We start from the raw sequence: 61,196 nt of genomic DNA on the forward strand, positions 1-61,196 counted from the left end.
TGTGTGTGTGTGTGTGTGTGTCAGAGAGAGGGTGATAGAAAGATGGGTGATAGATCTGCATCTACTAGTGTCTCTAGCACATGCGCGTGCACACTCAGTGGCGCAAAAAAAGCTCACTGCTAGAAAGGGTGCGGGTAACACAAAGCTGCGTGTGTAATTCAATTAGAGAAGGGCCTGCCCATGATTTCACAGCCTTCAAACAAGCCGGGCCTTTGAATTTATTAGCACTTCTCACCACATCCTATTGTAATGTCTTTCACTTTTAGCTGACGACCATTGATTTTGCTGACTGAGATAATAAGCAGTTGTCAGCAGATTTTATCAACTGTAGCTTGTTTTTAACAAAGTAGTCAGGTATCGACACACACAAAATTAATTTTAAATTTGGGTCTGTAGAGGCATTCCTCAATGCTGTGGATTAACTAGGCTGTGTAAAGGTAAATGTATTTACTCATTATGCATTAACTGTGTCTCTGCCCTGTGAGACAGGTGAGACAAAACCACCAAGTATTCACAAGAAGAAAAAACTTTGGATTGCATTGGAAGATCAGAAACATTGTCAAAATGGTGTAGGTGAAGATGGATGCCTGCGTTGTCTGTTATTCAGTATGTTACTTTTGCATCGAGGCATGTTTGCACACAGTTGGCCTGCTAGTGATGCAGCTTTGCTTATCTTAGCTTAAAATCCATGCAATTGCAGTAGTTAAATCTATGTATCCAACATGACAATATCAGAAAAGCAGTTTTGTGTTTACAGGCAGTATTTATTCAGATGGGAAATCCCCCCTCCCCCCAGACGGAGAAGGAGACATGTTGATCTAATTTCTAAGTGCAGCAACTGAAAAACAAAACACAACAGCATTAACAAAATGTAGTACAATACAGTGGGCGGAGCTGAATAAGGTTAACAAACAAATTTATGCAACCCTTAGTTTCTGCTAAGCGGTCTATTTGGTCAAATTGTTCCATGTTAATTCCTATAACACAAGCATGAGCCAGCCAGGCTGTATCAAAAATGGAATTTGTTCATATGTTAACTCTTGTGGTAACAGGGAGCTAGTTCGTCGTCTTTCTTGCTTTATTCTACTATTTTATTCAGTTCTTTATACTTACGTACACTTATATTCTTTGTAGGAATGTACACTACCTTGATAGACATCCTCCAGCAGATCACAAAATAATTTTGTATGAACTTTTTACTCCATGAACTTTCACCAGAACACTTGAAGTCCCACATCAAACGGGTCAAGTTCTAAGTACCAAAAAATGATCAGTTATCATATCACAGACCACAAAGATATAAACAGTAATTTATACTTTTAATAATGCATTACTCTGACACCTATGCAAGTACTGCAAAATTCCCTATAATACATTTGAGAAAATATAAATGAAGGGTGAAGTTAAACAATTATCTGCTTTGCTGCTGTTGTAATTTCTTGCATCAAAACAAACAAATCAGGGACTAAGCCTCAAATTAGTTTAGGCTAGAAACCATGTATGCAATACATGTGCCTGACAAACAACTAAATAAATAAATACATTTAGGAAGTGCAATTTCCTTAAAACTATGAAATATTTGGCAAAGAACTTTAATACTTAAATGACGTAATATTTTCTACACATGAATTATTGCGTTAATTGCAGTTTCAATTTTTCAACCTCAACCATCAAAACAGTATTCATTGTAGACTGCAGCATGACTTTAAAATGTTCTGCCTCTGATTCTGACTGTAACATCTGACATTACCAGAGGTAATCACTCTTGCTTAAGTCACAACTATAAGTCATAGAAGCCAAGTCTCAAACCAGTGGTGAAGTCTTAATTTGGATATCCGTCCTAATAAAACAAGACAAGACAAGTGAAATTGTAGATAGAAGGGACTTATGCCCAGTAAAGTTTATTTTTATGTTATCTGGTCATGTGTTTTATGTTTCAGTTTCTAATTTGAATGCTTTAGGTGCTGCTTCCAAGTGGGGCAGCTAACAATGTGACACAGCAGAATTGGCAAAATGTAGAGAAGAGGGCGATTTTTGAAGAGAATGGTGGTGTATTGAGGCATGTAGGACAAGATTCACTATTAGAACAACTGTTAATATGCTGCCATCCCCCCTAAACCCCAACAAATGGCAAGGTGAAAACCCCATATGTCCTGTCTCCTCACACCTAGCAACATGTGGACATCCTGTCATTAAAGTTAGACTTTGTCAAGGACAATACACACTCATGGTCAGAATAACCTATTGCTGAAGTCCCAGACAGCGATAAGAGAGAGCAAGTAAAAATAAACCAGTTAATTCATTAAAAAAAAATAGCATGGAGTAGGCACAAGTTAGGACAGCTGGAGAAGACCTAACTTGGTATTATTGTCCAAAAGTTTGTCGTCTGTTTACTTTGTGGACTCCACTGTGCCAAGACAAGACACGGTAGATGTGGGATATGAAAGGAAGAAGTTTAGATACACTGAACCAAGACTGAGCAGGGAGGCTGAAAAGTCAGGGTGCACTCTGTGGAGGTTTGACAGGCCACTGAGCAGCTCTGCTGGAGCAAATATCTATTCCACCCTTCCTGCTCTGTCGCTGCACACCAAAATGCTGATTGAACAAATTTTTTTTTTTTTTTACTCAAGCCTGAAAAAGTTTTCATTTTGGACTTCAATGGACTTTGGTTTGGTTTCACATTGTAAAAACCCTTTGTGGAGGCTACAGCTCCACCTGGGACATTTAGGATGCAAAACACCTGGCCCCGTGTTAATTTCACCTTATCTTTTCCTCTGAAACGTTATCCACGTAACATGTATAGTGGCTGTGAAGTACATTGTTTTACTTTTATTAGTTTATTACTTAATTACTTTATTGGTATTCTCACTTAAAAGCAGCTCTCAATGATGAATTATATATTGCGGTTATTCATGCAAAGTATGTGAAAAAAGATTGTTCACATACTTTGAGGAGGACTCCATGAGTTGCTTGTCAGAATATGAAGTGCCACGGATCTATGTTTTGGTCCAAGAGTAAGTGCTGGCACCTGGTGATATTGTCCTTTTTGTTTACCTCCACCAAGGAAGGAGGTTATGTTTTCACTCCTGTCTGTCTGATTGTTAGCATGATATCTCAAAAAGTTACAAACAATTGAAATTTGGTGGACAGATAGCCCTTGACCCAAGGAACTGGGATTTCTGCCATTAGACGATTACCATTTTTCATGCTGCGTTCAAGTGCTGGTGGGAAAGTCTGACATCTGGGACTTCCAAATCCGCTGCTAAACGACATTGCTCATGCTATTTTGTTAGAAAATCAAACCCAGACGACAATCGATAGTCTAGTTTGCCTTCTAGTTTGTAATCGTCCCGCTCTGATCGACTGACTGTGTCTTGTCTCATGTCTCCTCCCCTTTAGGAGTACCTGTCAAGGTGGCCAATGTGAAGGAAGGCAAATCCAAGGACACACCACTGGATATCTTCTCATACCTCAATGATATAGGGTAAGCTAAGTTTTTTCCGGTTAGTCCTGATGCCTGTTGATTAGCTAACGCTGGTATTGTTGCGTTTATTGGACACACCATTTTGCACTCAGTAAAAGATGTCCTGGATATCGGGCTGTACGGAAACTGCTCTGAATCAGGAAAGTGTGTAAGTGTCCCCAGAGACAGTCGAGTGGTTAAGTTCACCACCTCAGGAAACATCCGTGTGCCCCTGCTGGCCTGGGATCGAATCCCACCAGAACTTTCCCTCCTGTGTCTCCCCTGCTCCGTGTGTGTCTCTCTGCTTTCCAACTGTCTAAATAAATGAAACATACTAAAGGTGAGTAGACTGCACACTCTTCTTTCTAAAACAAAAAAAAAGAATACTGTGTGAATCAGAGTTTCCCCTACCACTCTGTGTGGGGCTTCAATTTTATGCAGTTGTGTAGGGCAATCGTCATCATTATTGGGTACTGTGGTTGGGCTGTGAGTGTATACAAGGTCTCTGTTACTCTCTCAGCTACATGCACTATAAACTAGTTGATTTCTAACATTAGTAGTTGTAAATTAGTAGTACTCAAAATGTCATGTAGTTAAAACAATGCCCTTTCTTTGAGGAAATCAACATAGTTTTTCAACTTTGCTATTGAAAATAATGCAAAAGAGAGAAGAGGAGATAAGAAAGGCTAAAACAGATGAGTCATAAAGTTGAAGAAGATGCCATAGCTAGTATTGATGCTGACTTTACCAGTGATGCTGCTAGTCATCCCAGTGCTGCTAAAAGGTCATGAGGGGAAATGCGGGGGAGTGTGTTGGTGTGCCATAACATCTCGGAGCCCTCTGATGCGGACTAAACCAATTAAAAGTGAAACCCTTGTATGAATGTGTGCACACTGAAGGGTGTCTGCCTCTCTTCTCTCCCCCTTCTAGTGGAAAGCACGGAGTGGGCCGCATTGACATTGTGGAGAACCGTTTCATCGGCATGAAGTCCAGAGGTAAGGAACTGACTTCTTGAGAATCTTGGGTATGACAAACATGATATTTTTTAGTCCCGTTTGCTCTAAACGACGCAGACAGGGCCTGCCTTACTTACTCAAACCCCAAACAAGGACGTATAAATGCAGTGAGATAGACATATTTGTGCTTACCCTGAAATAAGTCCCAATATTTTAATTTTACATCCATTCAAAGGCCTTCCTTTCAGCATCCCAGGGCTTTCAGGCAATTGCAATTATTTTACATGAGTGCTTTAAGTGTACCACTTGCTATTCCGCTTGCATAAAAGTGGGCTGGAAGGCAAAAGCATGGCCATGCACAAACACAACATTATGTGTTTTTCTGCCTCCTGCTCAAAGGAAATGTTTTCCTGTGGTTCACCTGGAAGCTTAGGCACTAAAGTTACTTCCATTCACTTATGCATGCACACACGTACAGAAAACACACAGTGTGAGCAAATAACGGCACGTATGCTTCACTGAATATACACAAATACACAAGTCATTCACATACGCGCACATGCACTCACACACACACACTCGCCAGCCACTCCTCAGGATGGTTTTCTCCTGTTATTGTTGGTAGCAACCACAGGCAAATCCAGTAGGTCCTTTGTCCCCTCTCTGCATGTGTCACTCCAGCATACATACAAGGGCAGTGAGCTGTCCTGGCCGAGTATGACACACACATACACACACACACACACTCCTTTCTCCCCCATGACACCTCCTTATAGTGCTATGACTGGCAAATTGACTGGCCAACAGACTGTGGCTGTGGTGCGACTTGGCAGGTAGAAATTGGAAAATGGGAAGCCCACTTTTCTCTCCCCTCGGCTGAACAAAAGATCAAAGCTTTTTCTCCACTGAAGCAATAGGAAGAGGAGGAGCACAAGGTGTCCAAGTGGTTGAATAACTACCATCGAGTGTGTGTGTTTGTCTCCTTTGGAATGGCAGTGGTGTTAGCACAATAGATGGTGGGAGGGACTGAATGGGGACATGTCATATTTATTTGTGTCGGTGGGTCATATTTATTTGTGTTGGGTCAGGGAGGCGGGGGGAATGGAAATGGTTTCTCAAGAATGTTGTCAATGTGCTACAAAACATTCAGCAGCCTGTGTGCCTGACTGACATTTCCCACCTGTCAAAGCTCTGTCAAACCTTTGACCTGAGCACCACTGATGGCGTTGGCTAAGGTGTACTTATCAAAGGCAATAGGAAATTGCTGTATCCTTTTATGAAGAATAGCCTCATCTTCAGTCCCTCGCAGCAATCTCCAGGACTTTGTCACTGGAAATGCAGTGGTGGTTGAATTTTTGGCAAAACTCAAAAGACAATTCCAATAAGGTATTTTTGCTTTAAATCAATTTCCACGTATGCTGACAATCATTCATACCGAAAAATTACAAACGGAATGTCTTATACTCTATCACATTTATGCTGAATATTTAGATGTGATTTTCTTTCCTCCTTCAGATCTTTATTTGTATTTATTTACCTGCGTTTTACCTGCAGGCATTGGAAGTAACAAAACAGCCATAGGGGCAGAGGGGGATCAGCTCAGGAAGAATTAATTCCTGTGCTTAACCGCTGCAGGCCTCTAGCACAGCTAGCCGACCCACAGCAACTGATTTAATACCTCAAAACCACTGGGGGTGTTGCCTCTCTAAGCTTAACTAAACTACCGCTGTTTTAGCTTACCCTGATAGCATTTTATTGTTCACTTGTCTCTGTTAAGCTAGCTCTCTTTTGGAGCACTTAAGCCGAATTGGGTTGGGGGGCAGTTTTAACTGATTCATCTGATAGAGCCAGCGGAAATGTCCCTACGTGCCCTCTGTGGCCCTGGATCATCTAAAACCCACAAGCCTCACTAGCTCAGGTTGCCACCTTTGAGGCTTTAGACGATTAGCAGAAATGCTAAGCTCTGTTTTGGGCAGCCAGCACACATTAAGTAAGTGCTTCTCCGTTTTCAGATCAGGACCCTTCCTGGAGTATTTGGGGTCTCACTTATTTGAGCTCAGTTCCTAGCAGAGTGGAGGAGATTGAATAGCATTTGTCTGTTAAATCCCTGGGGGGAAAAAAAAGTTTTGGAGTTGGGAGAACACCACACACTTTGAGAAATTTGGCCACCAAAAGTGCAATCAATGTTCAATTTGGTAGCATGGCATGAAGGGTTGACTGTCATTTCAGTGACATTTTTAGATGTGAGGAACCGTCTGTTGACCGAAGGTGGGTAAACTGCATCCACATCTTGGGGGGGGAAAAAAAAGTCACCTCTCACAAAAATGGATGCCATTGATAAATCTCCCATTTCTGTTCTTTAATCTGTCTTCCAGCATGTTCCCCCCCCCCCTCCTCCCTTTGTTCCAGCTGACAGTTGAATGACAGCTTCATTTCTCATGTCATCTACCTCATCTTTTTCCCCTCTCCCCTCCCCCAAGTCCAGAGGGGGTAAATTGCAGGGTAGGCAGAGCCCTGGTCCAGGCTCAAGGCTGGCAGGGGCCTCCTACCCTGTCATTTACCCAGGACAGGCTCATCCATGTTTTGGGAGGGTGAGCACAGTGAAGGCCTGTCTGTCAGGCTGTTTGGAGGTGGAGGATGGTTGATGGCTAATAGAGCTGTCTGGTTGTGGTTAGTTTGGATGGATGCGGCTCGCATGTTCGGCTAGGATTGCCACTGATGATGATGGTGCCACTGGTGGTGGTACATTTTAGGGTTTTATGGAAGACTATTTTGAAAGGTTTTTGTTGTTGATGATGTATGCTGGTGCAGTATTTTAGCCAAATATTCTACAGGGATTCAAGTTTTCCGTCACTGGATTTCAGAGAGGTGGTAGACTATATGAGATCATGTAGCTCCGCTAGAATAAAATGGAGGTGGAGATATTGTGTTGTGTATTTGAGATGGTCAAAAACATACAGGCTAGTGAAGTTGCCTGCATCACCTGACTGATTTATTAATCACTTTCGATCCAAAATACCAAACCTATCCTTTAATTTACAGGTTATTCAGGCAGGTGGAGTACCTGTCTCCATCTCCATCAAACCTACAAAATATTAAGATTAATTTATTATTAAGGCTATTGTGCAAGACCAATTTTCATGGTCAAGTCAATGCATTAATAGACACCAAAATAAAGCTTGTTCATCAAAAATTTCCCTGATCCCCCCAGGCCGTCTACTTTTTCTCTTTGGCTAGCTGCTAGTGTTAGTGCTTGTGGAAAACACTGATTTGATCTTTATATTGAAGTCACCATCACTTTTGGAGTGGAGGAATGATAAAATGGTAACTGTCCAACAACAAAAATGCTTTGTTTTGTACCATGTTGTAATAAGAAAGGTGCAACAGAATACATGTACAAAAGGATCCTCTATCTGTAAAAGCCTAATGGTCACAGCTGTTTTAAATTAAAGTGTAGGTTAACTCACCCGACAAAAGGTTTCAGTTACAAGGTTTAGTTTTCTATGTAGTCTGTTTTATGGAATCTAACAACTTTGTCTCACTTGAATATGGCAATGTCATGTGCATGAAGTTTGTCTAAAGCACACTGTTTTGTGTGTGTTTTTGTTTGTGTGTGTTTGTTCATTTGTTTGTTCGTCCGTCAGGGATTTACGAGACTCCAGGAGGCACCATCCTGTTCCAGGCCCATCTTGACATTGAGACCTTCACCATGGATAAAGAGATACGGAGGATCAAACAGGGTCTGGGTATCAAGTTCTCTGAACTCCTCTACAATGGTAAGGCACTCAAATAAACACGTGGATGAAATCTAAATTCGTTACTCCACTTATTCAAATGCATAAAAGATATTTTTCCTTCAGTGACTAGCAGAGTGTAAACATGAGTGACATTGGAATTTAATTTTCCTATACGTCTGCACAGTTTGTATTTCTCTGCCTTTATCAGTGTTTATCATTTGTATGTGCAAATAAACTAAACCTAAAACTTGCCTTCAGATTGATCCAATTAGCAATTCAAACCAAATGGTCGCATCAGACCCTCTCATCCGCTGGCCCGCCAGTGCCATTGTATCATGCTCTTTTTTTTATTTTTTATTTTTTTTTATTCATGTTTTGTTTTTGGGTTTTTTTTAACCTTGTTTAACCAGGAAGTGTCTTGAGATACAATATCTCATTTACATGTCATTTACATCTCATGTGTAACAGAGCAGATATAATAGATGCAAGACACGATAAACAGATACAAATTTAGTTTAGAGTTAAGTGCATGGAGAAATTATTTTCTCCAACAAAATATCAGCAAGATTTAGATATAGCAAGCAAAACAGTTTTGTGTTTTATATGTGCATTATCAATTCAGTTTGAGATTTCCTTAAAATATACAGTATGGGCTACAAAGCTAAAGAGGAGCTTAAGAGAAGCAGCTCATATTTATTTTAGTAGATCGTTTCTCTTTTTTTTTCAGGTCATTGCTTATTATTGTGCTGATTTACATTACTTGCTGCAATAGTACATTTCCATAGAATAAGAATCTCATAATAAATTGTGATGGGAGTGATTGTGCTCAAGGTCTTAGTCAGACACAAAAATCATCATCCCCATGCAGTATGTATAAATAAGTGAGGAGTGACCATGCTATATGCGTAGGTCTTCGTGCTGTGTGTGTGTATGTATGTGTGTGTGTGTGTGAGCCTCCCCTGGCTCAGGTGTCCTAATCCTCCCTGCTGCTCTGTCTCTAGTCCCCTGCACCTTCATCCACATAATAGGATCAGTGCCATTAGAGACTGATTACTAGGCCACTTCAATTATACCCTCCAGAGAAAGAAAGAGTTGGTGAGAGAGAGACAGACAGACAGAAGAGGGCCTACCGAAAGCAAAGACACACACACTCAGGGGCGCTGGCTTCAGGAGGGGGGTAGAGATTAAACTCATCGTGGATTTAAATCATTAAAAGCTCTTCAGATACACAGCCAACGCTGCCAAAAACCTGTGTAATACAGACAGCTAGCAGTGTGGTTTGTTATGTTAGAAGCCCATCTATCCTGCGCTGGTCTCGCATTAGTGCCACAGAATTTCCGTTCTCCGGAGTAACTGGAGAGTAGTGCAGTCGCAGTGCACATTTTAAACGTGGAAATTAACTAAACAACAGCTGCATCTGTATGTCCACCCTCTGAACCAAACACACCCATACACACAGGATCATTTATCCCCCTCTGAAATGTACAGAGACGGCCTTATGCCAGTTCAGAGGCGATGAAAGAAGGGAAGGGACTGCGTCTTTGAACATGGCCAGACGATGAGGTGGAGGTCAGCCATTGATGAGGAGCGGACCCCTGCTGAGTGGGGCGTGCCTGACCCCCTAACACATATACACACACACACACACACACACACACACACACACACACACACACACATCCCCTAGCCCATCTGTCTCAAAAGACGTGACAGGCCAGGTCGCCCAAATGGGAGAAGAGAAAGGGGTGTATGAGCTTCACCTGGAGCAGAAATGAGACCAGGGGGATGAGAGAATTTTGGGTTATGGAAGGGGGAGCTGTGGGCGTCACACGTGTCACTTTGAGCCCCACCGCTAATGGAGGATTTAGGAGAGGAGGAGCGTGTATTTGCTCCACTTGTCCGATCCTATACATTTTATAATAAGCTATATATTGTATAACACTTTAAAAAAAAAAAAAAAAAAGTTACAAAGGCTTCACATTCAGAATATACAGTATATTAAAGAAAAAAATCAGTAGTGCTTTTTCAGTAGTCATGTAGGTGAGATGCTTGGTTAGGCCATTTTAGGTTTTTGTCTCATCAATTTTTAATTTCAGGTTGTATTTGGGTGTGTTTACATTTGTTTTGTGCACAAAAAGTAAAACCTAAAAACTTAGCATACTCTTTGTGTTAAATTATAATATTCTTCCCCACCTCCTCGCTCGCCCCAGGTTTCTGGTACAGTCCGGAGTGTGATTTTGTGCGCCACTGCATAGCCAAGTCCCAGGAGAATGTGGAGGGCAAGGTGCAGCTGTCGGTCTTCAAGGGCCAGGTCTACATCCTGGGACGAGAGTCTCCCAAGTCCCTTTACAACGAGGAGCTGGTCAGGTAAGCAGAAGAAGGTGGATGGTGGAGGGAAATAAATAAATGTGTGCGTGCATGCGCTAATGTGTGTACACAAAAGCGCGGGTGTACTTGAGAGTGAGAAACCGGCATGTTTTGTGTGACAGAGGTTGTGCTTGTTTTTATTCGACAGCTGTGTGAACGTTTGACTGCCCTGGGTGCAGTACAGCTATCCCACATGTTCGCCAGTGGCTCTGTTGTTAGCAGCAAGTCAGCCGGCCCCATCCTCTTCTGACCTCCACACCAACATACTAAACCGACCCTGCCTCACAAAGACATCAGAGAAGTGTCAAGCTCGGTTCCTGGAGGGCAGCCCCCCCCCCCCCCATCATGGCCTCTTAGCTGTGGAACAGTGGGTTTGTTCAGGAGGCTGACCCCTCATGCCCTCTGGGCAAGCTCAGCACTGACCAAAGTAAAGCCCCTCCATATGCCTCCCCATCTCCCCTTCCATCTCCCCTTCAGTCACACACACACACACACACACACACACACTCCGGTTGTACCCTAGAGTCAGAGAGCTAATGGTATTTTCAGCCAGAGGAGAGACGTGATTTCACTGGGCTTTTAAGAGGAAAGCGACAGGGTGTCATGCTAGTTAAGCAGGTCAGAAAGAGGGAGATGAGGAAACACAGTTAGCCATTCAGTTCTTTAGTCTTGACAAGCAATAAAGGCCGAAAATAAATCAATAGGCTGACTGTATATTCTGTACACAGTACTTAGCTGTGTGTGTGAATATACTGTACTCTTACAATTAATTCACTCTTACAATACATTGGCCCGTATTTATTGTATTTGCTTGTTTTGCCCTTTTTTTTTTTTGTCATGTTCTGTTCTCAGCAAAACATTTGATAATTGCTCAGTCACTCACCAGCTCAATCACTCAGACACATTCACTCATTCAGATGCTAAGAAATGATCTCGCTCATACATAGATCACTTCTTTCACTGATCAAGGAAGACTCCTGTTCTCATTCATCCGCACACCTTTCCTGTTACCTTGTTGAGACAAATTTCTCAGGTGGGACGCCACACCAGGGTGACAGAGGTGTTGTGTTGCAACACCACAAAGTCCTCAGGGCCGCAGACAGATGGGCCCAGTGTTGCCCCATAAAGGAGCCCAGCATCAACCCCCAAACAAACCTCTATCACAAATCTGTTGCAATTGCATTCACACACACATGGGGATGGGACAATATATCGAAATTCAATATATCGCGATTTAAAAATGTGGCAATATGTATGGTGGGGCAGAAAAATGAATCGTAATATTAGCTCAATTTTATTCTGCCATAGTAATCTCAAATGAGATGTTTTGCGCATCACAATTTCACAAGCTCTCCATCCAAATTATATTATTTGCACTTTATAATGACATTTTTAAATTGCTGTTTACATTCTAGCAAGCGAATGCCATTTCTAGAAAGATTTGTCATTCAAACATGATGGCGTTATATGCGTAGACGTACACATGTACCTGACGACCTGGAAGCAGTGGTCTTAAAGAATATACACATTCATACTCGCACTCATTTACTTCTACCTGAACACCTGCCACAGTCACACACACACACACACACCAATGTAGGAGTGAAACCCCTGCTGGCGTCCCGTTGGCTCTCCCTGGGCTCCAGTAAACGGTGTCATTAACACAGTGGTGCTACAGCCAGTCACCGCACCCATCTGAGACAGAAATGTCACCCTACTAGCCATCCGCTGGTTCTGCTCTCAATTAGACTGCAGGGTTTCTTAGAGGACTACACAAATAAACTCCTACACATGCACACACAAAATATCACATGCTTGCACACACACACACACACACACACACAGACGCACACGGTGACATACTCTTTGAAGCCACTCACTCATAATGGCGTTTAGGTGGTAGGTAGGGAGCCTTGTATTGAGAGTTGATGATTTAGTTGTCCATCTTTCTTTTCATAGTGTTTATTCTATCATTTGTTGGCAATTTCCTCTGTTGCTAAGTGCTTTTGAAGGATGAGTGCAGACCTTGCATTTGGTGCTGGGGGTGTAGAAAGGGAGGAGGGAGTGTATGAAGCACTGCAGGTAGAAACTGCTGTAATTACAGAGACACACACACACATTGGGGAGAGGAGATGACTGTGCCACAGGCAGCCTAGACAATAGAGAACGCGCACCAGCACAAGTTATAGATTTACTACTTCTTAGAAGAAGGGGATAAAATGAAAGACAGAAACACCAGGTTACAAAGTCATCCCTCTTCCTCCGCTTAGCTTGGAGTTGATACGATTGGGTTGTTTTAAAATGGGTTATGTGTTGTTGTGTGTCTGTGTGCGTGGGTGCGTTTTGATTCTCCGCTATTAATTCTCTCTTATTCAGGGACAAACAATGCTAAGAAGAGCATTCAGAGAGAAATTGATTGAAACATTATTTCCAAAGAGCAGATTATAAACGATCCAATTATCCCTGTAGTTGATGAGGCTCCATATCTCTTGTATTTACTGCACTGATACCAAACGTCTCAATCATTTTATTACCAGGAAACCCTGTAACTCTTTTTTCCTCAAGTTTTGCTTTTGTTCCTTTTTGTTCTCATCTAAGCATAAACTTGAGCGATGGACTTGCTGTTGATCCTCCTACCTCTTTGTTGTCTCCTTTTCTCGCTCCAGCATGGATGTACAAGGAGACTATGATCCATGTGATGCATCTGGATTCATCAAGATCAACGCTGTCAGGTCAGTACAGTTTAGACCTTTACTGTGTGCTTGACCATTACAATAGTGCCTAAAACTCTTATGAACACTTATGAATCCACAGTAGCTGTACACAAGGGTATCAGCTATTCTTCCTGGGGTTCCACTAAAACACAATATACATCCAAAACATATGCACAAAGTTAAAAAAAAAAAAAAACAGGATACAATAAAATCCAAAATTAGGACCATTGTGTCATGGGCCAGAGCATGAAAGCAGAAATATTAATAAGATATTTGTACAGTAAACAATGATTCTTACATATCAAAAGGAAAAGGACAAGCTCAAACAAAACAAAAGTGTGAATGAAATTAGTGATGGATTGTCTATTTAAAAAATGGCTTTGTCCTAATTATGTGTGATACCTACCCTTATTATTCTTTTCCCTTCACGTTTCTCTTCCACAGGCTAAGGGAGCACCACCGTCTGCAGGGATTATCCAGCACCAAGAAGTAAATTGAAGTGAAGAGCTGTGAACCGTCTTCCTCTCTTCCCTGCTCTCTTTCTCCCGTCTTAAGCAGCAGTAGGTTTAGACCAGCAAGCACCCATATTGTCTACCTCTTGCCTTATTGTCTTCTGTTAGTTTCATAGATAGACATGCACCATCCAGGTAGCTAACATGCTACCACACCCCAGTTGTAAAACCACACGATTCACCTCCTGCCAAGAGACGAGAAGGACAAAATATGTGAAGCCTGACAAGGCAAACATGATGACAGTTCACCAAAAATGCATTTGGTGTACTGATGATCTTTAAATATGTTTTGGATGGACATCATTGTAGGAGTATGTATCCCTAAGTCTGTTATATCCTCTATTTTTCTGCTTCTCTATGTGCATTAATAGGTCAATACTTAATACAATAATGGGTTAAAATTTTAACTAGGAGCTCTTCGTTAAAATAATAAAAAAAAAATACTGAATTGTATTTTGCTTTCTCAGCTCTTTTCTTTTACTGTATTTGTTGACAGAATTAATTATAGAGAAGAACATGAGTCTTTATCACCAGTTTACATGCAGAAACCATGGTAACACGCATCAATCTGTGAATCTGAGTCTGATGGTGATTAATAGTTGACGCCTTTGGCACAGAGCCTGTCTATTTATTAATGCCTGGCTGTTTAACTCTTCGAACATCATGAGCGCTGCCCCGTGAAGATCTGGGGGCATGGAGGACACTGTATCATATTTATAATATGTAGATGAAGCAGGGAGCATTGCAGGAGTTTGGCACAGGCAAAAGTCAACCTGGTGGCTCGCTGATAGCCAGTGGAGCAGAAGTGATGAGGCTATTTCTGAGCTCAAATGGCACAAGTCAGGTGGAAGGAAAGCCAATTGGCCACATATGTATATTTCCCTGCTCGACGTGGGGCCTCGAGGCTTGGAGAAAGGAGGATCGAGGGGAGAGGGAGAGGCGTTTTGAGACAAAGACTAAATGTGCTGTGATTCATTATTACTCGTTTTAAAAAAAGTGTTTTACCTATGGGCCATGGATAAAAAAAAAAATCTGTTAATATAACAAAATATAGCACCTCAGACTTGGCTTTTACTAGTACACTAATATAAAGAAGAAGAAAATCCCTGTTTTATAAAAACTTTGCTTGGACAAAATAACGGGAACACAACATGAAAATGAATTTTGAATTGGAAGTAACTAAACTAACTAAATCACAATATTCAAAGGCAGCTACACAGACAAGTCATTATGTTGAATGCCAATTAAGAAAATGTGTCCGCTTTAAAAGAGGTCTGACAATCACAACCACTTTTTAGATGATTTTTCGAAGGCAACCAACAGAGTTCCAAAGGGGCAAAATAGTCTGTGCCCAAACTGCATTGACAAGAGGAACAGTGGTTGCAAGTCACAGCTCAACGACAGGGCTAGACACACATTTAACAGGATAGTTACTGAACACAACAAAACTACAGTCTTAAAAACTACCACAGAATTGAACCGACACCTCTGTGACACCGTATCAACAATAACTGTTCATCTTAAGCTCCACAAAGCTAGTATTTATTGCAGGGCTGCCAAAGGCTAATGAGCAAAGATGCATCACCTGGTGTAAGGAGCACAAAACCTGAACCCCTGAGCAATGGAAAAAAGTAAAATGGTCCGATGAGTCATCTTTCACCCAGGTTTACATTTGGAGAAAGCCAAAGGATTCCTTTGACCAATGACCGTTGCCAACTGTTAAACATGGTGGTGCATCTGTGATGGTAGGGGCAGCCATCTTGTGAGAGTCAGTAGGTCTGATGATTGCTCTGTATTGTCAAATAACGCCAAAGGACAAACACTGCTCCCTCACGACAGTCACAATCTGAGATGACCGATGCCCCCAAGAAATTCAAGAATGGTTTCATGAACACCAGGAGGAAAACAAACCTTGTCAATGACCAGATCTAAACATCAGTAAACCTCCATGCGAAGCGTGATGCGATTTCAACTAGTTTCAGCCCTCAAAGAAACTGAGGCTTTCCTCCTCCTCCAAATCACACTACAGAGTTCAGGACTTGTACGACAGCATTTCAATTGAAAGGAGGGGGACCCTGCTCCTTATTAGGTACTTGATATTCATAAGTTGTAAGATGTTTCAGCCATTTTGTCCCCCCCCCCCCCCCTGTATATTTTAATATGCTCCAAACTGTATCACTGTCACCCTTGACAATCTGCAGGACTCACCAGCTCACCCCGGCTCTTGCTGTGCGTATCCCTCCCCTGCCTCCACCACTGAAAGGTGTCAGTCCCGCTTTGAGGCGCTGGGCGAGGTCCGGGCCTCATGGTGGAGTCGCGCAGGCAGAGGAGACCCCCTGCCAGGTCTAATGGGCAATGAGGGCTCCTCAGACCCTTTCAGTCCTGCGAGAGCCCCTCAGCCCCCGCTCAATTACACGGCAGGCGTCTCAGTCTTTGCCTGGTCAATTACCAGCCAGCCCCTGCATTTACTGGCGTTCACATACAGGTTGCAAGATAATCAGCGTCCAAAATTGCCCGGTTAGAATGAAGGGATGGATGGAGAGGTATTCAGATTAGTCAGTCAAGCTGAAGGGGAGGTAGGAGGGATGGGGACAGCTATCAATCTCAATCTGGCTTCAGTGGTTGGAGGGGGAGGATCGTGGTGACCTTTCAACTTTCTTGGTTTCTGGACAGATATGATCCTGGGAAATGTTGACTGATGTGATAGGTGTATTGTGCGGTGTGGGTGAGTGTGTGTGTGTGTTTTAGAGAGAGAGAGGGAAGGACGGATTCTGTATGTGAGCTCTGTTGTGATTTAAAAGTGAGCTCATTTTGGCTTAAATGTAGACCCCTTCAGTCAAAGATCCCATGTGTGTGTTTGTGTGTGAGCGCCTGGATACACATCCTCCACCCCACTCGCCTACCGCGTCTCATATTCCAGCCACTCATCCGCCTACCCCCCCCCCCCCCCCCCCCTCCTACCTGTCTACCCAGTCAGCCAGGTATGAAAACTGGCTGACACCTGACCAAGGGAATTAATCATCCTTGACCCCGCACAAATTACCCCTCATTACCCACTCTGTGTCTGCCTCTCAGGGGAGAGCAGTGTAACAATAGTGCAACATGAAAGTCAGTGGCGTCACAGGATGGAGCCCTAATGGACGCTCCTGTGTGACCGCGTCTCCTCGGGAGCCCCAGTCGAATAACCTTCAAGTCCTTGTCACTCTCTTACAGCACACGCACAAAGGAGGCTATTGTTCAGGGTTGCTGTGACCTCTTGAGACGGAGAGCCGAGGGCCGTTGGCGACAAGAGGGCAGCCGAGCCTCCAAACTGATGGGGTGGGGCCGGGGCTTACGGGAAATAGTGAAAGCTCTGGATTTGAAGGTGTGGATCTTTGTTTAAGACGTCTCAGGCCATTCATGTTGTTGTCTTCTCCTCTCCTTTACTCAACCACTCTGTGTCTGTCCCTTTCTCTCAATTCAACAAGAGAATGGCAAACAACAAAATGAGTTTTAGGCGTTTTCAATATATATTTCTCTAGGTGGAAGTTGCATACTGCTGTTGTTGGGGGGGGGAAACCTCATATCTCCAAAATACCAACTTTTAAGGAACTAAGAAAAAAAACGGCCTTGCTTTTAGCTTGATGACAATGCATTTTTATGTTTATTCGATGAGTTTTGCAAGGGTTGTGGTACTTTCTCAACTCATACACGACTTTGTAATCCTTCAATATAAGTTAAAATCATAATTGGAGTTTCACCCGGCAATCTTCATTTGGGAAAGAAGGAAATAACGGAACAAAGCGCATCAGAGCGGCTCCTGTCTCTGACCCATCAGAATATTTCACAGTCATTCAATCCCTGCTCCTTGTCTACCTGTCTGTCCCGTGTTCACTGACCTCTCCTCTCTTAAAACGGCCGGCCACACAATGAGACGGGAACAATGACCGCGGGGGGGGTCAATTACCACCAATTAGAAGCCGAAGTGGTTCCCCTTCATTATGGTTTGTGTGTAACCCAAGCCCAGGGAGCCGTATGGAGGCCCTATTGTAACGTCAGTCCCCCCTGTGTCTGGTCCTCACCCTGGGAGCCGGGCCTGGCCTTCACCTGCCTCCAGGTTTCCCAGGTACACAGCGGGCTGCAGCGAGTGGCGGAGCATGAACAGCGAGGTTTGACCCTCCAGAGGTTTCCGAATCCAACATACACTGCAGATCCTTCATAAATTTGCTGCATTACACACATCAACACCTCGGATCACAGGATGCTCTCTGTCCACGTTTTCCTCATATTTCCGTCTTGGGAATTAAAGATTTAGTTTTTACTCACTCTCCTGTTTTTGCCATTAGCACCAGCACAGGTCGGTATGCCTGTATGAAGAGCACTTAGCAAATATCTGAATAAACTGTCAATGCAGCAAAATATAAATATTGCTTTTTTTTTTTTTCTTTCCTTGCGATTACAGTTAATGCTGCTTTACTTAGCCAGTGAGGGGTTAATGGAATCGTCCCCTGAGGTTTGTGCAGAAAGCTAATGGGCCTGGAAAAGAAGATGAGGTCACTCTCACTGCTGAGAGACAATGAGAGATTTACAACAGACCAAGACACCACGCTGATAGCTTTAGTGTACTAGTTATATTTATTATTTATATTTATACTTTTTTATATTTACTGGTAATACTGTGTAGAGCACAGCCATTGGATAAACAGTCTGAATAATAATCAGAGGAAGAATGGCTCACATTCTCACATTTTCTGGACTTAGATGCTTAGAAGACAAGTCTCAAGTCTGTGTATCTGATGCACCAAAGTTGTCCTGGTGGGACTGGGTTTGACTAGATTAGGACTGTGAAATTCATGATGAGCAAACGACAACCACTGAAAACCATCAGCCAAATGGGAAGTAGAAATTTACAGAATTTGTTGCTTGTTTTCATTACTTGAGAAATACTGTGGAAAAGATTGTCAATTTTCCACATATTGCATAAATGCAACTGATTCATGTTGTAATAGATAAAATTACCATTTGTACTCCATTGAAACTTGATATACTGCTAGAGCATCACACGACCATCTGTGAGGAGCCATCAGAATCAAGTGGGATACACTTTGCCTTCCAGGCTAGCTAACATCCATGGATCCTGTGTGTGTGATTTGCTCCTTGATGTCGAAGCCTATTTTCTGGTGTCAAAGGACACCCATACGGTGATGTCCTTAAGATCTATAGACAGATGGGGGGCCATTACGGTCAAAGCCCCTGGCTTTGTTTGGCCTGAGCCAGTGATGAAATATTGATGGAAAAATAGAAATATTTTGCCTGCTGCTCAATGTTGCCCATCTAAAAGGGTTAATGAGTGTGAAGACTTCCCTGTCTCCTGTTACAGCAATATGTAGTTCAACTACCACTAACATTGACTAGACCGAAGTCTCTAGTCTCTGTGGGGTTAACGATAATCGATAACCTTTTACAATGCCAGATTAAGTTACCCTATTACCATTGGTCTAATACTTGGATTGAATAATACTATATTGGGTTGAAAATTTTATGCAAACTTTTTGGTATTGTCAATATTTAAAAAGAACCTTTTGTAAATCACACAAGTATAAACTTTGGTCCTTTCTGGTGTTTGGCTTGGTCATTATTGAAATTGTAAATATGTGTGTGTAAATTTGTCATATTGTAAACATTTAAAATCTTGAATCAATCCTGATACTCTAATCATTATTTATCATAAGGAACTCTAGGTCTGTTCTCTTATAGGAAATGTATGTGAAGCTGTACTTTTCTCTGTATTTATTTTCGACATCACCTCACCAAACAGCCCATCAGTTCAACGATACAGCACTGAAGTTCACCTGTTTCTCCATTTCTTCTTGCATATCCTCCACACATTCTCCCACAAGGTGTCGATATCCTTTTATACCAAAAGACTCACCGCAAAGTCCAGACCCACATGTACTGAACCTGCTTTCGGCCATTTGGCTTAGTCAGCAGTGTTTCTGTGAGCTATATATGGCTGTTCATTCTTGTGAGGCCAGATCCACGTGCCTGAGTAAACAAGGATGTCAGTCTGCTGCTGGTCTGTGGAGAGATCCTTGACTCTCGGCCAGCTGTTCTGACCTGTTGAGCCTGATATACGTAAAAGTTGCTCTTTCCTTCAGTATACAATGCTGGGAGCCCACTTGTACACGCATTAATCATAGTTAGATTACAGTCTGTGGTATGTGTTTTGCAACTTTATTACAGGCCCTTTTGACCTACTGAAAGTCTTGTTTCTTATGTCTTTGTTTTATGCATCTTATAAATTCTTATTTTCTTCCACAATCTCTCCCATAACCAGCTGTATCACAAAACCACCTCCACCGTTACACCCTCCTCCTCTTCCCAGATCCCCAGTGGCGGTAGTAATGCAGCATGTTTATCTCAAATCAATAGATTTATCTCCTTCCCTTGCCAGGGACTTGGCTCTTGCCCCGGCCATCCCTCTCCCCACTGTCTGCTCTCCCAGGAGCCTACTGGTGGGGTTTGTTTGCTGGCACACACTCATTATGTCCTTCGATCTGTTGCTCTGCTAGGTGCTGAATGGATGAGGGGCCCATCAGGCTCAAGGTGGCTCTCCTGGTAGCTCTGCCTTGCCCTCAGTGGATCCCTCCCATGGTCTAAATGTTTAATGGCGCTGGTTATTTGGTTGTTATGGTGTGTGTTATGATGGATAGTAATGCGATATATGTTTTTTCAGTGATGTGTGAACTGCACCAGAGGGTATGGAGGCCTTCTGGGTTGGGTGTTTACTTGGCCTGCATCACAGGGCCTAGCAAGTATGCTCTGAAATCATAGCTCAAATCATTTCTGGGAAATATATTTCAGCAGTCATTTTATGCCACAGTGCCTTCAGTGTAGATTCTAATAGCCACTAGATGGCAATAAATGAAGTGCGTCTAGTGTTACTATTGTTGGAGTCCAAGATCTGTGGCCTCCTTGGTGTGTGTGAGGTGATGAAGCCATGTTGTTCTGCTTCATGTGACTTTCAGTGTCACGCCACCTTAAAGAGGATCCATCTATACACTTGGGTTGAGCGTTACTTGCCACTTTGCACCTGAGTGAGGATGGGTGACACACGCACACACACACAGCAGTAGGTGAGGCAAACAGATTTAAAACCAGCAGAGTACATCAAAGATAGTCCCTTCCTCTCTCGAAACCCCCTAAGCTGTGGTTTTAAAGTGCTGAAAGGAATCACAACACTGGTTGCTTTGGATGAATAAAAAAGGCTCTGTCCATCTCCCAAACTCTGCCTGTTGATATGCTTTTATTTATGTCATACCTGGTGTTTGGATTTGAACGGTGCCTCATGTCATTTTTAAGAAGTCTTTCGATGGCTTGTTCAGCGGTGACAGCAGAAGAATTACCTGCAAAAACACTCTTTGTCAGCTCGCAGTGCAAAGAGCTCACAAACAAGACCATTTAGCTATTATTTCCTCTCAGTCGCAGATACACACTGCAGAGCGAACATTTTTCAAGGAAAATGGGCGACTGTGGGAGAGGAGGAGAATAGGACAGGTGGAGAGAGAGAGGCCAGGGGAGAGGGATGGAGGAAAGAGAGGAGGGGAGGAGGGGGGGGGGATTATTGGAGCCAGGGAGGGGTCATGGTGTCCCAGTATAGAGAAATAGTGGAAAACATCCGTAATTTTCACTGCGGGATCCCATGTAATTGAGTCATTTAAAATACAGATACAGAGCTGAATCAAAGCAAAGTGGCTTGTGATGGAGGAGGAGGTAACTGCGAAGAAAAAAGCAAGAGAGGAAAAAACAAGGAGGTAGAAGTGTATGTCTCCTATTATTGCACAAAGCTGGTCTGTTTTCCTTTTTTCATCCATCAATCTGCTGTTTCAAGGCAGGATGTATACCTGTCAGAGATTTTTCTTTTATTTGTCCTTTTCACCTGCCATGATACTACTGCGTCTCCAAACATCAAACTGATATTCATTGCAGTCAATGTATTTTTTTTTACTTTTTTCTTAGTCTTCTGATGAGTATCATTCTTGAGTGAAGGATTTTTTATCCTAATATTTGCCTTCAAAGTTTCAAGTGGTTTTTCTATTTATGGGTTAGCAAACTGCTAATTTACATATTTACTGTTGATTTTCATATTTATCTTCCTGAATGATCTGATCACAGATTTACAGAAAAACAAACACATTTAGATACATCTGAAAGTACAAAATACAATAATATATGGAAAACTTGCACAGTAATATGAGGACAAAATTGCTTGTTACTAGCTCTGTGTGTGTGTGTGTATGTGTGTGTGTGTGTGTGTGTGTGTGTGTGTGAGAGAGAGAGAGAGAGAGAGAGAGAGAAGGAACAAGAACTTGCATTAAAAACAGTGTAGAACAGTTTACAGACTACACACGTAATGTCTGGTGATATTAGTGATATTTAGCGTTATCATGTGATTCATTCCAGTTTGAGTCATGACTAAAGTTCCAACTCAGTAAGAGCAGAAGTGTATCGTCATATTTTGTTCAGGATGGTGTTTCACCGGTGTGTCACTGACTTTTAGTCACTGCCTCTGTCTCCACAGACAACACAATGTGTTTTTGAATGAAAGCTGCGCTCGGATATCTAAGAGGTCTCTGGATGAAACCGTATCCCCGTTCTGTATCCTGCCTTTAGAAATGTGTGTCCGTGGCAATTATGAAGCAATTACAGTTTCATGTGGCCTGTTCTTTGGAGCGAGAGGAGAGGGGAGGAGGTAAAAAAAAAAAAAAAAGCTCAGTAGTTAAAAAGAATAAGTGTGCCAATATTGATGTTCAACTTCTCCACGCTAACCCAAAGGAAAGATCGGTCCAGCTGGGCATGTATTCCACTTTCTTACCCACAGAAACGTCTAATCTTTACTCACAATGAATGAAACAAACAACCAATTATACAGCACACACACACACTGCTGATTTCTTAAACTTCTGAACAAGGTGCCATTTTCCGGTATCTGATCCGCTGGCTGTTCTTGAGAGACCGAAAACTTTGCTGAACTCCGGCTCGGCCTCCACACCACAGTGAACCATGGGAACAAGAGTCTATTCTCTGCTAGACAATGACTGGGAGGAAGCTGTATCAATGACACTTGATCAGTCTGCTGCGGTAACCACAGCTCCACACCCCACCCACCCCTCACGTACACACACACACACACACACACACACACACACCACTCTGTTCTACTTTTGACTCTACTCCCACTGCTTGATTGGCAGGACTCCAGAGACCCACACCTGCTTTGACTGCCTTTACTTTCCTGGGCTGTTTGAGCGGGTGGGGGCTGAATTTTTAATAATTGTCTGTCTGTGTGTGTGTGTGTGTGTTCTTGCATCCGAGTTCATGTATGCATGTCTGACAGTATGCGAGCGCCCGACTTCCCCCTTTGATGCCAGAAGTCTAACATCATTTCCCAGCCACCTCTGGGTCTGAATACATTGGACAGCACATGGTAGCAATATGTTTGCCCGGGCCAGATCAGACTTCAGTCATGCTAAATTGGAGGTCTTCATTTAGAGGTGCTGGTCTGCATGGGAACGGCCCCCTGCTCCCACTTAATTTCTCCTCTTCTTTTTGGGAGGTGATAACATGCCCCGGGGGCTGACGAGGCAGGGAAATTGATATCTCTACGGGTGTCTGTGAGACGGACAGCAGAGCGGGGGAATGTCAATCTGCTTGTCTGAGAGACGAGAGCAATCAGCCGGCTGTGTGAGCATGTTGCACACCGGCCTGTACACAGAATCAGAACGTTTTAGTGTAAAGAACTGGAAAATATCCTCACAAATTCATCTTTATCTCATGGCTCATGCAAGTCCTCTTATATCATTAACTTGTATTGATTAAAAAAACTCATTTTGGACCTAACAAATCTGGGCATTTGATCAACACTCATCATATCACCGTCATTCATTATTCACCATTAAATTATCCTATGTGCACTTGTCGAGAAGAAAGGCCCATGCTTGGAAGTAAGTACCCTTTAATCCGATAAGCATCCCATCCCTGTCTACCAGACACTCAGACACATAGCTTGAATAACTTTGGCCATCTGAACCGTTTCTAACTCTGATGTATCCACTGGACCACCCCTTTCATTTTAGCCCCCTCATACCGGCCGGCTGCGCTCATTGAGGTTTGGATACAATTTATGGAGCAGGAACTGTTTTGCATAAACAGTTTGGAAATTTGCAGCAATTTTACTCTCTTCTGCCTAGCTGCTGGCATTTTCCAGATGTGCAACAATAGATGTTTCCACATGTGCGGCAAGGGAGAAATCCAATATTCCTCAATTTTCATTTTGTTCTGTCAGCCAGGAATTGTTTGATTCTGACAAGACAGATTACAATGTTAGAACTACAAGTCAACTTAAAACATCCATGTGGCTCTGTAGAGGGAGCTATAAAGTATAGGTTAGGGCTGTTATTTGTTTATCCACTTTAATAAATACTTATTTGTATGGACTTGTGTCCAGAGAGCAATGAAATAAATTAAAGTTAAGTTAGTCATAGGATACTCAGAGGAACACATGAGGGCACATGGGTGCAGCAGGGTGTCACAGTGAACAGGGAGACCACCCTGCAAATACAGGACTTGGGTTCAAGCCCCCCATGTCACCAAGCCTCCGCCCTGCTGAGGTGTCCTTGAGCAATAAGACACTGAACCAGAGGCAGGAGTGCTGCTGTATGGTTGACCTGCACTCTGACCGAAGGATGGTGAAAAGACCATTTTCAATAAAGTCTCAATCACAAATTACATAAACAGTTGAAGACCTTTCAAGCAGACTGGATACCAATTTAATTATGAAGTGAAATGATTTAAAACAAAAAAAATCAATCACACATCTTTTTATTTGTGGTGAAAATGTAATAGTTTTATGTATTGCATGATTCACCACCAACGCTGCTCTTCTGAGTGAACAAGTCAGAATCTCGCGATATTTCAATACGATAGAGTCAACACTCTTTGATCAGCTCGCGAGATCATCTGGCTCACGAAGCTAGGGCTTGGCACGTGTGCTGTTTTTTTTTTTTTTTTTTTTTTTTTTTAAGTGTGGCTCTGAGCTGCCGAGTGCGGATGATGATGATGGCGGAGCTGGTTCAGGGACAGGCCTCGGTGGCTCAGCCTGGAACGAAAGATGACTTCGCAGACGCTTTACGCCGGGTGCGACAGGTAATGCTTTCCAGCGAAGACGAGTCTTATGCTTTCGGACGACAAACGAGGCCTTTCCATGTGTTGTAGCAGAGCATTTCGGGCCAGAGCACCCCAGACCCCCCTACCCGAAGCACTCCTCATGCACACAGCTCGCTAGCAAGCTAAATAGCCACAAGCTCCCAGGGAGCTGAGGCTGCATTGCTGTGCGGACAGATTAGAGTCTACGGGCCACAAGACGCCTAACCAACAGTACCAAAACTGTCAGGATGACCGGCCAAAACATGTCTGACGTATACAATAAAGGCCTGGCATAATGTCGAAGTTTGTGAAACTTTAGTAAGTCGACACGGGCAACTAACTGCAACCTGTTGTTAAGTCACAGCAGAAGTTGTAGTTAGCTTAGCTTGCTACTAACCCAAGTTGATACCGTCCAGCTTGATTGGCACTGTAAGCCTAACATTAGTTCAGGGATGAAGCCAGGCGACCAGCTGCCTGCTGACACACGCTGTCAAAAAGTTGGCTTGCTCGTTTGAGGAAAGACCTAAAACTGTCTGTTGCCACAGTTAAAATGACACGCTGGGAACTTGTACGCTAACCTGCAATGCTAGATTTGCGTATTGCCATCTTTGACTTGCTAGGAAGCTAGTGTGTGTAGCATAGCTCGGGCGTAGTGACAAAAAAAGTAGTTGATAATCGAGCTGGTGTTAGCTAGCAAGGTTGCTACCAAGTGTCCTAAGCAGGCAGCATTGGAGTTAGGCCATGTAATGGTAACGTCATCTGTTCAAATAAGCCCACCCCCTTGTTTAGCACACTTGGGTTTTTCCGTTAACGGGAAAATAGCAGTAAAAGACACACTTATAAAACCTGTGCGTTGCTCAGCTCAACCTCAAGCTTAACCGATATTGCATGTAGTAAGTTGGTCAAAGTAGTGATCATTAAGTCTGTCACACTGTAGAGGTGTGTGATTTCTCTGATAGTGGATCTGTATCCAACTGGAAAATAGGTGACTGCAGTCATTAGTTTGTATTGTGGAGCCTGCTACACTGCTCTGTTTGTCTATTATGTGCATTATGGCCTACTTGTAAACCATAACTTATCTCTTCAAATTTTTTAAATCCTTATTTTGTATGATTGTCAGTAAATTTCTAACATACCTCAATAGCTCAAGGACTTAATTCGCATGGTCAACACATTTAAATATGTGGCATTCCCTGGACAGGCGCAGTTTGGCCCTTTTGAATGCGCCCACATAAGCAAATGGAATAAGCACATGTCTAGGTTCCTCTGGTGTCTGTTTCATAATGCCTTTGAAGCCCCCCCCCCTTCCTCCTCCACTGTCTCAGCTGTGTGCTCATGCCGTGTTCACGTCATCTCAGATTTACTGTAAATACCAGCTGCCAAGTGGGGAAAAACGTTCACTTCAGCCTCCTAGCGATAATTGCAAGTAGGATATGTCACGAATTGCGCAAGTGTGTCGGCACAGGTGGCAAATGCTGCAGCGAATCTACCAATGCCAGCAGTCCAAGATGATAAAAATCTGAATTAGCAGTTATAGTAATACAATCAACAAAAGAGAATGATTTCTGCAGAATTTAAATTAATTTGCAAATAGAAATTACATCCCGTTCTTTCGCTTCTTCCAACATGACGTGAATACGATATTAGCCTGAGAGTTGGGAACTTGTAGCCTTGTACTGATGCTTTGTTACATTAGTGTGTGTGGCATTCGTTTCCCCTCCCGATACAGTTGTAGCAGTCACCTGTCCCTCCCCACTCAGGACCAGTTGGCGAAGGGGAAAAGCCGTTAATGTCTCTTTAAATTGCACGGGGTGAAAAAACAACTTCATACAACTGCACTGCAATAAACCGCAAATTAGTTGCTGAAGTTTTCGTTGTTAAAGCAATATTCCACTTAGTTTTCACATGGGGGTTATTCGGCACTTGACCTCCATGAAAACCATAATATAAACTACTCACCAAGATCATATGCAGCTGGGAAGAGTTTGTAGCGTTTGAGTGAGGCCATGAAAATAGCCTGAAAACTAACATTTAACAAGTTTGTGAACAGATTCAAAAACAGATCCCACAAGACAGTAAAGCAGTCATTGGTTGGTTGATTTACACTAAAATTAGTATTTAAAAACTATAAGTAGAGCCGGTCTCCTAAAAATGAACTATCTCTCCTAAATGGTATTAGGACTGGGCGATATGGACCAAAAATCATATCTCGGTATTTTTAGGCTAAATGGCGATACACGATATATATCTCGGTATTTTCTACGAAGTGGGCTAAATGTTCAAATCAAATATGACGATATTTTTGACCAAATACCTCTATCGATATTGCGACAATATTGTAGGGATGACTATTGGTGCTTTCACAAAATATTTACACAATGAGATTTTTGATAAAAAATCATCAGTAATGTGGATATAATGACTAAGTGGGTAAAGGCAAATAATAGAACAGCTAGAACAGTCTGGTAAGTTCAGAAAATTACATCATTTTACTGTAATGCAGCCTTTAAAACCAGGAAAAGACACTTATGCCATATCACGATATTACGATGTCCAAAATCTAAGACGATATCTAGTCTCATATCACGATATCGGTATAATATCGATATATTGCCTAGCCCTACATGGTATCCCTCCGCTATGTTCTCTTCTATCAATAAAAATGCCATTTGCCAAATTTATATTATATACAAATATATGTTAAAAGTTGAATATTGCTTTAAACCAACATCAAAGCAAACGGAAGCAAGGCACGCCAACTAAACGTAAATATAAATAAATAAATCAGTTGAGCCAATCACACCATCAGCAGTTAAATAAATTAGTAAATTATTAGGACTACTCAATACAAGGTAAGTTAGGGCTGTAACGGTACAGTTTTTTATAACAAGTCTTCTATGCTCTCTGCTCTCCAAGTGTCACATCTTGGCAACTTGGGTATCATAGAAAATTAGCATCTTCTCATTTTGAGTGAAATTTTGCACTAAGCAATTTCTCACATTGCTCCCCAGATGGTAGCGATAGGTAACTGTTTGAACTTGCGGACTTCAGCGCCCAGAAATTATGTAACATGACGTCAGTAAATTGCACATTCCTCACACCTAAATTTCTTCTTCTTTGTGGCTGGTGGGGTCGAGGGGGGAAGAGAATCTCGAGTCATCGTTGGTCAGTTCAGCTTTCTCTCGACGGAACGCTTGCTGCTGAGTTTAATCTAAAAATTGAACACCAATGTGATACCACGGCAAACAAGGAAAACCATCAAGCAATGTCCGAACAACCACTGTGCTTCATTTTAGCCAAAACCATAAATTCAACATCAATAATTTTAATTTATATTACATAACTCGCCAGCAAGCTAGTTTAAAGTTCCCGTATTATTCATTTTTAATGGTTTTGTTATGGTTTAGGATTAGAATGTTCTTCATGGGGTTTAGCAAATAAATGTTTTTTAGTTAAGTTGCCTAAATTCAAAATGAATTTTGAAGAGTTATGCTGCATTCCATTGTACTCGGAAAAACGACTTCCAACACAGAAAAGTGCAACAGAACGGTCGTTCAAATCAGTATTCCCAGTCGGAAATTCTAGAGAAGATCTATTCCGCCTGAGTTCTCCGACACACAGCTGATGTCGCATCATCAATTTGTACTTAATAAAACTTGATTTTACTTGATATGTAGTTTTTGTGTTAGGAAAACGTTTTGCAACAACTTTGTAGTTTCCCTTTGTAATGTAATTCAGTTGACCTGTGGTTTGTTAATAGATAGAAGTCTTTGCTAGTATGAACTAGTCTGCTAACAATAGAGCATTGTCAGATAGCATTGTCAGTAAACATCTTTGATCATATATGTACATAAATAGAGGAAAATTTGAATGTCTGTGATATAGGAGCCTTTAACACTAGCCACTAATTCAATGCTAACATGCAGTTACTAGCCACTGCTACATACCAGTCACCTAAGGTTCCTCATTGTGCAAATCAGATGTGTTAACAAGATTGTGATGGTAAGCTGGCCTGATGCTATGGCTAGTGAGCTAACTAACAAGGTTACCTAAGGTACCTAACCCCAAAACCAGTCATCAGTGATGTATTGAAATGAGTCCCAATCTAAAAAAACAATTGGCACAGAAATGAACCATGTCTATTCCATGTGTTCTCTCAAGATTTTCAATATAAGACCAAGACTGCCAATCAGTCACAGGTTTAGGTGTGTGTAATTTTATGTACAGTAGGTAGCAGAAGTCTACAGACAATTTCAAATGTTCTAGTTTTTATGTTTTCCAGCAGTACTATTAAGCATCTAGATGTCAGTTTGTTAGTGACTAAGATTTTGTTGGAGTCAGTGTTGAAGTGTTGAACTGTGTGTCTGAATTTGCAGTGGTAGTAAGCTTTAGGGGCCAGGTGAGTGCTCTGTTTGATTATTTTATCTCTGTACCTGAGTTGAGCTGATTGACATATTTGGGCTGTATACTGTCAGTTATAGCGCCCCAAAGTGCTATTATTATTATTTTGTCTGTGCAAGCTTTATATAGGTCTCTTAATGTAGAGGATTCACTTTCATGGTGTGCTAGGGTAATGTATAACTACAGCCAGTATCCACCTTAGTAGGTAGCCTACTCCTAGTCCAACAGGTTTTCAAGAAACGTATCAAAATTTTAAAAAGGTGTTTTCATATTTTTTACCAACAAAATATTAACAGAGCCAAAAATATAATATCGCTGAATCTGCGTTTGTGAGTCAAATGATATTGGTGCAAGGATTACTAGATAGTGTTATGTGGGGTTGGGCCGGTTTGCGGTTTAACCGGTTTGATGTAGTGTACAAGCTTACATTGGTTTACTTTTCAACACACCGGCTGTACCGGCATTTCTCATTATAAGCTGGTCTGCCCAAAGGTGTCTGCCAACATACTTGCACGTAACGCATGCGCACTAGAAGTAAGGCTGAGAGATAGTGACAAAAAATCTAATTACGATTATTTGACAATGCAGAAGTTCATATTGCGATTTCTTTTTTTTCTCTCGATTAATTGTTCGGCTCTAACTGGAGGGCAGTGCCTGTACATCTTAATCTTAAAGAGTCTAGCTCTATGCCAGTGTTGTCACTGGGCTGCACAAATTCTGTTGCTAAAGTAGTCCCATCATCTGATAAATGGCACAGGATTTCTATTATGACTACCTATATACCATGCATTAAAATAATCTTTGAGACCAAGTGGCCACAGACAGTTCTAGAAATAATAATAAGCTTGAAGTCAGGAGTCGGTGTTTCTGTCCCGCCACTGGTTGTTTCCATGTCCCCAGTGAGTGCAGGTTCACGTGTCTTGGGTGCCAGGACTTGGCATCAGTCTTTGTTGACACTCTTAACTTTGTTGACAGTTGCTGCAGTATTCAAACTAAATAATGACTTATCTCTCAGCTGTGTGAACACATAGCGTCACTATGGTTACATGTATACCTCCAGTCAATCTTAAATGTAGCCTATGAAGACTTTTCATGTTTGAACAAATAATGCTCAAAAGCTTGACATAAAAATTTAGATGCTTAGTACTAGGGCTGAATGATTTTGAAAAAATATCTAATTGCGATTATTTTGACTGATATTGCAATTGCGATATGATTTGTGATATTAGAGGGAATGATCATTTTTACATCATTATTCTCATTTTTATTGAAAAACGTATTAAAATGATTATGGTGTGATTTTTGCGGGGATCTGTACCAAACAAAGATGTTTTCTTAAGTCTATAGAATATGATGTGTAGGCCAGGACATCTCTGCAGCACGACAATATTTAATTTGAAATGGTATTTTGACACACATTTGGCCTTTAACAAATATTGCGCCTCCTGCGATTTGAAAATTGCAGTAGGCCATATTGTGATTTCGATAAAATTTTGATTAATTGTTCAGCCCTACTTAGTACTACTTAATATGTAGCAAGTAATATTTTGCTGATAATTCGGACAGTGATGTTTTCACTAGGGCTGTAGAAGTTTTCTACTTTTCTACTCACTAAGAAAAGATGTCTTCGCATGAGGCCTATAATGGACACAAAGACGGCAGTCCATACCCATAATATTCAACAAACATGCTAACTAGCCAGACTATTATCTTACAAACATCAAATAACATGGTGGATTCTGACTTTGTTAGACAAAACAAAGCTGATGGTGTTCACAAATTGGGTGTAGCCTAGCATTTTCCATTAGTTTACCTTTTCTTTTTTTAAACAAGAAGAGCAAATAACATGCAACCTTGTCAAAATCTTGCATTTCAACATTTCAGTTCATCACATTATCCTGGACATGTTGCAAGGTTATTGAGTGGATTATTAAGATGATGTTGTGTGGGCCATTTCATTGGTTTACTAGTCCTGTTTACACACTGTTCAGCCCAGTTGATCAAATACTTATGATAAAGGTGTAAATGAACTACCCAGCAGTACGCATAGCCAAATCTAGATTTTCTACATCCTGAAACAAGAAAGAGCAGTAGTAGAGTAGATGGTAAACTTTGGTCTGAGGGAAACCAGGGGAATTAACTTTTCCTAGAGACTATCATTTATTTTTATTTATTTTTTTCACTATCAGGTAGACTTGGTTCAGGTTGATATATTTCAGTAACTTGAATACAGAAATCTAAATACAGATATAAGAATACAGGGTGGTTTTTAGCTCCAAATAACATTTTGGACATTCTGTCATACAAACAGACTGCATGATTGTCAGATGAATTGTGTTGCCTCATGCTGTCCTGCATAGCACTTGCAAAATGTGCATTACAGGACAACATGTGGCAACATGTGCATTCACATTATAGACTTCCTGTGAACATTGGAAATTTCTGTCCATAAGTTCCGTCAGTTTGCTTCGTGTCTCTATAGAAGGCACTACCAGTGGATGGGTATTTGTAGACACTTTTAGTCTTAGTGAGTACAACACTTAACTGACTGTAGGTATTATAAAAGCTCTTTGTTTCGAGTTGTTGAGCAAACATTGCCTTCAAGAAGTGACAGTGTCCATCTCAGTTGCCAGCCCAGAGATTGGCGGAGATTCACATCGGTCCCCCCACCAAGCCGTGGTGTTTACTCTGCGGCCTGAGCAAACGTTAGACCCCAAGGGATTTCTGCAGTAGGATAGACAGATTGTCCTTGGCAGTTTCCCACAAGGGCCACCTGCCTGCATGACTGTAAACCCCTACTGACCTGACTGCAGCAGTGTGTGTGTGTGCGTGCACGTGTGTTTGTATGTGTGTGGCCTGCCCAGGTAAATTAACATCTGCCCGAGTAAATTTTGGTTTCATGTTTATTTCGGGTGCTGTGATTCAAACCTGCCGTTTCTCGTCAATGTAGTTTATAAGAAACAAAGATTTAATGCTGTCAAGCATGAAAGTGTGTTAGCAACCTGCAACAGCCATAATTAATTGCGCCTATGCACATGGTATTAGTCAACAGTCTGACTTTTCAACTTGAGCTGTGCCAACACAAACTAGAAATGCAAAGTTTGAAACATTGCATAATGAAAGGCTTGATGTTGAGGAAGAAACCTATTTGTAATTAGCTGGATATTTGCTGGATTTATCTACAGTGCCAATCACATTGCCGACATACCAAGAAAAAGAAGGTGTAGTTACAGGGAAGTGGTGGAAAACAACACCTCACACCCGCTTCCTTTTCTCCCTCCTCATTTATATTCGACCCCTCTCACTTCCACCGGTGGGCTCTGAAGTAGATAATGATCCCTGAAGGTGATGGAAGCCTCTAATTGGTGTCATTGTATTTTCATTTTGCAAAAAATTCCAGTCAGGCACAGATCTCAATTTAGTGTAATTTTCTGAAATGCTATACTTTTCTATGGAAAGAGAGGTGGCAGATTAAGGGGTAGAGGAAAAGGCAGTTGGTGCTTTTATGCAGCATGACTGAAGATTTGAATGTCGGTATCGCTGGAGAACACAAGCAGCTAATTGGAGTTGCCAAGTGGCTAATTTTGAAAGTAGCATTTGAGTCGTGTTCATTGAGACGTGTAGATTGGTTTGTAGCTAAGATATACTGCAAACAAATGCACTCAACAAATAGGAGTAAAAGTTGGATGCAGGTGTTGGAGTTTCCCCATGTTAAGATGGTACCCAACCAGGTTTTCGGGGGCTGATTCCCATTATGGTTTTTGATCAGCGAACAAAAACGGTAAACTGTCAGCTGTCAAAAAGGCACCATGTTTAACAAATTGTTCTTATGGCTACTTGACATTACTTGCCTAACCATGTGTGACTAAATCAGTTTACATGTTAATGAGTGTGTGGTTGATGACTGAGGAGCTTACCCACATCTTGCTGCTGTTCAGAAAGGAGAAAAAACAAAATTACCAACTCTCTCTCTGGGCTGCGCTGCCAGCAATGTCTACACAAAGAATATGGTCCATTCTCTATTTAAAAAATATACATAAAAAGCCCGTATTCAGTTATGAATCTAATGTAGACCTATTATGTGATTGGTTAGTTGAAACAGTGCTCAACCAATCACCAATAATCTATTTAGAATGCCGACTGATTTGTGCATCCCTAATCATTTCCCCTCCACCTACAACCCTACTTTACTACAATGAGCGCTCACTGGCTATACATTAGTTTAGAATTAATTGCTGGAAAATTCTTAAACACATTTTCCTTGCTGTAGGCAAAAATGAGACAAGTAATACACTATATAAAAACCTGTCTGTAAAAATGTGTTAGCCATCCGAAGATCCTCTGACAGGACATTTCAAATGGGGCCTGACAGCAAAAGCCCAACCACCTTTGGTCTTTGGCCTAGACTTGGCAAGCACCAGGACGGCCCCGCCTGAGGATCTCCAGCTACTCTCTGGCTCATGAAGCATTAGAAGCCTGGAAAGGTGGTGCCTTGGAAAGGAAATGTGTGTTCAAAGGGAAATTCATATTCACTCTTCACCTTTATTCTCTCTGTCTTACTTTGTGGTGTCTCCAGATGGCAGCTAAGATGGGAGGTGACCAGATGCCCAACATGAACATGAACAGCTCCTCTCCAGTCATGGACCCCTCCCTGTACGGCTATGGAGGCCAAAAACGTTCATTGGACAATGGAGGTAAGCCTTCTGCATACATACATACATACACACACACAGCCTTGGTGCATATCTGCAGTACACACTGATATATTAGCACTCACAGGCTGTTTCTGGTGCTCTTGCTTTTATCCCTCATAACATGCAGGTGACCACCTCCACATAAAACAATCATCCTGCTTAACATAAGCCCTACATACTTATCCCTGTCGCGGTAGAAAGGGGATGCTCTAAATAGCTCACTTCTGCCTGCTCAAGACGTGTGTGTGTGTGTGTGTGTGTGTCACCCATTCTTGCTCCATATCACATCAGTGTTCCTACAGTCATGGAAAACCTGGTGAAGTCATGGAATTTTAAAACTGTATTTTGAGAGCTAAAATGTTACGAAAATTGATACATGCCCAAAAAGCTCTGGAAATTTCATGAACCCCTGTTCCTGATCTTCTGAGGGTTTACTGTCAGGCTCGGCTGCAGAAGCTGACAAAAGTCGTTCATGGAAATTGTACTTAATGTCACAGAATAGCCATGGACCCGTGGAATTTGATCGTCAAAAAGGTGTAGGAGCCCTGTCCCACACATGTAGACATAGTTGAGATTAACCATACAATAGCTAATATTGTGTCAGTGTAATGAAGTGGTCAGAGAATCTGAATTTACAGTGGTATCAACAGAGGTAACACATTGTCCATCAAAATACATTATATCATGGATAAGTGATGGAATAAATACGTCCAACTGATGGTGTCATGCATGGTAGCAATTTACGATGTTTGATGTTTCCATTTTTTCATTGTTGGAAACCTTTCATTGCTACCAGGATTGGACTGAGATTAGTTTAGCATGTTATGTTTGTAAACTGACCAAGGAAGAATTTGTTACAATTCCGTTATTTGCTCCAAGCATTGTCATTTCTTTCTCGTCATTTCTTTCATTATCATTTAATTTCTCCCAAATTGCCAAGATGTGATACTTACGGGGCTTAGAGCCTGGAAGCTGTATCAAAAATTTATGGTAAAAGTGATGCATATTATTGTTTGGTAAACTGAAAATAGAAACACAGCAAACTGAAATATTTACAGTCTTTTATCTTTATTTAAATTTTAGCTGTCACACGTTTTTGTTTTTAATAAATTATTTAAAACATCATGTACTTGATGCACATTTTGTCCTGTTCATTCTGCTACTGCAGCACACTTCTGAACTCAATTAGGAGCTTACAAGGAGCGATTGAAGGCAGCATCAAACACTCCATTAGAGAAGAAAAGCAAACCTAGGTAATGCATGTTGTAACGGTTAACCTAGCAAACGATGGTTCCTATCAAAACAGGTGAAAATTCAGGTTTTAATAGATTGGCTTTTTACAAAATGCCCAGCTGCGACAACTATCAAACATAGAGCTCTATTTCAGCGTTCTCCCAAGCAATTTGAGTAAACGGGGCCTGTTTGTGCACAGTTCCAAAAAGGACTTTAAAATTACCATTCAATTTCTCTAAACAACCTGTGCAGCAAAATCCAAGTGCTTTGTAGCCAAACAATTGTCGTGCGATTCCAAAAGGCATATATTTACCTCATTACTTTCCATATTTACCTTTGGAGGTTGGAGGCAGTGTGCACTAGCACACCAAGGGAGCAGAGGGTTCTGGGAAACACTGTAGGGTGCATGTGACTGTTCACGCTCTCAGAACAGATAAAAGAAGAAGGGTTGCCTTGCTTGCTCTTAAGAAATTACTTAAAAAATGTTGCACCAAATACAATTTTTGCACCACAATTTAATTTCCAGGTCACATAATTTAAAATTTGGCCATATATATGTGACCTAATTTGCACTTTAGAGCGCCGTAGTTGGAAAGAACTTGGAATAAGCAAGTGTCTTGGATTAGATTCATTATTGGAGAAACCCAATTTGTGGCTCCATCACCCCTAAACCTCGATCTGTGGCTTGGCGAAGTGAACACAGCATGTCTTGTTTGTTCGGAAGTGGCAACACTCAGATGAACCCTGTCAGGATGCAAGGTTAGTCTTGCCCAAGGATGAGGCACTTGGCGGCATAAACAAGCACTGAAGTCCCTGGCAGCAACAGGGTGAGCAAACAGAAATTAATTCCTCCACTGTTAGGAAACAGAGCCCTCAGCATCAAATTGGCGTTATACGTCAAAGTGAGCAAGTCGATAAACATTTATTATCGTTGGGGGAAGCTAGCAATTGTGAAATGCGAGTAGACCTTTTGAGTTTTTGTCCTGTCAGAGATTGCACCAGACTAAGATAGATTTAGTATTATGACCCAATACAGACTGTTTACTTTGTAGAAGTCACTGTGCCATGGATGCTAGATGATGCATACTGAATGAAAGGAAAAAGCTTAGGCTACATTCACACATGCAGGCCTTGGTGCTCGGTCCCGATTTTTCCGATTGTTCCCACTCCCCTCTCCCTCAAACTGCACTGCAGAAGATGTACAATGCACTACAGACAGTCCAGTTATGATAGATTCTCACTTGTTGCGCCAGACTGCAAGCCTCACAAACTGGTAGCCTGTGAGAAATTAGCCCAGTGCACCAAGCAAGTGAAACAGGTTTGTGATGTGATGCAAAGTCTGCTGGTTACAGAGAAGGAACTGAGACTGTCCGCCGCATGTGTTTAGAAACGTGGTTGTGAACTGCTGTGAACTGCTGATTCAGTACAGAACAGTTTGTGTTTCATGGCTAGGCCTCCCTTTCACAGTTGTAGGTCATTTTAATGTTTTTGACCAAGTTAACCTGCATTGTAGAGTAATCGCTTCATTAATCTGGGTGCTTAACGAATTTGACCATTATTTTAATGGTGGATATGGAGCTAAAAGCTTAATAACGTTTTTGCCCCTTGTCTCGGCATAGCAAAATAATTAGAAAAGTAGCCAGCTTCACTCTAGCATCATAGCCGCCTCATAAAGGAGTTTAAGAGGGATGAGAAGAGTTACTAGGAAAAGGCCTCAGCTTGGAAAATTCCCTCTTCAAGCATGCATGCCTCATCAAATGAGGAACGGCAAAAGAAAACTGCAGCTTACATAAGGCTGGACGCATGACTTGAGTTGAGCCTCGGCATTATAGGCAGCGTTTTTAAACCAGCATGTTATTTTAAGATGGAAATATCTGATCTAACATAATAAGACGTAAATGTATAGTTTGATTGAAGCAAGAAGTTGCAGTAATCACTGGTGATGACTGAGCACTTTTAGTTTTATCCTCAACAAAGCAGGGTACAATAACAGAAAGCTGTTTAGTCTGTCAAGTTGAAACATAACAGGAAACTAAGTTTAACAGAGTTATGAAATGCATTAGATCTACTTCCATTGTAAATGTGGGGGCATGATGTTTATTCGATTTTGACGGTGTCATGTCTATTTTCACCTCCAACGTGGTTTTTAGTTATGTTTTGTTTAGGTTTGGGAACTGAGAACTGGTTTCATTGAGGAACAGGTTCCAATGTTTCCAGAACCATTCACATCAAAACACATTTGCACTATTTTTTTTATCCCCTGCTTTTTTTAAATACAACAAAATGCACATTTTCTTAAAGGATTATTTTTGGGGAATTTTTTGCCGCTGTTAGAAATGATTAGAAGTTGAAAGTAAAGAGACAGGAAAGACTGGGCGAGAAAGACGGGGATGACATGTAGCAGGTCAGATTTGAACTCAGGACGTTGCGTTATATAGTATGCACGTTTCCACATTTTCAGTACGCTATTAAATTGTTTCACTCCATTTTCCTGTTGTCTGCTGTGTGTGAATTACTGAGGTGTTGTGATCTCTCAGCAGAGTGTGTTAAGTTCTCTGGCACTAGAGCTGTTTCCTTGTAGCTGTCGCGTATAGAAGCAGTAGTGAGCATGGCAAATGTGAGAAACAGACCGAATGTGTGGCTCCATCTCCATAAAGACTCTTCGTCTGGCCTCTTTGTCTCTGTGCTGCTGTGAGTTTCAGCTGCAAAGCCACTGCTCACTTTGACTTTACAGGTTTGTTATGCGTGTTCAGTTTTGGCGTCACAGGTACTGTAACACAGTAGTAAAACAGTTTGGTATGAACCGTTCAGTTTTCTTTTATTTTTTCCCATTCCAATTTGCAGAATTTCAGTTACAGCCTTGGTATTAAAAGGTGCAATAAAGGTCTATAAATGTAACACACACATATATATATGTGTATATATATATATATATATATATATATGTAAGAAAGGGAATCCTTAATCAATCAGTTTTAAAGACCCAGCATGGATACAATTTGATCAATTCTCATCCCTAGGTTTGCTGTTAAATTGTTTTGATGCCCATAGATATTTGTGCAGAGTGTAGGTAAGTTGCTGCGCTCAGACCAGTCGTACGTAATCCTTAGACAGGATGTGTTCACCTGTGACCAACAAGTGTCCTATTTAAGACACTAGTGGGTTTTTTATGCCTCTCATAATGCCGTAGGCATTATGTTTTCGGGTTGTCCGTCCCATTCTCGTGAACGCGATATCTCAGGAACACCTTGAGGGAATTTCTTCAAATTTGGCACAAACGTCCACTTGGACTCAAGGATGAACTGATTAGATTGTGGTGGTCAAAGGTCAAGGTCACTGTGACCTCACGTTCGTCCCATTCTCATGAACGCGATATCTCAGGAACACCTGGAGGGAATTTCATTACATCTGGCACAAATGTCCACTTGGACTCAAGGATGAACTGCATGTTTCTCACTGGAAATTATTCACTGGAATCATACATGTCAATATAGTGATAACTTCCATTTTGCAAAAAAATACACTTAATACCTTTTTATTAAATTCCTTCAAAGTCTTCACTACATATATTTTCTGGACAGACATGGATGTAAACTGCAACTTGACTTGTTGGCGGAGGCATACAACCACAAGGCAGTTATTTCTAGTTTATCCAGGCACTAATGAAGCCCAGTGGGAAACATATTATCAATAAATTAATTATTGTAAACATCATATCAAGTGTAACCCCATTCTTTTGAATTCCCATGTTTGTGCGGAGTGAACAGCTATCAGATTAAGGATCTGTCTCTGCAGTGTAGTGAAAAAAGAGGCGTCCTGGCTAGCTATGCCTTGCACCCAAAACACAGATTTGATCCATTTCATACCCATGAAGTGGAAACACAAGTCATTTATCTTGTCCTCCTCTTATCTTGTCACAGTTGTTTGTATGATATTTCAGCCCTGAATGCATGGATAGATAAATTGTATGCAATTCTGGTTAAGGTTTGGCTGGTGCACTCTTCTTGTTTGCAGCACTCTGTCCTAGGTTCTTGTCGTTCAAGGTTGCACTACGGTATGAAAAAAAACAAAAAACACTTAAATGCCAAGCTGTTCCTTGTGTAGCATTGCATTCACTTCTTGCCACTTAATTATCAAATGTAAAAGTGCATAAATACGTTCGTCAGTTGCATTCATATTTTATCCTATAGTGTGATCCTTGTATGAGTTCAGTGCACCGCCTATTTTTATATTCATAGCTGTTCCATTCCCAAGCGTTAACCCCAATGCATTTCCAGAAGAAGTGAAATCAGTGCAAACAACCATAAAATTGATTGAACCTGCTAGATATCAACTCAGGTGTTCACGTCCATGGCAGCATATCCTCCAGTGACCCCGCAGGACCCCTGCTTGGTGCTACCTGTCAAAATTCAATTCTGCACCAGCAGCCGCTGACCCGGCTGCTGCCTCTCTCTTTCTGAGCGGCCCTGATTGAAACACACACACTCATACACTCTCGGGCCTTATTTCCATGCTGGTGCAAGCCCCCTGCTGTGGATCAGACACTAACACACAGGATTGGCAGGGCCATATCCATCTGTTCCCATCCCCTCCGGCCCTGACTCATTCTTCTCCATTTTGCTGCTTCACTGGCTAGTGAAGGATAAGTAGAGCTGATTTTACAATGATCTCCGTTGGTTTCTTACATGCTAATTGGTTTGTTCTCCCTTCTCTCAGTAGGTAACCAGCTTGGCACAATGGTACATCAAAGGTGAGCAGAGTATACTCATATTCCTGTTTCTATTAATGGTAGTAGATATTAATTAACTTGGATTGTGTTGCTAATATTTTCACTGTGTCTGGATTAAGATTGATATAAAATGTAATTTGCGCATGGCCTCAAAGTAAAGCTTATCAACTTTATTGTGTTTAGCTGTATGTTACTTTCAAAGACAGATTCTCCCACTCCATGTCTCCAAAACACATTTTTTTTGTGTGATCACACACTGACTGTTGATACGTTGTGAACTTTTTGGTTATGTTTTTGCCGGCTGTTATTTAGAGATGCACAGATGAGAGACTGGGAAAGCGAGGACCTCTGTACAAACTGAATACTTTAGGGTTTAGGGTGACAGAGGCCTTACACAGCCTTTTGTTTTAGATGGCAGTTCACTGTCTATACAGTCAGTGTTTTCCTAGGTCAACCCGTGTCATTATTAATCATGTCCTAATCTCCCGCAGGGCTCTGGCGACAGAAGACTACAAAGTGCCTGATAAGATGGTGGGATTCAGTAAGTAGCCCTCGAGTTCACCATAGTCAGTACTAGTGTTTGACACAGTAATAGACATTATTCTACTCCATTTTTGGGTCACTGCTTGGGGCCCAGTTTAAATTGACAAAGGCTTAAAACTGGCCTTTTCAGTTTCCCCTCTCTCTCTCCCCCTAATAGTCATTGGAAAAGGAGGAGAGCAGATCTCAAGAATTCAGTTGGAATCAGGTTGTAAGATCCAGATTGCTGCAGGTAAGCTCTAGCTGAGGACAGTGGCCCATTATCCCAGCCCTCTTGTTTCTGCTTGACTTAGGTGTGAGTTTTCTAGTTATCCGTTCCTTTCTCAGAGGCCGGGAACCACACCCTTTAACCGAGAGGCCTGAGCCGTAACTGAACACACCGGGGTAATAGAACCTGGGGCCAGTATTCCTCCTGGTGTTTGATAGCTTTGGATCTGGTTAGTGTTAGTCAGTTGTTACATTGACAACAGTGACTTTCAGACGTCAATATCTTTGCCTTCTCAAAAACAGTTTCCATGTCATTTCGTAGACAGACTTAGGTGTGCATTGGCTCATCAGATCTCAATTTGGGAACAACTGCATTGATGTTGACCTGTTATGAAGCACCTGAAATAGATTTCATTTAAAATTTAAGACTTTGCAGTTGTTCCAACGTTGCTCAATATCTACTCGTCAGGTTGCTAAGCCACATATCTTGATATATGGGCACATATGTCAACCTCATGGTCCATGGGCTGAATCCAGCCTGCTTAAATATCCGGGTCATTCTGGCCCACCTAGTAGCAGCCGTGGTCAGTGGCACTTTGGCACTGTGTGCACTGGCACGCAGGAAGCAAGGATGTATAAAGTTGTATTTGTATGAAGGATAGAATATGTTCCTTATTTGCCATGCGACAAGGGAATGCATTTGCATTGCCCTTTTGACCACACAGTGGCAAATAAGAGCTAATCTTATGCTCCGATCTGGTGACTGTGGTGTTTTGCTGTTGGAGCGCGACCGGGCAGGTTTGGCAACGGCTAAATTTGTCCTGTGGGAAACGCTGTAGGTTCCCTGTAGTTTCTGTAGTTTCTGTACCCCACTTCAAAATTATCAATGGCTTTTGGATGGAAATAAGTCTAGAAGTGAACTGGTATAATGTTACATCGTAAATAAGTTTAAACATCAAGCATGAACCTTTTCAAAAAAATTTATAGTCACAATTTTGACGTGACAACTCTGTAGCAAAATACTGTCTCATAGTCAAATTGCAAAGTGACTGACTTGTTGCAGAGGGCGTTGCCAAATCAGATCAATCACAGAGGGGTTATGCTTTATGCTAAAAGTTAGCAAAGTTATATAGTTTCTGAAAGTGTCAGTCTTACCTGATGTGTCGTTTTTGCTTCTGAAGCAGGCTGTGTATGAGTTGCTTTATGATTAATCTGTAAAAAGATCTCCGAAATTCATTATTCTGGCTTCTTCTACAGTGGCTACATAGCTATTAATTTGCCACAATGTTTATCATGTTTTTAAATGCGGCCTACACATAAAAACCCTAGTTTGTTTTGTTTAATTAAGATATAATAAAGGAACAACTGTCTGGCCCTTGAGTGGATTCTAATTTCTTAATGTGGCCCTTACTGAGAAAAGAGTTTGACTCCCTACAATGGAGAGAGTCTTTTAGGAGGCAATTTTCTGTGGCTATTATAGTTTTTGAATTGAACCTCCAGTTTTCTGCAGAAAAGTTGGATTTTTTCATCCAAATTACATTGAGGGACTAAAATGCCAAAATCACAAAAATGCTGGCAGCCTTGTGGATAATGGGATTCCTATTATAATAATTTACCGACATTGGAGGCTGAGGTAGCAGCATGCCACACAGATCTACAGCAAACCCCGTGGCAAGTCCTGAGGCAGAGGGCTGAAATGGCGTAGAATTGTCTTTATCTAAAAAATAAAATTACCCAGGTGTTTTGTGAATGCAGTTCAGTCATTATGGCGTATGGTTTGCCTATTTATCACCTAAATTTCCTGTTTTTGTAGCCTAATCTGACGGCAAAGTTCTGAAAGTATTCTCAAAAGTGAATACTGCAGTGTTTGATCTAGGCTGCGCCATTTTGTCAGTGAAATATAAAAAGTGCCTGGAGTTTGGTTTGTGCGCTGACTTGACCCGGTTCAAAATCACAGCCGACAGAAACCTCAGTCCACTTTTCAGTCAGCGTTGCTTTTTAGGTGTGTACCAAATATCAGGACATTCACTGCCAACGTTTGATATTTTTTGTTTTCAGTTAAATACAATGCTGGACAAATCCCTTTTTATTGTTGCTTTATTCAAAGCCGATTGCTACCAGTGTTGTTGCATCCACCTTTGCTTGCGTTTGGCAGAGAATCAATGTGCTGAATATTTACATACAGCACATGGCTTTTGGCTGCAGGGCAAACACTCAACTCACTCGAATTCAACTCATAACAACAAACTCTGCTTAAGTTTGCATTTTGGCTCAGATATTTCCAGAAGGCTAGAAGAGAATCGGATGGTGATATGACTACATTTTATAGCAAAATACAAAGTGAAATGCAGTGAAATATTTAGTCCAACTCAAACACAGTCATCAATGGCCACGCTGTCTATTTAATGAGCTTTTAGCTACACACATTAACATTAGACCTCGCCTTGCCAGACATGTCTTCGCATTTTTGTTTCAGTTCATGTCATCCCTGTTAATTTAAAAACCGAGCTAACCAAGGCAAGGTGATCATTATATTTCAAGCTAAAAGCCACCCAGCCTCCTCTTCCAACACTAGCCGAGCCTCCTCCACTCTCCCATGTGATGTCACAGCCACCCTTCTTTCCAGGCATCCTTAACAACACACTTTCAGTAACGATGTGATAGCTTTGTATTTAAATCATTAACTACATTTTACAGAGATGGTTGTAGCATAATAAATCTACATCATTTTCTAAGAACTGCATGTTTGACATGCATTCACTTGCAGGGGGAAAGATTTGGCTCTATGGGAAAAATTGTACTTATAACTCATTTACATTAAGTTTAAAAAAAAAAAGGTCTTTTTCAGTATCTGTGTTGATGGTATCAGAAATTCCCAATTCCTGCCCTAGCCGAAGCCAGTGTCTTGTTTTCTCTGTAGTCCTGTTTTATATCACCTGTTGTAGAAAACTGTAGCATTTGTTAATTACATGGGTTATTAATTTCAATGTGTGTGACCAAATCTCCAGATCATTGTTTTCTGTGGATTCCCTCAGAGAAGACATTGACCCCTTAGAAAAGTAGTAGGGGCCAATTTGACCCTTCCAAAATGAACCCTGCAAACCCGTTTTGTTTTTTTTTAGGTTTATTTTTCATTTGACTATACTGAGTTGATATGCCAGCACAAGTCGGATAGATTCAGTGAAAAGCATTCTAAAAGCAACTATTCATAACCACAATTAAGCAAGACTGGAATAAGCTTTTAGTTCAGTATCTATAATAAAGTATGAATTGTTGCTATTTTGGAATTTTGATCCATTCATCCAAATTCTAAACCCTATATTAAATAATTATGAAGAACATGCAACTTATGGGGCCTTTAGAAGACTGATAACATTTCCTCTGCTTACAGGTTCTTACTGATTTGTTTATTTGATATTAAAAAGAAAACAAGGTGAAGCGTTCCTAGATATAAAATGGTAAGGATGGCACCAAATAATTGGTTTTGCAGAAAGGATCCACAGACACCAATTCTCAATCTAACTTCAATTTGTATCACTGCTTGAATCTCTCTTAGTCAAGCAATCCAAAAAGTGTCCGGTCTTGCTTTCTGCAGATCTTGAAGAATGTGGAAAATCAAGAGTCTCCTAAGTTTCAGTAGTCCAAATCGTCCATTTGTGCTTCACCATCACAATCTCTAACATTGTTGAAATGCAAATAAATTACTTGCAAGAATTAATTTGCAGGGTTGGATTTGACCGTATGATGTGAAATCACATAGTCTACAAGTGTACAATATTTATACTATTGCCTCTGACTAAACACGCAGAGTCAAAGCTAATACAATTACATGAACAAAATGAGCAATTTTTGCACTTACAGGTGCAATAATTTACAACAAATTAAATTAAACAAATTAAGTTAAATTTAACAAATGGATTGTTTACACAGTGAAAAAATTTTGCAAAATATAACATTTGAATCATAATCAGTCTGTCTTGTGGTGAGTAGCCAGTAGTACAGGTAACATCATCACAAAGCTGTTGCAGTTGTCACAGCTTTGAGGAACACCTTGATGGGGAACCAGATACATTTTTGTGTCTTTTGCAGATTTTTACCAATGCTAACTTCTCACTCAAAGTGTTTGTATATATATGTATATATACCTCCACTTTTACTATCAAGATCCTCCAACCTAGATTTCTCTCAGTGAATGATTAAGTAGTTAACTTTTTTACATGAAAGGTAATTTGTGTGTGTGCACATGCTCATTTGGGTTGTGTATGTGTGGGAGTGCTGTCTCTCTAACTGTTGGTGTTTATTTTGTTACAGACAGCGGAGGCATGTTGGACCGGCCCTGCACCCTGACTGGAAGCCCAGAGAACATCGAGTAAGTCCCATCAGTCAATGTAACTGTAACAGTCGCACTGAACTTCTACAAATGTGTTGAATTTAGATTTGAGGTCAAGCTCTGTTGTGGTGAATAGTCGTTTCAGAGAAATCAGAGTGAACACACGCACATCTCTTTTCCAGGTGCTGAGTCGAAATAATTACTTCATGCAAATTCAAAAAAGATTCGCAACACTGTGGCAGCTCCCAATATTTTGCTTACTTTATTCTACATAAAAAATACAACGTTTCGAGCCCTCAAGGGCTCTTCCCGTGAGGGCTCGAAACACTCAACACTTCTTTCGCGTTCCGCTAAACAATATCTGACACAGGAAAGTTTTTGTGTAGGATCTGTAACTGTGATGAGATTTGTGAGGGAATCTGTCTCAAATCCCTGCCTCTGTGTTTGTCAACCCCCAGTCAGGCCAAGAGGCTGCTGAGTGAGATAGTGGAGCAGTGTCGGTACGGTCCGGGCTTCCACAACGAGATGGACGGCAACAGCTCCATCCAGCAGATCCTGATCCCCGCCAACAAAGTGGGCCTGGTCATCGGCAAGGGAGGAGAAACCATCAAACAACTGCAGGTATGGCAGCAGGTCATGCCAAGTGCGTTTACATGCACACTGATAGAGACAGAGAAACAGAGAGCTAGAAGGACGGCGTCGTCCTTGAAGTGCATTGTAGACATGTACACACCTTAATCGCACTAAGTTAACAGAGTTTTCGCAGCATTTTGCGACACGTACGGCAATCCAACTGCTTGACGACGCATGCTCTAGCTTCCAGCAAGTGTTGCGCAACTTGTTTACAGAAGAAAATATGACTGCCACCGGTAAAAAGAAGTTCCAACATTTTGTCCCTACCACGGTAGCAACATGACAGAAAGGGTTTCAGGTTAAATTCCGGAGGGAAACTCGGCCGTAGGGACGTAATGTGGGCGTGCGTCTTCAGTCAATCGGACTATGCTCTGTAGCATGTAAACGGGAATATGAATGGAATATTCTATAAGCAACTCATGTAAACACCTTAATCGAAATATTGTCTTATTTAGAATAAGGTCAGTAGTTGGATTATTGCAGTCCATGTAAACGTAGTCAGTGAGTAACTAAGGCTGTGCTTTACAGTGAGTATTATCTTGCCTCTTCTTGCACCTCCTAGTATCCACCTGTGTGATGCACCACAGGGATCTGAGATGGTTTTCTACCAGGCCAAATAAATTAGTTTCGCAGTTTCTGTCTCAACACAGTGCTGTGTAGTGGACAGCTAAAGCCTAGCAAAGCACAACTTGAGCAGAAGTGACTGATTACAAGCATTAGTAATTAATTTTGAGAATGTGCTGACACAGAACTGATTTGGGTGCTGCTTTTTTTGGTTCTTATATGCCACTTTATTCCAAAGAAAACTGTAGAAATTTTGCATAGACTTCTACTTTTTAAGACCTTGTGACCAGGTGGTAATCTAACCAAACTGCATTTTCCATCTATTTTCACAAGATTTGGATGAATATAATTTCAGCATCAAGTAGTGGTCTACAGGTATTTGCCTCTTGGTATAGGTCATCCTCACCAATATTACATATAATCTAAACCCTATTCTTTTCAAAGTGGCAGAATTTACACCCACCCTTCAAAGTGAGTGGGGATTTGTGCCCCAGGTAATGCTTTGGTGTGTGTGTGTGTGTGTGTGTGTGTGTTTTTGCTCCTCTGTGGATGTGCCCCTGCAGGAGAGAACAGGAGTGCAGATGATAATGATTCAGGATGACCCCATGCCCACTGGAGCAGACAAGCCCCTGAGAATCACTGGGGATCCCTACAAAGTGCAGGTCAGCCTCGCAGAAGCTCAGTGTGCACCGCTATCTTTCCAGTTTACACTCAATTTTACACATTTTATGCCTCCAGTGTTCCGTTCAAAAATTTGTAGACCTCTCTTTTGCTTTTGAGAATTTCTGCTCTGGAAAGTACTTATGCTACGTGTCACATGTTGGGTGAAAATACCAAAAACGCAATAAATAGTAACAATAACAGTTTGTTAAAATCTATTATTGATTCTAAAGCTTTTTCTGTGATCTGCGTCTCCAGCAAGCCCGTGAACTTGTGGTGAAGCTCATCCGGGACAAGGACCAAGGGGAGTTCAGAGTTGGAAGGGGAGACTTTGGATCCAAAATGGGGGGCAGCAGCCTGGATGTAAGGGCTTGTTTCTCTTCTTTCCTAATGTTGGACCGCTGAGTTGATTCTGACTCATTCAGACAGAATAAAACACAGAGAAATAACAGAGCTTACAGTTTAAATCTCTCTTGAATTCCTTCTCTCTCTGTGTCCTCTTTGTCCAGGTGGTTGTGCCCAGATTTGCTGTCGGCATCATCATCGGCAGGAACGGAGAGATGATCAAGAAGATTCAGAATGATGCTGGGGTCAGGATCCAGTTCAAACAAGGTCAGGAGATCGCCCAGACCGCCTGGTGCTAGTGGTAGAATGGAGAAGTAGAAAAGTGTCATTTCTTAATCTTAAAAATGTCATTCTATATGATGCACCTCAAGCTTCAGTTTACAAATCAAAAAGTAGAATTGCTTTATTTAAAGGAGCATTTTGTTTTGTCCAGACACATTTTTAGGCTCAGTTTTCTTTAGAGACAGATAGCGCTGCAATGATTAATCGATTAGTTGTCAACTATTAAATTAATCGCCAACTATTTTGATAATCGATTAATCGGTTTGAGTACTTTTTTAAGAAAAATTAGTCAAAATTCTCTGATTCCAGCTTCTTAAATGTGAATATTTTCTGGTTTCTTTACTCCTCTATGACAGTAAACTGACTATCTTTGGGTTGTGGACAAAACAAGACATTTGAGGACGTCATCTTGGGCTTTGGGAAACACTGATCGACATTTTCCACCATTTTCTGACATTTTATAGACCAAATAACTAATCGATTAATCGAGAAAATAATCGACAGATTAATCGACATTGAAAATAATCGTTAGTTGCAGCCCTAGAGACAGACGTGGCCACAGTGGGGCATCATTCTGTTAATGCTAAAACACACCGACCACATTGCCATAAAAAATAAGTTGAAATGTATCAGTAGTAGGCAATAGGAAGCAGTTTGAGGTGGACGGCCTCAGCTTGGTGGGGGTCTGAGTGCTTGACAGCCAATATAACGCGTATAATCTACATCCGGCCGTCGATGAGCTCCGGGCAGAGCTCGACAACCATCAGAATTCATGGGCTTTTTGGGCAGCGCAGAGTGAAGTTTGTTCCAGTCCACAGCAGCAGTCAGCTTACCATTCTTTCCTGCTTATTCACTGCTGACTTGGACTCTGAATTACAAACCTGTTCAAAAAGTTCAAAACATATCAGCTCATATGTTGCTCCCTATACTTCTTGGTTTGAATTTAAGTTTATTAAGTATTCACATGGCAGCTGACAAGTCATCTGAAATGCATGAACATCACAGTAGTGTTTAGTTTAAAAGATACACATCATGATAAAAATGAAAATAATAAATAGTCACATAATAAATTATAAAAACATTGTGAGATAAAAAGACATTTTAGCACATAGCCAGGTAAAAAACTGCACCAAAATAGTGTCTGTCTGTCTCTCTCTCTGTCTCTCTATACACAACAGGAGGTGGACATGGTAAAAGTGTAGAGTATATTTGTCACAACTTGAATATTTGTTAGTGTGTACCTATGTAGTCCTGAGGCTGATATGACAGCAGCTGACAGCCTCTTCTGTTCCCTCCTGTTCCCTGTCCAGATGACGGCGTCAGCCCCGAGCGCATCGCCCAGGTGATGGGCCAGCCGGACCACTGCCACCATGCCGTCCACCTCATCAACGAGCTGGTCCACACAGCTCAGGTATGTGGTCCGCACCTATCACCTACAGTGATAGGTACATTGTCATTTAGCCCTTCTGTTTACTTTGGGCGGAGATTCATCAGATGACAAACTGCTTCACTTTGACAGTCGCGTTGTTGACGAGGCTCAAAATTCTGCACCTGATTGCAGAAATAGCGTGTATTTCTTATAAATCCTGCATACATGTCTGGCATAAAGCGGGAAATCCCACTGATGTATTTAGAATGAAAACTGGTTTGCATTAATAATTTACAATTGAAAATATAATTGTGAGGGCTGCTCTCTCTACGCTACATATTTCCAGTTAAAGGTTATTTTAGGGGTGTGCATGCGTGCCGGCTGCTGAAATGCGAGAGGAGACGTCATTTACGTGGTGACCCGAATTCTTTTTTTTTTTGTCATATTTGCCATAATTGTTTTTCAAGGAAAAAGATACATTTCCAATTTTTATATTATTTTTACTTCAGAACCTCTTCTTTATGGACACAAAAGACTGGCTTTCTACCATGTGTCGCACAGTTGGTTTTTGACCTTTGAAAACATGTCAAATTTGACTTACTTAATTCTGGAGCGATATTCACAGATCATTATTTAAGACAATAAACCACCCAGGTCCTTCTAAATGCATAGACACCAAGCTATTTTTATTTTTAACCAGGAAGTTAAAGGATATTGAGGTATCTTTGATACTTTTGGAGCGATTAATATTTAGACTTTCCAAAAAATCACTCACCCATGTGTTTTTTCTGTTTTTCGGCCACTGCCATAGGCACACATCACAAAATCAAGTGCTAAAACGGCCAGAATCTTGTAGTCTACCTAGAAATCTCTCTGTAAAAGAAAAATGGTGGAGCTGATACCTTTCTCAGTGTTGACTTTAGACCCCTAAACTTGCTCCAAATCATAGGCGAAAATTCTGGGTCGTTTTGACCCCCCACACTACAAAATTGGGGGAAACTCGGTAAATAATGATCAGTGAGCTTTAGTATTTGGACTTTTTTCATCATTTATGTATATCTTCTGCCAGGAAAAAAATTCTCAAAATCAAAAATTTGAGCCGGGGAGCTCTGGTTGACGGAATGACCCAATTCAGTAAGATTCTGACATTATCTAACTCATTTATTTTAACACAGGAATTACTTTTGCTTAATTCAAATAAAATGTAAACTTAGAATCATTAGATCATCCTACAGGGGCTTTAAAGAAAATAGAACACACACACACACACACACACACACACACACACACACACACAAAGTAAAAGTGTGTGTGTGTGTGTGAACAAATTGACTGATGCAAACACATCAGGGGTCAAAAGGTGACAAAAGCCCCAAAGACACATTATAGCTGGGGGAGTGCGGGGCATGTCCTGCCGGAGGGGAAAGTTTGAGAAATTAGTGTTTAAAAGTTTAGGTCAAGTTAGTGTCACTACAAAATCATTCTGAGGTTAAGTTTGGTTCAAAGGACAAACATTTAAAATTAAAGAGGATGAACAGAGGAGGGTCAAAAACATGAAGTATTAAGTATATCACTTTAATAAATACATCCAAATTGTTGCTTTGAGCCATCAGGTCGCTCCAAGTGTAGAGACACGGAGGGAGAAAAAAGATGCAGAAATTAACACCTGTAGTAACTTCTGAGTAACTGTTGAATCGGGTTTCCCCGGTCATGAAACGGCCGGTACCATTTGCCTTCAACAAGCACACTGATTACTTGCTGCCAGTGTCAGAGTCCCCAAGAGACTGGACAATATAATGGTCAGTCCTCATCAGATATCTGATGATGTGGTGTTTTTTCCAACATGAAAATGTACCACAAGCTAATCAAAGTGTGTGTGTAGTGATCTGCCCAATGAATGAAGATTTCTCATAGGACTGTTTTTATTTTTATCCTACATTGTGTGACCTATAATTTAGAGTTTATAATAGAGAGTCGACAGCTTTGGCCTGCTCATACATGAACTACCATTTTATCATTATTTGATAAAATGGCAGCCAAAAGATGATGGACTTCATGAACCCCTCACTGATGAGGTATGAGGTGAAACAATTAGGGTTTTGTTTTTCTCTCTTTTTTTTCTTTTTTTTGTAAACAATCTGGAAAGGAGGTTGTTGTTGAAACAAATCTTGTTGATAGAGTTTAAACCAGACTTTATAAAAACAAAACAAAAAATATGCCACTGTCATCACATATTGGCAAGGAACAATATAATACTAAATATAATAAATAGTCACATTATCTCATGCAGTGGTCATTGTCAGCTCACACATTCTTCTTATGGAGGTGTAACTAAAACTTACGATGATACGGCAATTGTTGAATTCAAAAGTTGCGTTTGACTCTTAAAGTGCTGAACTCATTTGGGACTGCAAAGAATTCCATTGTTATATCTATATAACTGATTATTGGCAGAGTTGATGCATATTTTGTGGTAATATATTTTGAGTGAAAATGTATAATGTTTTTGGACTTAAATGTCTCAAATTTCTAGAGATGAACAACAATATAAGAGACAACCAACACAAGAAAATCTGGAGAAAATAGTAGCTCCAAGATTAAAAATCTACAGTGAGGGGAAAAAAAACTCTTGAGCTGTATATACAAAGTCCAAGGCAGTCTAAATCAAGTAAAGGAGGGTCGAGACTAAAAGCTTGAAATTTAAAAAGCCTTTATTAACATGGCTTAGAGCCAACAGCTTCCGACCATAAGGACAAGAAAATCTGGCATGGTGAAGGAAAAATAAATATTTTGTTGTTTTATTGGTAAGTCCATCAGAATATTGTTTTTTCCTTGACCTCTCCAGCAAATGTTTTTTGTTTTGGCCAGTGGCAGCCAGACTGAAACTCTCCAGCGCTTCGTGTGTCTCCTAACTCTTTGTCTCCTCGTCCCGACAGGAGCGGGACGGCTTTGGGGGCATGTTGGGACGCAGAGGCCGCAGCGACTGCAGCATGGGGGGGCCCAGCGGGCTGCAGGAGGTGACCTACGCCGTACCTGCCGACAAGTGCGGCTTGGTGATTGGCAAAGGTGAGGAAAGTGTTCTCATCAGTGAAACCGGGTTTTTGTCACGTGTTGAACAGATTTAAACACCTGTAGATGTTGTAAAGATCTCGATGAACTTCATTCTTTCTGCTTCGTCTATGCAGTTAAGTCTTTTTTTACTACTAGCTTAAATATAACACACAAACTACTGATCAGTGTGTGTGTGCTTAACCGTTTCCTCAATGTGAGGTCTTCTCCTCTGTATATTTTCCGTTATATACTGACATGACTTGCAGAGAACTTACATTTCATCATTGTAAAACTACATATGAACAGCTCAAATACAACATGGCCAATTCACAAGATAGTTTTTTCCCTTTCATACTAAGTGAACACCATTTGGTCTTCTTCCACTGCGTGAAACTGATGAGAAGAGGGGATGAGTGACCACCCTCCTATTCTCCCTCCAGGGCTCATGTATACAGCACAAGTGGCATTCATTGGTTTCACTAAGGGCTTAATGACGGGGATAATGCGTGTAATGTGACATTAATTGTTAAAGGTGCATAATAACAGCCCTCAATCATGTGGAAGGCTGCCTGGCATCTAATGAGGGCCTTTCAGCCCAATAGAGTGCAGCGAGGGAATGAAAAGGAGGAATTAGCTTATTGGCTATTCATGCCCACTCTATTGCCAGCTATTTAAAAGTCATTGACCATTGCGTTGGAAGGAGCTGTGTGTGTGTGTGTGTGTGTGTGTGTGTGTGTGTGCGCGCAGTGTATGTGCATGCATGTCCCCACAGTGTCTGTGTGTGTGCGTGCGTGCAGTGGTGGGCGGGGTCCGAGGGGGCCTCTTTACCTAAGATAAAAACACGGCAATAGAAATGTCAAGTGGCTTTTGTGAATGTAGTGGGGCGAGGGAAACAAATAAACCTGGGCGTTGCGTCCCCCTTTCTCTGCATTAGCATATGAAGTGGGCCAATATGGTGGAGATGGCGGTGGGTCTGGGTGCTGTCAGCCATCCCTTAAAGGGTGCGGTGATTAATATCTTTACGATGCCATATGCAGCCCATTGCCCCTCTGTTTTGACCCCCCCTGCACACACACACTGCTTGATGAATCAAGCCACCCACCAACCTGCCCCGACTTTATTACAGGCTAGAATTCAGTGCAAGAGGCATAACAAGCACGCTATAGTAGATATATAGTGATATTACTGTGCGAAACAGTCCCATAAGGGTTTAAAATCTCATATTGCAGACTAATAAATTCTGTCTTTTGGTTTTGGAAATTTGCTAAACCTTCTTAGGTGCAACTTTTCAGTTTAAATATCTAAGAGCAGGTAATACTTGATACTTCTTTTTATCTCTAGCCTGGAAAAGTAAAAGAGATGGCAACCAGGCTAATAATGTTTAACAGAAACTGCCATGCACAGAAAACATAAGTCTATTTTCATTACTTATAATTTTTGGGTGTTGGATGTAAAGCTGCAGTCGCACTGGAAATTTCCATGTTACACATTCTCTTCATGTTACTTTATTTTCCCTTGAGGCCTTAGCGCTTTTCTTTTTTTTTTTCACACACACCAGCAGCTAACCAGTCCCTTGGCTTGGCCCTAAATGCCGTCACCAGTTGCACTTTTGTATCCCCTCCTTTTCTCCAGCTCACTAAACCAGTCTCATTAATAAGGCCCGTATTATCTGTCCTCACTACAGCCCAGTCCATGAAATGAATAGTCAGGGTCTTCATTGGTCTCTGCTGTCTGACTAGAGGAGCTCATAATGGCTTCATTAAGGCAGAAGTTTCATTTGGTTGACAATGGGTTAATGGCCCATGTGCAGTCTGTTGGCAGCAGGGAATAGGCTACGGGAGGAGGAGAGGTTTTTGATGAGCGTTTTCATTCCGAGGTCAGCCAGGGTCATCCGAGTGTCAGCCACCAGTGAACAAATGTGTAATTGATGTTGGGACAGCCCCGGTGTCCCCCCGGGAAGCACCCTCAGCCTTTTCGTTGAAATGGGCATTGGGGTTGTGGGTGGGTGGGGGGGGGGCAGTTGTATTCCCCCGTACACTCCCTCCCCTCATCACAGAGGACAACACAGAGTCAAGAATGAAAAGGGTAAAAGAGAGACAAACGATATCCCAGAAGGAGGATACGCTTCAATTTTGGCCCTTTTCTCCTGCCAGCTATGTTTCATTTCTCCCTGCTGGTGTAATTGCTCTCCCCACACGTCGGGAAGCTGGCATCTGATTTGGAGGAGCTGGTTGGGGGTGGGGGGGGGATGTCTTCTTTTGTTTCCTGATTTGCATGGATGTTAAGATAGAATGGTAGATAACTGGTGAGACACATGCCGTCGTCTCATAAGGTAGCACTATCACGCCATTTCTGTCAGGCGAGCCAACATGGAGCGGGGACGGTCCCGTAAAAGGACAGTGCGAGTACATTAACACTCTAAAATTCTTAGGTCGGCCATGAATTTGTATTAATAAGTATTTTGATTGCTCTGATCGTTGAAAATTCTTCATCGCTTGATTTCCCCCCCCCCCCCCCAGGTGGAGAAACCATCAAGAACATCAAAGAGCAGTCCCGTGCCCACGTGGAGCTTCAGAGGAACCCGCCGCCCAACACCGACCCCAACGTGCGCATCTTCTCCATCCGAGGCACCCCGCAGCAGCTGGATAAGGCCCGCCAGCTGATCGATGAGAGAATTGGGGTAGGTGGTCTGGGTCTGGCCCCCCCCCCGGTACCCCCCAAAATGCTATTGTCTGGGCTGATATTCATGAGCGCACATGTCAATGCGGGGAGCTGCCGGGGTGAGCTGGGTTCCTGTGGTCCCGGTGGCCAGCAGGATGTCACCAGGGGTTAAACATGAAGAATCCATCAAATGGACTTAATGGAGTGCATCAGCGCCCAGCCCTGCCCTTTGACCTTGCCTGTTGGCTTCTTTTTAAACACAAGTGTGGTCTCTCACTCGCCTCCTCTTCCCTTTCTCTGCTCCAGGCCCCAGGAATGGGGGGCAACAGCAGTTTTGGCATGAATCCCTTCAACCAAGGACCAACCACTCCTCCTCAACAGTAGGGATCTTTGCTGAACTTCTCTCTTCCTCACCATGTCACATTTACATATAGTTTTACATGGCATCTGCTACATACTGGGCAGTTATTGTTGGCTCAAAGTATGTTGTTAAAGTATAAAGTAGTGTCTTCGTTAAGAAATTAATGTTGAAGTCTGTCAAAACTGGACATTGCTCAGACTCTCTTTATTGTGTTTAAAGTGGGCCTCAGACGTTCATGACTGGAGGATGGGGTACAACATTTCAGATATGGCAACCTCAAGGGCAACAGGACCACAGTAAGTAAAGTAACACACCCCATTGTATCATTCTTTAGTCTTCTAAGTTGTTTGTTAATAAATATTTGATCATCTTTTCCCTCAAATTGTGTGTCTCCATTTCTGTTGTGGCCAAGAGCCGGGCCATAACATAATTTAGATGTTCTGGGTCAGTGTTATAAATTCATATCTATTCTGGACAAGGTGCTTAATTAATCATGAACCACCAGACCAGATATCTTAATGCAACAGGCAGTCAAGACAACAGATGCTAACCCAACTGGAAGATTATTTTTACCTTACTGAGTGAGGAAACAACAACAGTTCTCCTCTCCAACAAAGTTGCCAGATTCAACTGTCCAATTGTTTAATTGCTAGTGAAATGTAATCTCAGGACACACTGAGGCTAGTTTTGCAGTTGAATTTTGTATTGCTGCAGTGTATTTAACTTCTTCTGCAGACTGAGATGAGATGTTCACATTCCCTGTGGCTAACCACCTCTCTTCTAGATGGAGAGAGTTTAAATTCGCTGTCGATGGAAGTCGTTAGGAGGAGGAATTGGCGATGAGAGCAGAACGTGGAAGAGTTAGGAACCAAGCCCACTTTCAGTAACTCTGTTCTCAAACAGTGTGATCTGTGTCTGGTTTCAGGTCACAATGGATCCCAGACGGGCCAGATGGACTGGGAGCAGTATTATAAAAAGCTAGGCAAGTGTCACTCAGGGAGAGAAGAACAGGGTTAGTTTTTATCACTCATCCCCCGGCACGTTTCGTTTTGCTGCCATGCTCTCAGGAAAACATTGTAGTGTTTCTGAATTTTTTCCTATGCTTATTGTTTACACTTGCACCCAGTTTTTGATGGTAGTGTATCCTATTGTGTTGACTATCCTCCCCTTTTATTGGTTCACACTGCCATTGTAGAATTTGATTTGAAAATTTTAGCATAAATCATTATCCTAAACTTGAACATGATACTTGGTTTGAAAAGTGGAAAAGCTGTATTTAACACGTGATACTTATAAAATACAAATGAAATAGAAATGTAATTGGAATTTGGACATTTTAAACAAAGTCCCCTAACAGAAAGTGCAGCGCTAAATGTAAAGTATGTTTGCATCAAGTATGCAGGCAGTGATTGCTCCTCTGTTTGCTCTCAGGTCAGCAGAGCCAAACCCAAAGCTCCGGCCCCGAGTACAGCAAAGCTTGGGGTGAGTATTTGTGACTCCCATGTACGATTTAAATCCTCCATCGACCATAATGCCCCGGTGTAGTTTTCCTAGCGCTTAGTTTCTCTCCTTCCTCACTGCCTCTTGTCCTCCCTCATCCCGGTCCAGGCCAGGCTGCCGGCCCTGCGTCCCAGCAGAGCTCTAATCCTGAATACAACGCCTGGGTTGACTTCTACCGGCAGCCGGTGGCCTACTTCAGCCAGGGAGCACAACAGACACAGGCCCCCGGCCTTCAGGTGAGATCCAGCACCTCAACGAAATATCACACCTTTGATTATGGTGGTGACATCGTTTAAGTTCAGCTGTACTGATCAACTGTTAGGGTTTTTTGAGAGGCAGTACTGGTAACGTTGGTAAATATTCTGTAGATCTCCAGTCTGTGCAAAATGATTAACAAACTGATGTCCTTCTTTTACAGGATCATTAGAGAAGATGCCCTAGTTAAAGACTTGAATCACTGAGAGGATGAAAACAAACCTTTTGTAACAGAGGTTTCTAGATTTGCAACGCCTTGAAGACTTTTTTTTCTTAGAGAGAAACACTAGCTGTAGGATGACTTATACAATAAAATAATATTTCTAAATCAGGAACATTTATTTGTTACTAAATACTTATATATATACACCGTTATTTTGAATGGACAGTATCTGGGATCCCTTTTTGGACTTGAGAGAGCTGTTTTGTTTTCTATATTTTCCTTTTTGATTCAGATTGTACCGCCAAAATGAACCCAGGAGTTGTAACATTTCAAAAGGCAATATAATCTATTTTTTCTAGTTCCGTTGCAATGAAATCATAATTATGGGCTTAGCAGTCTTGAATACATTTGTTTTATGTCATAAGATGTTTAAAAGAGTGTGTAAAATATGTTTCTTTTCCTTTTACATAATTCAGTGAAATGAAACTGTGATGTTTTGTTACAGGAAATGTATTTTTGTTACAAGGTAAAAAGGAGTGATGCCAGCAAATGGCAGTCAATTCCTAATTTAATTCCTGTTGTGCTTTGTATGCTGTTTTTCATTGTCATTTTATTGTACTCTGGTTTAAAAAAGGTGCAATATCTTATTTCACTTGTGAAACAAAGATGGGTTCTCTAATATTTTGACAGACTTTTAACTTGTAGTTTTAAGATGTATTTTTTTGGCATATGGAAATGTAATGGATAATTTATTACAGTGATCTGATATAGGATTTAGGGGGATGTTGCAAATAGTTTTTTTTTTGCCTTTGCTATCTTGTAAAACTATGTATATATGCTCATATATTTGACTAGTTTATTTAAAAATATATATTTCATATAGATATGAAATGATATTTTTTCCTGTAGTCATTATCGCAGGAAAACTGTCCCTCTTTTTCTGTTCTGTTTTCATACTGAAAATGTTCAAAGATGGTGAATGTGTAATTTGAAATTTGATGTTGCATCTTTCTATGGAGAAAAATAAGAAGTGGTAGATTTTTGTGTATGTTCTGTACCTGAAATATTCAAGACTGCTAAGCCTCTGGAATTCTACCTGTGTAATAATTAATTGTAGTTTCTTTTTTTTTTATGTTTTAAGTATTATGATCAAAAATTGTCTTATTTGGTACCACCCAGTTCCCTAATGCCCCGTTGAGTTCACAGTGTGGACTCAACTGGGCGTTGGACTCAGTCCACTGCTAATAACTTTTTAATTCATTTTTTATTTCTTGTGTGATCTAATATAAATGATGCATTCACTATGGAAAAAATGATTCTAGTATTAACTTCATTTCTTAATGAAAAGGGATATAATTTCAAAATGTCTAATTATGGTGTTTTTTTCCTTGTGTACAGTTAACCATGTATTAAAAACATCAACACTACCTTTATTGTGTACTGTTAAGCTGATTTTCTTTTTTGACGTTATGAAAATTTGGATTTCTTTTGTTACATTCTGATACCAAGTGTTGATTCTGCTCATTTAGTTTCACATTTGAAACTTTTCCTAAGGGCTCTATTGTGTTTATACTAACAGATTATACACAGGCGATATGCAGGTCATCTGTATGTTTTCATGTTTTATAAGCAGAAAATATATATTTTCTATAGCACATTGCCAGTTCACAAATTCAAATAAATTCTCCGCAAGCCTCTCTTGTGGTTAAAGTATACGATCTTTATTAGTTCTTAAGGTTAACTGCAACACTTTGTTTTCTACCTCCATGCAGGATCATTTTAATGTAGGGTTTCATACTTGCAGCTACAAACCTACAAACACATCTTAGTCAATTCGTCAAACTCTTTGGGCATAATTCAGGACATTATCTGTATCACATCTATTCTAATAATAACATATTGATGCCAATATATCAGTAATTTCAGTTTTTGGAACAACAATCATCAGTCATTTTCTTACTTTGTCCTCCACAGATGTATAATTGTAATGGAGACAAATACTTTAGAAATTTAGCACCCATTTACTTGTAGAACAGGTTTTCAGATTAAAAGCAGTGGACTAATACGTAAAACACAAACACCCTGACAAACAGGTTTTCTTGCTCTTTCACTTTAATGTGGGGAAGCAGTTTTGATTACTAAATCTTCATCGAAGCGTTTCTATTTGGCAATGAACTGATGACAGTTTTTTTTTCTTTTTTTACATCAAGGTGAAAAAAATAACACAAGTTGTATCGATCTTGAGAGTGTGGTAAAAGTTAGTGACACTGTGGTATACAAGGGCAGAATTGATATTTCCTCTTGAGATATTTTCATATGCTGGGCTTTCTGGGGAGATTTTGGTGTGTGTATAGGCTACACTCTATCATACTGTCATGGGAGTCTGTTAAATCCTCAGTCAGAAAAGGCTTTTTCCTACATGATATAGTGTATTATCCATAGACTGTAGATGATGGGTATTATAGGTATTATCGACATCTAAACCTGGGTCTGTTTTCAGGCTCCCACTGTGAATATTCCTTAAACACTCTGTTCAGAGTCTTAATGGCTACATGACTGTCACACAGTCGAGGATAAAACAAGACACTGCCTATTCTTAACTTGTTCAAAGGGGAAGACTATTTTGTGATCCAAAAATTAGTCTTTTTTTTTTTTCAAATTAACAATATATTTTTGTTTTACAGGATTAAAAAAAGCATGTTTTTTTTGTCTCTTTTCTAGTACTGCTCCCTCCTTTTAGTGAGCCAACAGAATACAGATATCCTTGCTCAGAATTTGTAGATTGCCTTTACTTGTTATCTGTTTTGAAGTGGATCCCTAAACCATTCCATGTAATGTTTCCATCAGCATTTCCCTCACATGTGACCGTCCTCGTCCTCCCTGTCCAGTGAGATATCCTGCCCCCCCCCCCCCCCCCAAGCCAGCAGCTTTGTCACTGTGCAGCTTTGCCCTCAGCAGGGAGGCTCCTGCCGCAGCGGACCTGCACGGCCCCATACTGCCCTTCGCATTGATGCTGTGCAGCTGTTTCCAAATCCAGCCCTTGATTTTGATCCTCTTCCTTTTTAATGTGCCGGCCCTGTGGACATCTCTGGCCTGGTGGTCCATTGTGGCCGTGATATAATTTAGTTGTTCACAGATCATTCCCAGACCGAGGTTGAGAGGCACGATTATTTAAAGGCCATTCTTGAGGAGCCCTTCTCCTTCAATGGGATCTTTATGCTACAGTATTTGAAACCTAATCCTTATACATTGTCATATTGTGCTTTTATGGTACAATCCTGGTCTGAGGGATGGAGAGATATATGTAGCTATATGTATATGATTCATATTTAGATTTCTGAAAGGGATGTAGACAGTTTCTTTAGGTGTGTTTGGTGTCGAGGTTCATTCACTGCACTGCATCACTCCTAAATTGCCCCTCTTTATAGCAATGAATAGTTGACTCAGTGAGCCTTATTGATCTGTTTATGGAGTGTCTGTGTTTTCACTGTGTTGCCGTGCCTATATGGAAGAGGCCAATACCATGAGGTTGAAATAATCTGATGCAGATGCAGTGCAAGGATCTGATGCTCTAGTAACAAATTAATCCAAAATGTTTTAATGTGGCACTGCTGGAAGATTTGAATCAAAGTATGAATCATAACTATTCCCAGCTATCTGTAGTAGTGAAATATTTGAGTCAGCAGGACATGGGTGAGCTCTTTACCTTTGTATCAACTTTAAACAGTGTTACTTGCTGCGTAAATTATCTGGGGAGGGAAAAGCTCCACACTTTATTAATTTAAAGGAACACACACATACTGTACATGCTCAGCTAATTTGCTCCACCTCCTCCGCCCCTTTCAGAGGCTGCTGCACTTCCATCAGGCAGGCAGGTGTCCTGGCTCCCACCGGCCTGTCCGACACGGGGGAAGCCCCTTTGGGAGAGACTGCACCTCTCTCACCTTTGCATCAGATAAGCCGATCTACAGTATCCACCACACTGTGACAGCTACCTTAATCTCTTTTTAATGACCCTGTGGAGGGTCCCGGGAGACTCCGCTCTGCCAGTCGCTCCCAGCTGGCAGCACAGGAGTTTGTTGGTGTATCTCACTCATCCAGGCCTGACGTGACTGAGCCAGCTGTGAGGAAGATGGATGCTGACTTCTCTCAATACAAGCTGTAGTCAGACATCAGTGTGAATATCAACTTATTTTTGTTTTTGATCTGATTGGGTCTCCCAGAGTTGGAAGTGCATGTTGGATAATGGTTTTGTTATATAAATCAATAGAGCTGCAGCTGGACA

At 41.3% G+C, this 61,196-nt stretch overlaps 2 protein-coding genes across 2 annotated transcripts in view; both read left to right on the forward strand.

Moving 5' to 3' along the window:
- ass1 (argininosuccinate synthase 1) overlaps nucleotides 1–14,191 on the forward strand; it is a 28,092-nt gene extending 13,901 nt beyond the window's left edge. Inside the window, exons 10-15 of the mRNA XM_071515655.1 lie at nucleotides 3,400–3,484; nucleotides 4,394–4,458; nucleotides 8,064–8,195; nucleotides 10,367–10,523; nucleotides 13,190–13,255; nucleotides 13,682–14,191. Coding sequence (XP_071371756.1) covers nucleotides 3,400–3,484; nucleotides 4,394–4,458; nucleotides 8,064–8,195; nucleotides 10,367–10,523; nucleotides 13,190–13,255; nucleotides 13,682–13,730 — 554 coding nt within the window. The 3' untranslated portion in view covers nucleotides 13,731–14,191. The remainder of the gene's footprint in view (nucleotides 1–3,399; nucleotides 3,485–4,393; nucleotides 4,459–8,063; nucleotides 8,196–10,366; nucleotides 10,524–13,189; nucleotides 13,256–13,681) is intronic.
- Nucleotides 14,192–24,808: 10,617 nt separating this feature from the next.
- Nucleotides 24,809–58,338, forward strand: fubp3 (far upstream element (FUSE) binding protein 3). The gene is made up of 19 exons (XM_071515643.1): nucleotides 24,809–24,933; nucleotides 33,911–34,028; nucleotides 39,978–40,011; nucleotides 40,482–40,531; nucleotides 40,691–40,762; nucleotides 45,049–45,106; nucleotides 45,526–45,688; nucleotides 46,828–46,926; nucleotides 47,183–47,287; nucleotides 47,434–47,536; nucleotides 48,862–48,962; nucleotides 51,857–51,986; nucleotides 54,491–54,651; nucleotides 54,939–55,012; nucleotides 55,213–55,289; nucleotides 55,919–55,975; nucleotides 56,425–56,475; nucleotides 56,602–56,729; nucleotides 56,912–58,338. The coding sequence occupies exons 1-19, from the start codon at nucleotides 24,838–24,840 to the stop codon at nucleotides 56,918–56,920; spliced, it is 1,686 nt and encodes a 561-aa protein (XP_071371744.1). The 5' UTR covers nucleotides 24,809–24,837; the 3' UTR covers nucleotides 56,921–58,338.
- Nucleotides 58,339–61,196: the final 2,858 nt, after the last annotated feature.

Source organism: Centroberyx affinis, unplaced genomic scaffold (genome assembly GCF_046629955.1).
Source record: "Centroberyx affinis isolate AG114_WGS23_722 - 3 ecotype Tasmania unplaced genomic scaffold, CSIRO-AGI_Caff_v1 ptg000363l_1, whole genome shotgun sequence".
NCBI lineage: Eukaryota > Metazoa > Chordata > Actinopteri > Beryciformes > Berycidae > Centroberyx > Centroberyx affinis.

Bases quoted from the DNA above. Each gene is read 5' to 3' on its own strand.
- fubp3 (XM_071515643.1), top strand. From the start codon at position 24,838: ATGATGATGATGGCGGAGCTGGTTCAGGGACAGGCCTCGGTGGCTCAG. The intron at 24,934-33,910 runs GTAATGCTTTCC...TGGTGTCTCCAG, and splicing joins CTTTACGCCGGGTGCGACAG to ATGGCAGCTAAGATGGGAGG. The intron at 45,689-46,827 runs GTATGGCAGCAG...GTGCCCCTGCAG, and splicing joins AAACCATCAAACAACTGCAG to GAGAGAACAGGAGTGCAGAT.